A 66,983-nucleotide genomic window follows, 5' to 3' on the forward strand; every position below is an offset into this window, starting at 1 on the left:
AATGTTTGTGTGGAGAAAAGGGAGCAGTAAAGCAGGGCAGTTCTTACACCTTTTGGAGACCCTTATGACGGTACCCACCTCTGAGTATATTGCAAGCAATAGCCATTTCCCTCACCCCCAAATTGCACCAAATTTCGCGGACTCTAGAACTCCAAGCACCGTGGCGATCGGACCCTCCTCGTTACACCCCTTTGGAGGGCAGGAGGGTGTCTGCAGGGTGGGCTGAGCTCTGGCAGGGCCAGGGGGCTGCGGGCGGAGCGGGGCGGTGAGGGGGCGGTGCCCGGAGGTCCGCGGCGGTGGGGCGCGGCCTGCAGGGGGCGCTGGCGCGGCTCCGGGCGGAGACAATCGCGCTGAGCGGCCGCCGCAGCCAGAGCGGGAGCCGGAGCGGCGCGGCGCGGAGCTGGGGCTGAGCGGGGTCGGCGGAGCGGGGCCGGGCGGAAGCCATGGGCCGCTAGGGCTGGGCCGAGCCCCGCGATGCCGCCGCCGAGCGGCCCCAGCGTCCTCGCGCGGCTACTACCGCTGCTGGGGCTGCTGCTCGGCGGCGCCTCCCGGGCTCCCGGCAAGTCGCCCCCGGAGCCCCCCAGCCCGCAGGGTGAGTCTCGGACGGGAGGGCAGCGATCGCCGGCCTGCGCCCCCCACCCCCACCGGGCCTCCGCCCGCCAGCCTCCTCTTGGCGGCGCTCGTGAATTGGGGGCTATTCTATCCCCTGGATTTGGGTGGGGGAGATAAGCGACCTGGGCTCGGCGCTTAGAGGGGAGAGGAGGACCGCCGGGGAGGGGGTCTCGGGGAGACACAAATGGGGAGGGTAGGGGGGTCCCCAGGCTCTGCGCCGCCGCCCCCTCCTGCCTTGTTTTCCTCCCTTCTGATCCGCGAGGCGCTGCTGCCCGAGCCATTGTCTGCCGTAGACACCCGCCCAGGGGCGGGCTGGGGCGGGCGCCCGCTCCGCAGCCCCCTGCGGGTTCCTCGCTCCAGACCGCGGTTGGGTGGGGGCGCAGCATCGGCTGCCACCCTGGGCCCGGACGGGGGCTGGGCGCCGAGAGCTGGGTCTGGCGGAGGGAGGGGAGAAGGGGGAGTGGGTGAGGCTGTGGGCGGACTGACTGTTCGAACGGGGTTTCTCCGCCTCGGAGCCTGACAGCCCCCAGCCGGCCCTTCAGGTTCAGGTTTTGGGGTGCACCTAAGAAACGCTGCTCAGCCAAATAAGGAGAAGGGACTGCGGTTGGGGGGCTCTGAAAAGGGGTACATTGTGATTCCCAGCTTGGCGCATGGCAGGGCTGTGGTGGCGGAGCCATGCCTAACTGGTTAGCTGGTTGTTGTGGGCAGTGCTGGCTGGGAGGGCAGGTGCCTGGGTCCTGTCCAGCAGGCCTCCGGCCACTCCTGTCCCCAGTCTGCTCCCAGATCGCCCCCTCCTCACTTCGCCTCTCCATCGCAGTGGAGACGACCCTCCCGGCGCCTCACCGGGCCCAGGTGGGTGTGTGAGGTGGGGGTGGGGTCGGCTTCTGCTGCGGGAGAGGGTGGAAGAGCTAGACCGGGGCTCCCTCCCTAGCCTGGGTTCTCAACCCGCTCCAGCCCCGCAGCCGCTTCCAGCCTCCGGCCCCAGCACCCAGCTACTGCTCTCCCCGCTCCAGCCCCCCGGCCCCAGCCCTGTCTGAACCTGAACTGGCGCTCTCCACTGCTCACCTCCCCACCGAGAAGCTGGCAGGAAAAGCAGGGTGGGGGCACTCGATGAGGGAAGTGGGGTCCGGATGAAGGAAGGGGGTCGGATTTCCGCCTGGAATGAGGCAGGGCTGAGGCCAGCAGAAGCGGATACTGTGTGGAATGTCAGGCTTTGAGGAATGGGAAAGGATCTCCTCTGGTCTGGGTCTTCCCTGCGCTCTAGGGGACAAGAGGAGCTTTGATAGCTAGGAAAGGGCCCTAGTTTCTCAAGTCCTGCACCCCAAAGAAGGGGGCCCAGGGAATTGGCTGGAATAGAGCTGGGATCCAGGTTCTCCCAGCCTGCTGGCTGGAAGCCCCGATGAGGGGAAGAGGGAAAGAAATCTGCTAGGCACTTGCACCTTCCCCCTCTCCACTGGGCACTTATGTCTCCTTCAGGCCTTACCTGCCCACCTGGTTTGATCCCTGGGCTCTCTGCCCTTTTCTAAGGAGCCGGCCCTTGAATCCAAGGCACTCCCTCAAATGACCATAGTCCATGAGCCTGGGTTTCTTCTTCCCAGCTGCTCCATCCAGCTGCTCTGAGCCTGGGGTGGGGGTGGGGAGTAGCCAGCCCCCTCTAGCTTCTCAGAATTCCTACTGGGGGCTGGGGGGCGGGCGTGGAGGGGAGGCTGCCAGTTCCCGAGAGAACAAGAGCGCAGGAGAGGGTCAAGTTTGTGCACCCGCCCCACAGTGCTGGGCTTTGGCCTGGGAGGGGATGGGGTGGTGGGTTCAGGAACAGCTGGATGGGATGCCAGGGGCAGGCGTGGCGCTGGCCCCGGCCCTGGGGTTGGAAGCCTGAGATAAGACACCTGCCACTGTTGAGTGTTAGACTCCAGCCATGAGGCCCCCTGACCGCCCAGTGCCCTGTGGCCCTGAGCCCCTCAGTTCCCAGCTCTTTCCTCTGTGCCCGGACTCCCCGGGTTCATGTCTAGCACCCAGCCCACTCCTCACCTGCCTCCTGGGGCCCCCAGTTAGGTTTCTGTACCTTTCCAAATACGACACCTCCTCTGTGATGGGCAGGAGGTGGGGATGAGGCATGCTCTTGAGGGAGGGGGCTGCACTGAGTGGAAAGGGGTAGATGATGTACTGAACTGGAGAGGCTGTCTAGGGAACCCGTGAGAGCAACTCTGGGCCTGGCTCTTCCTCCCATCACCCCACCTGAGATCGGGACACCTGCAGGCTCAGGCCCACTAGACCGTCTAAGTGCTGGGGCAGATCTGGCTGGAAAGCAAAGGACTTGGACTTCCCTTTCCAGCGCCCTCCACACCAGTTTCCTTGGGCCTGGGCCGCTTGCCTCCCCGTCTCCTTCCCCTTGCCAGGGCCCCAGCTCCCTGCCCATCTCTTGGGAGGAAAGAGGGTGTTGCCATGGTGACTGACTGTAGCTGACCATCTGGGAGGGGCTGGCAGTACCCCTAAGGAGAAGGGGTCAGGGGGTACTTGTTTGGGCTTCAGGGTTGGGTTGAGTCCCTAAATCTGAAGGGACACAGGCTTGTGGAAAGGGTTCTGGGGAGAGACTGGGTGATGGGGATGACTGTTCCCTTCTTAGTTTTTTCCTGAGAACCCAAACTCCGGCCAAGCGCCCTGTCCTCTCTTCCAAATGACTGAATCCTCCTGACCTCTCCTACTTGCAGCCCCTGGTTCTCCACTCATTTTTAAAGATTTATTTATGTATATATTTGTGTATATATTTGTTTATTTTTAGTCAGAGGGGAAAGGACGTGAATGTGTGGTTGCCTTTCGTGCACCCCTCCTGGGGACCTGGCCCACAACCCAGGCATGTGCCCTGACTGGGAATCGAACCAGTGACCTTGTGGACCACAGCCCAGGGCCCAATCCATGAGCCACACCAGCCAGGGCTTACTCATTCTTCCTCAAGCCTCCCTTCCCTCCCCACTCCCAGACACAAGCCCCGTAGGGTCCAGTGAGTAAGAATTTGGGTCTAGAGGTCGATTCCCAGATTTGGATCCCAGATCTCCCACTTAACTATACTACAAGTGTATCAATTCTTTGAGCCTCAGTTTCTTTATCTGTGAAATGGGCTGTGAGCATGTTTTATCAAGTCTAATACATCATTGACTGGAAGATGGACTGTTATTTCATGTACCAGTAAGAAATGCTGCCAATTACAATTATGACATCATCAACCATAGACATAGCCTGAGCTCAGAAATGTGAAAATGTGGAAAAGCGAGCGTGTTAGGCTTGATGGTAGCAGTGTCCCTGCCTCAGAGGCTGAGGTAAAGTTTGAGGGCTCTCTAAGTGCTGGCTTCCATAATGTCTCATCTAGCCTTGGACACAAAGCCGCTCCCAGCCCACAGTCCTCTCTTCTGATCTTGGGGCTCCCCTTGGTTCTCTCTTCCCCCTCCCGCCTCCTCACTCCCCTCACCCCACCCTGTCCGCAGAGATCCTGGTCAAGGTGCAGGTGTACGTGAGCGGGGAGCTGGTGCCCTTGGACCGGGCCTCGGTGGATGTGTTTGGGAACCGCATGCTGCTGGCTGCAGGCACCACAGACTCGGAGGGCGTGGCCACACTGCCCCTCAGTTACCGCTTGGGCACCTGGGTGCTGGTCACTGCTGCCCGCCCTGGCTTCCTCACCAACTCCGTGCCCTGGCGTGTTGACAAGCTGCCCTGTGAGTGTAGGGGCAGGTGGAGGGGGGGACGGCAGCTGACCCCATCAGCCCCTTCCCAAGATAGCCCTTGGGGGCAGAGGGGCAGGCTTTCCAGCAGCTGCTGCCTGGGCTGGGGTATGCGGAGGGGGCCGAGGGAGGGTGAAGTCACTCAGACTCGGATGGTGGGAGGGCCCCGCCTGGGGCTGGGCAGGGGTTTTCTCTGGCACTGACAGGCTGCCCTTCCCACAGTGTACGCCTCGGTCAGCCTCTACCTGCTCCCCGAGCGGCCGGCCACCCTCATTCTCTATGAGGACCTGGTGCACATCCTCTTGGGTTCTCCTGGTAAGGCTCCCCCTGCTACCCCCAGCTCCTCTTCCTCACCCCCAAACTGGGTATAGAGAGCTGTGCCCTTCCAGACTAGCTGGGTGCCCCGGGGCAACTCACTCAACCTCTGAGCCTCAGTTTGTTCATCTGTCAATATAATATGTGGATATTGATAGCACCTACATCGTCAAATTAAGGGAAGGAATCAAATATTACCAAGTGCACAAAAAATAGCACAGAAGGTGGTCAGTAAATGTTCATTGTTATTGGGGCTTCTCGTGGTTTCTATTCTCCCTCTACTCCTACCATCAGAACTCCCGCCCCCTGCCACCTTTGTCTTCAGTGGGTCTCCCCATTCTTGTCGTGCCGCTCCTGGGTGCCTGGCCATGTTAGGAGACAGGAGAGGGTCATTCCAAGGTGCTGAACACCGATGGGGTGCAAGGCCCAGAGCAACCCTGCAGTGGCCCTGGTGACCCCACGAGCTCTCAGTCCCCTTCAGCTGAGACTTACTGCCGTGCCTAGGCCATGACCGGCCCTGGGTCTGGCGCTGGGGAGCAATGGTAAGGAAGAAAGGGCCCACTCCCTGCCTGCGGAGTTCATAGTCAAGCAGCAAGACACAGAGACAGACCATCACAGGCCCTGAAATAACTATTGAATACGAAGCAGGTGGAACAGCAGGGTAGAGGGCAGCTGCACTCAATACTGAGAAAACCCTAACCAGTGAGTGGTGCGGGACGGGAGAACTCGGTGACGGGAGCTGAAGGGGGAGCAAAGGCACGGCCCTGGAGAGGAAGGCCTGGGGGAGTCTTCCGGGTGCAGGCGCAGAAGGGGTGCCCTGCTCTGGCACTGCAGGAGGGGCACCTGGCATAGCCCGGCTCATGAAGCCTGGCAGAGGGGACACCCCTAGGGGGCTGCCCTGGGTTTGGAATGGGAGAAGCCCCTCCTCAGTTAATACTCTTAGCTTGAACCCTCACCCTCAAATTACTCATTTGCTCATCACCATCTCTCTGGTCCTAAACCAGAGGCTTCTAAAATTTCTTTGGAGGTTTCTAAATTGCCAAAGGGACCCTCCTTTGCGCCCCCTAGTGTAAAGCCCCCCAAAGCTCCCACTGCTTCAGTGTAAAGCCTAGACTTCTGGGGCCTGGCTTGCCACAGCCTCACTGCCCACCCCCGTCATCTGCAGGCCCCTGGCCAGCATGCTGCCCGGTGCCCCCAGGCCTCTCTCCCCAGTCCTCCTGGAAGTCCCTTCCTACTTTTTTTCCTGGCTGTCTTGCTCATCTTGCAAGGTGCCACAGGGCCAGACTCCCCTGGCACCCTGCACCCCTCTGTTGTAGTAATGAGGCAGGATGGAACAGTGAGTGCCAGAATGGGCCCTGGCACCAGGCTAGGAGCCTGGGCCTCAGTCAGGCTCCAGCACCGTGACCTTGGGCAAGCCACTGAACAATCCCGCCTCCGCTTCTGGACATATACAACAGGGTTGATGGTAAGGGGCCCTGAGTCAGGGGCTGTTGTGCTAATTACAGCAGTTTTAATTGTGCTGCTTAGAACAGTACCCAGCCTATCAAAGCTTGATGAGCATTAGCTGTTACCGAATTGTGATGGAGTTCAGTTTTACGCCCTCCCCACCCTGAGATAGGCAGATGCACAAAGTGCACCCACCACCTAGGCTGTCTAAGGCCGTAGCTACTAGCCACATGCAGCTATCTAGATGTAAATGAATTTAAACGTCATTAAATTTTTAAAAATTAAAAATAAACCCAGTTCCTCAGTCACACTACACTAGTCACATTTTAAGTGCTTAATGGCCATGCGCGCCTGTTAGGTACCATAATGGGTAACCAAGATAGAGAACACTTCCATCACCCCAGAAAAGTGCTCGTGGGTACCCTAGTAGACTGCACCACACTAGACTGTGAACTTGAAGGCAGGGGATTGTGAACCGCATCTTACTGATTTTCCTGTCCCCAGCACCTAACATGGTGCCTGCCACGTGTGGTAGCGCATCTTACTGATTTTCCTGTCCCCAGCACCTAACATGGTGCCTGCCACGTGTGGTAGGGCAATAGTCGTCTGAGGAACCTCATCGCTTTATAGGTTAATAAGGAAACTGTCTCGGAGAGCCAAGTAACTTGCTCAGGGTCACACAGTTAGGACTGGATTTCTGAGCCACGTCCCTTCCAAATTAACATTCTGTGACTCCCATATCTGTCCCCAAGTCACCCACCACCTCCCCTGGCCTCCCAAGTGGCCTGACCCAGCGGCTCCCTCTCTCCTCAGATACTTGCTTTCTGCTCTGGTCCCCGAGCAACTGCAGCTACCCCTCTCTCCATCCAGGTGCCCGGTCCCAGCCCTGGGTGCAGTTCCAGCGGCGGGCTGCCCGCCTGCCTGTCAGCTCCACCTACAGCCAGCTGTGGGCCTCGCTCACTCCTGCCAGCACCCAGCAGGAAATGCGGGCTTTCCCTGCCTTCCTGGGCACCGAGGCCTCCAGCTCAGGTATGCTGGGTGCCACGCACGGAAGGGATGTTCCCCCACAAAGAATTCAGCCCTCAGCCCTGTGTCCCCTTCCCCCAGGCAATGGCTCCTGGTTGGAGCTGATGCCCCTGGCTGCTGTGAGTGTGCACCTGCTGACAGGCAATGGGACAGAGGTGCCACTCTCAGGCCCCATTCACCTCTCGCTGCCTGTGCCCTCGGAGCCCCGTGCCCTTGCTGTGGGCACCAGCATTCCAGCCTGGAGGTTTGATCCCAAGAGTGGTGAGTGCCTCTGGGGGTTGCCGGGCCTGGAGTGTGGGGACAGAGACTTTAGATGGTGGGACACTGAGTCCGATGTGACCCCTGCTTCTCACAGGGCTGTGGGTACGCAACGGCACTGGTGTGATTCGGAAGGAAGGCCGGCAGCTCTACTGGACCTTCGTCTCCCCCCAGCTGGGGTACTGGGCGGCTGCCATGGCTTCCCCCACAGCTGGTGAGAATGTGGGGCAGGGAGGAATGATAGGGGGCTGTAGGAGAAGGGGAGGCTGGGAAAGTGGACTCCTTCTGAAAGGCAGAAAGGGCATCCACATCTGGAACGCTAAGCCCTCGCCTGGCACAGGGCTGGTCACCATCACGTCGGGCATCCAGGACATCGGCACCTACCATACCATCTTCCTGCTCACCATCCTGGCAGCCCTGGCCCTGCTGGTGCTCATTCTGCTATGTCTGCTCATCTACTATTGCCGGTGAGTGCCACCCAGACCCCCACCTTCTCTCATTCTGTGCACAGGGAGGTCTGCTCTGTGCTTGGCCTTGTGCTGGGGCCCCCAAAATGCATAAAGGCATAGTCTGGTCCTCAAGGTGCCGACAGGAAAGCAGAACACATGCACACGCAGACTGAAACACTGGTGGCTTGAGAGAAGTAGGAGAGGGCAGGCCGGAGCTGCAGGCCAGGCCCCTCCCCTGACGACCTGCAGCTGCTCCCGCCATCCCAGCTCTGGCGTCCACAGGACCTCAGGCTTAGGGGCTCCTCCCAGGTTCTCACTGCGCCTCCTACAGGTGAAAGCAATTTACTGGAGAGGGACCCAAATGGGCGCAGCTGCTGGCCGGACCTCCCCTAGACGTGCAAGCTCTTTCCACAAACCTCTCCCAGGGGTTTTCTTTTGTTCCTTTCCCCTTCCTTCCTTCCCTGCCTTCTGAGTCCCAGGCATTGTCCCGACCCTTCCAACTATGTCAATCCCTCATGTTGAGGGTGACTGGGAGCTGCGGGAGTTAGGGAGCTGCTCTTGGCATTACACCTGTAAGGGTCTTGGTCTGCCCCCGCCTCTCCAGGAGGCGTTGCCTGAAGCCCAGACAACAGCACCGCAAGCTGCAGCTCTCCGGGCCCTCTGACGGCAACAAACGAGACCAGGCCACCTCGATGTCCCAGCTCCACCTCATCTGTGGGGGACCCCTGGAGCCCGCCCCGTCGGGGGATCCTGAGGCTCCACCTCCAGGCCCCCTCCACTCCGCCTTCTCCAGCTCCCGCGACTTAGCATCCTCCCGGGATGACTTCTTCCGCGCCAAGCCGCGCTCTGCCTGCCGTCCGGCCGCCGAGCCTGCAGGTGCCCGCGGGGGTGAGGGCGCCGGGCTTAAGGGCGCCCGCTCCATGGAGGGTCCTGGTGGGCTGGAGCCAGGCCTAGAGGAGTACCGGCGGGGACCCTCTGGCGCCACGGCGTTCCTGCCAGAGCCGCCCTCGCCGCCGCCGCCTTTCGAGCACTACCTGAGCCACAAGGGGGCAGCCGAGAGCAAGACCCCCGACTTCCTGCTGTCTCAGTCGGTGGACCAGCTGGCGCGGCCGCCGTCGCTCAGCCAGGCCGGGCAGCTCATCTTCTGCGGCTCCATCGACCATCTCAAGGACAGTGTCTACCGCAACGTCATGCCAACCCTGGTGATACCCGCGCACTACGTGCGCCTGGGTGGCGACGCGGGAGCCGCTGGGGCGGGCGACGACCCCGTCCCGCCCGAGGGCATGGCCCCCGGCCCAGCCCGCCCTTTTCCCCAGCCCGACCCCCAGCGCCCACTGATGCAGGGCCACTCGGGCGCGGGAGGCGAGGGCAGCGGCGGTGGCGGCGGCGAGGGCTGGGGGGGCGGGCGCTCGGCGCCGGTCAGCGGCTCTGTCACCATCCCGGTGCTGTTCAACGAGTCCACCATGGCACAGCTCAACGGGGAGCTGCAGGCGCTGACGGAGAAGAAGCTGCTCGAACTGGGCGTGAAGCCGCACCCACGCGCCTGGTTTGTGTCCCTCGATGGCCGCTCCAACTCGCAGGTACGCCACTCCTACATCGACCTGCAGGCGGGCGGCGGGCGGAGCACGGATGCCAGCCTGGACTCGGGCGTCGACGTGCACGAGGCGCGGCCTGCGCGCCGACGGCCCCTGCGCGAGGAGCGGGAGCGCGCCCCGACGGCCGCCCCCCCGCCGCCGCCGCCGCCGCCGCCGCCACCACCCCCCGCACCCCCGCGCCTGGCGCTCAGCGAGGACACGGAGCCCAGCAGCAGCGAGAGCCGCACGGGCCTCTGCTCCCCGGAGGACAACTCGCTGACACCGCTGCTGGACGAGGTGGCGGCGCCCGAGGGCCGGGCGGCCACGGTACCCCGAGGTCGGGGCCGCAGCCGCGGGGACAGTTCCCGCAGCAGCGCCAGCGAGCTGCGTCGCGACTCGCTCACCAGCCCAGAGGACGAGCTGGGGGCAGAGGTGGGAGACGAGGGGGGCGACAAGAAGAGCCCTTGGCAGCGGCGGGAGGAGCGGCCGCTGATGGTGTTCAACGTCAAATAGCGCCCCCTCCCGGCCTGGCGCCGCCTCCCGGGCGGGCTCCGCCCCGTCCCCCTGGGCCAGTGCCCAGGGTGCGTGCCCCAGGGGGTTGTGGGGGTACTCGCTCTTAGCCCAGGTCTTTGAAAGGTGCCCTGGGGCCTGCTGAGCTGTCCGGTGGTATGTGCTGGGTAATGAACGTCTTCGGGGGGACCCCCGTGTCTGTCTCCAAGAGGGCGGTGGGAGGAGTCAGACCCCCATTGGGAGGTTCTGGGGAGGAGGGCTGGGTGGGGGGAAGCAGTGCCTGTATAAACGTGGCTGTACATAGAAAGTTCTATTGTGGGAAAGCAAGAGGGGCAACCAGGCCTCAGCTGCTAGTGTGAGGGCTGGGAAGGGAGAGGGCATTCTGTGGACCCCTGGGAGGGGAGGGGTGCTGCTTGGTAGCCCACCCCTGAGCTACCAAGTCACAGTGGCTGGGGCGGCTCTGGGGAATAGGCGGTAATGTGATGGGATCAGTGTGGGCGGCAGCAAATATAACTGGTGAGATTAACTCTGTGTGTCTCTCTGTGGGGTAGAGGGAACATGGGTGCTGGGTAGGGGCCCTTGTTCAGGGCTCCTGGGGAGGGCAGGGAGGGTGGCCAAATCAGACACTGTTAAGAAAGTGTACAAACTTTATTGGAGCACATACACACACACACACATACACACCTGTGGATAGGAGAGAGCACCTGGCCACAGGGTCACAGAGATTAGGGGAGGGGATGGCAGCTTGTAATGCGGCTTTGCCATGGTCCCCCATCTATAGGGAAGGCCTTAGAGGCCTCCAGGCCTCCAGGCCCTGCCTCTCAGGACGATGGGAGGACTCAGAATGGTGGGGGCAGTCCAGGAGAATTTGGTGGGGGAGAGGTGCGAGGGAGGCCTGAGCAGTGGGTGGTACCCTGTGAGCAGGGTCCTGAGGGCTATAGAGTGTCTTTAGTCCTCAGTCTCCTCACAGCAGTGGTCTGGGGGCTGGGTCTCTCAAAGGAGTGTCCCAGCGCAGGGTCTCCCTGCGTAAACACTTGGTGCCCCTGCCCCCACAGTGGAAGCCAGTAGGACAGCAGTGGCGCTGGTCTGCACAGCAGACACCCTGGACAGTCAGAGGGTGTGAGAGTTAGACACAGCAGGACCTGGCCCAGCCCCGTACCCAGCCCCAGGGCAGAGGGTGGCACTAACCTGGCGAAAGGGACAGCAGGCCCAGCCTCCTCGGCTGTCTCGGCAGCAGGTCTGGTTGTCGTGGCAGAAGCGCCCCTCCCCACACTGCACATTCCCCACACCCACGAGAGGGCCGAGAGTCAGGTGGGCAGCACGGTGGGCAGAATCCACCTCCTTCTCACAGGTTCGGGCCTTTACATTGCAGGTGTACCCAGCTGGGCAGCAGTGCTGGCGGTCCTCACAGCACACGGCCTGTGAGGACAGAGTGGCATTATGTTCTTGTCCTCCCACTCCCCTGAGACTCAGCTCCCCTCTCCAGGGACAGGCAGGTGGGGACTCACGTGGGGCAGTTGGCAGCAGGCCCAGCCCCCGCCCAGGCTCAGGCAGCAGGTCTGCCCCACTGGGCAGCTGGTGTGCTGGTCACAGCCCATGGCTCTGGGCTGGGACAAGGAAGTGCGGTGGGCAGGCATCTTCTCCAGTCCAGCCACCACTTTGTTCCCCCTCTGACACTGCCCCCCAGCCACGCAGGTGTAGCCCTGGGGGCAGCAGTGCTGGTGGTCCGGGCAGCAGACAGCCTGGGGCGGGGTGGGGGCAGAAAGAGCAGTCTAGGAAGCTATACTTCGTGGGATGGAACACCTAACCCCACTCGGCCTCTCCTGCTCAGTTCCTCCAGCTAGGATCGAATCCGAGAGCTGGGGTGCCACTGTGGGCGAGGCAGAGAGCAGAAGAGCAGGTAACCGGAGCCTGGCCCCTTGCCCAGGCCGAGGCACTGTCCCCCCAATGCGATCCTTCTAACCATGCACCTCTGGGACAGGGCAGCAGCCCCACTCTCCAGACAAGAGCCGACAGCAGGTATAGGAGGAAGGGCAGCTGGTGATGTTGTCACAGGGCACATCACTCTCTGTGGCTCGGGGGTGCGACGGCCTGAGGTGGGCTGGGGCCTGCTCCATCCAGGGCAGCTGGCGGGCTTCCTCCTCACAGGTGCCCTTTTCTGTGTTACACTTAAACCTGGCTGGGCAGCAGTGTACATGGTCCTCACAGCAAACAGCCTAGAGTGGGCAGAGAGGGGACAGTAGGCACAGGGGCCTAGCTGGCTGCCACCCTCTGCTCGGCCCAGCCCACCCACCACTCCTGGGCACCTGGACAAAAGGGCAGCAGCCCCAGGCCCCTGACTGGAGGCGGCAGCAGGTGTAGTCATCCGGACAGCTCACCTCCATGTCACACTTCACCTCCTGCACTGTGAGTCGGGCAAGGTGGGCAGGTCAGCAGTGGCACGTGGAACCCTCTCCATGCCTACCCTCTGCCGACTCCACAGCTGGAACCCGATGTCACAGTCGGAGGGCCACCCCCGGCAGGGATCACAAGGCGAGGTCCAGTGTGGAGAAAAGGGGGCTGTATGTGCCCTGGCCCCTCCATGCAGCCGTCAGCCGCCCACTCCCACTTCTGATCCTGGACGAGCCTGGTGGGGAGCCTCTGCAGGTACCTGTGTGTGCTGGCAGCTTGGTGAGCAGGTCCGTAGCGTTGTCCTTGGAGAGGCACTTACTCTGGACCAGGTCGCACACGGTGTCCTCGGGGCAGCAGTGAAGGTGGTCGGAGCAGCAGATGGCCTGGGTGGAGGCAGGGGCAGGTCTTTGGGACTTCCCAGCTCAATTGAGCCCTAGGAGCACTAGGCTGACAGCTGGCACTACCCCAATCCCCCACTAGGGGGTGGCATAAGTCCTGAGCAGCCAGGCTCCCAGCAACCGTTCAGCCAACCTCACTCCCCTGAAGTCCCTGCAAGGTAGATGTCCAGGCTAGGTGGCTGTGGGCACATGGCCCAAATGGCTGTAGCCCCTCACTCACATTAGGCATCGGGCAGCAGCCATACTGCCCACTAGGCAGCTCACAGCAGGTGGAACCATCAGGGCACTGGGACCGTCCATCTGGGCACATGATCCCTAGAAGGGGAGAGAGGAGGGAGAGGCAGCCGCGGTATAGGAGAACTCCCCCCAGCTAGGAACCAGCCTCTCCTCACTCCCCACCTCCAACCCGATTCTCTCCCACCTCCTCACCTGCTCCATTGCTCCTTCGTGCGGGGATCTTCTTTGCCAGGGGGTGAGTGCCCATGGCTGTGAGGCAGCGGGCATGGGCCAGGTCACAGGAGGTACCGTGGGGGCAGCAGTGCACCTTGTCCTCGCAGCAAGAAGCCTGAGAAGAGATGGTCCTAACTCTGTCTTTGTCCCTTCCAGCCCCTTAATTTGCCCCTGCTGCCCCTCTGCTCCCCGTCTTTCCAAACCTGTACCTGCGGCATGGGACAGCACCCCCAGGAGCCATCAGGCATAGTGCAGCACGTGGCAGAGTTGGGGCACTCGAAATGGCTATCGGGGCACTGGATGGCACCCACGGGGTTGGCATCTGTGGATGGGATGACCCAGAATTCCATCAGCCCAGTCAGTGAAGGTCATTATTCCCGTCACTCAAGGAGCCGCCAGCACCAGGGCCTGCAGACCCAGCTCCAGGGGACAGGGGGCTGCTACTGGGCTCAGTGCTCTCCCAGGCCGTCTTACACCTCTCTCCCACAAGCCACAAGCCTCAGCAATGTGGCACAGGGCAGGGGCATGCACTGCCTGGGCTGACATTAAACCAGCTCGGCTGGGCCTCTCCCCACCCCTGCAATGCCTGGCCCAAGCCTGGGGTCTTTCGTTCTCTCCTTCCCCTCCTAGCCTCAGTGCTGGCTCTCTGTCCAGTTGCCCAGTACAATTGCCCACAGGAGTGAGGGCACAAGAGCAGGAGTCAGGGTCACCCAGCCAGCTGGGCCCCTGGGTGCTGCAGCTCTACATGCTGCCCATCTGCCTGCCCCCCATCTACACCCCTACTTCACCTGATCTTCGGAAGCAGGACTGCCCATCGGCACTGCAGTGGAAGCCCCGAGGGCAGCAGTGGCGGCCATCCCCACATGACACGGCCTGTGGGACACAGAGACCCCTGTGTTGACCAGGCTCTTTGGCCTGGGGGTAGAAGAGTACAGGAAATGTGCAAACACAGACCCGAGCCCTTCCATCCAGCTAATGTTACCCTCACCTCTGGGAATGGACAGCAGCTGGAGGTCCCCAAGACAGTGAGGAGGCAGGAGTGGCCAGGAGAGCAATGGGCATCGACCTGGCAGGGTCCGCCCAGATGTCTGCTATGTGCTGGGGGCCATTTGTCCTGGGAAGAGAGGAGAGGATAAACCAAAGGACCAGAGTCTGGCCCCTTCCTCTGTCCCATCCAAATGACCTTTCAGGAAACCCCAGCCGCCAGCTCTCTCTGGGGCCGAGGGCACTCACTGGAACAGGACTGCAGCAGCTGTAGCTGGCCCCTCCTGGGTCCACGCAGCAGGCCACAGGGCAGAGCTGACCATCTGGGCACTGCATTCCAGCCACCAGCCCTGTCAGTGCGGCCGCCAAGCTCACTAGGGCCCACATGGTCCACCTGCAAAATACCAAGAGGCATTTGGCAACTCGTGTAAGTCCATGCCACTCTTGATTCGGGGGCCAGTCTCCCTCCAGGCTACCTGGGCCTTCCCCACAATCCCTTGTCTAGGCGGGGAGCAAGATCCAGGGCCTACGATTCAGCTTCCTACATGTCCTGCGTCTGTCATACATGCACTGGCGTGTGTGCACCCATGAGCATGAACGCTGACCTGAGTATGTGTGAATCTGTGTCCCCAACACATGGCCTGGCACCAGAGTCTCTGTGGGTGAGTGTAGAGATGTGATCGTGTGAGAGTCAGGAAGATTTGTGGGTTTTGTGGGTCTGATCTGTGGGAGCAGGGGCCACCTCTAGGAGGTGGGGGAGGGAGGCATCAGTAGCTGTGAGAGGAGACGGCTAGGGTGCGAGGACGGAGTCGCTTCTGAACAAAAGCTGGGGTTTCACTTCCCCAGCTAGCCCCTCCGCATGCCTCCTCGCCTGGTACCATGCTCACACCTGCACCCTGCTAAGGCCTGTCGGAGGGAGAGGGGGCGTCGCGTGACAACATGGGAAACCACGAGGTTGAGAAAGTTGAGAAAAGGGAAGTAAAGTGGTCAGCGGAGTCGGGGCTGCTCTCCCCAGAGGTTTGCCACCATCTGCTCGCTGACTGTCCTCTCCCCACCAAGGGAGAGGGACCCACAGGCAGGGTCAGCCTTTGAGACACCGTGTTCTAAGGGCCCCCAATACCACCAGGGCCCTTCAGACTCTCCAAACACACCACCCTGCTCCCCTGCCTCTCCCGCTGTCGGGGAGCCGAAACTCAGCGCACATGAAGAGAAACTACAAGAGCCGGCTCAGCTGCTGCTCTGGAGTCAGCAGAAGGAACCCGTCTTGGTCTGGGGTGAGGTGAGGGTGCTGTTTCACATCCCAAACAACTTTCCTCCAAGCTTGGCCAGCCCCACTAGTTCAACAGGGCTGGCCCAGGAGATGTTGCCCTGCCTGGGGGGACAAAAACAGTAACATTCGCTGAGCCTACTGACAGCCACTTTAAACACTCTAGGTCATTTTCCTTCTTTGCAACCACCATCCAAAATAGTAATTATCACCTTTACTTTCAAAGGAGCACACTGAAGCTCAGAGAGGTTAGGTAACACACTCATCCATCAAGTCATCAAGATGACAGGCTTTGATGACTCCAGAGCATAGCAGACTGGTTCATTTCGCATGCAGCAAAATGGACAGTACTGGGAACGGACCGCACACCCCAAGCGCCTAGAGGCCTAGGGTCCAAGCGGAGAAGGGGGACGGAAGCATTTCCTGGGCAGGGGACCAGGCAGGGCGACCCACGGACAGCAGAACTGCACTCGGGCACTGCACCTGGTTCCTAGTCCTAGAATTGCCGCCACAGACTGTGGGGGCCTCAGAAGCTGCCCCCTGTCTCGGAGCTCCCTCCACAGAGCAAAGACCACTCCCAAGAGGCCGGGTAAGGGTGAGAAGACTGGTCCTGGACCTCCACCCCTCTAATTTCTCCACACTCACAGCTCCCAGGCAAGCTGGCCCCACCTACTTCTTGGCTTAGGCCAGAAGGGATGCCTTACTGTATGTAGCTCAGAGCATTCAGCACCCTAGTGATTCATTTATGTTTGTTTTCCTTCCTGGATACCCTGAGATTAGGAAGTATAGTGTATGCGTATACTGAATGTACACGCAAGCACACGCAGTCAGGACCAGGGGTGGAAGAGGTTGGGACCCAATTTCTCTTAGGAGGGTTTTGAGTGGCAGCCTCTCTCACTCTACCCCACAGCCATTCGTACTGCCATAACAGAGAGGGAAAGGCAGGAGCCTCTTCAAGCCCCCAGCTCTGTCATCTGCCACTAGGTGGCACCTTCAAACTCTGAGTGTCAGAAGCAAGAAATTCCCAAAAGGTGAACCAACCCAACAACTAGACGAGGGAGCAAGAAAAAAAGTGGCTGGAAGAGGCGGAAGTTGGCTTGTCCCACCCCGCAAGAGGGGAAGTAAAGGAGAGCCAGGCGCAACCACTTCCAATTCCTTTGAGAAGGCCAAGGTCTCAAGTCCCACTTGCCACCCTCTGAGTTCCGGGACCGGGAGGGCGTCTCTCCTGCTCCCAGCCGCCGCAGACACTACCTACCTACCCTACTACAGTCAGCACCCCCACAACCACCACTACCACCACCAGAAGGGGCTGCGGAGCCGGCTCAAAAACAGATGGTCCCTGCTTTGGGGGAAGGGGCTGCAGCTTCCGGGGAATACCAGAAGGTAAAGGGAGAGGGGGTCACTGCCATTCAGTTTATTCCCACCCTTCATAAAAGTCCCTCCAGTGCATCGCAAACGCCCAAGAAGGTTCTCTAAGCGAGCCTTCTCTAGCCTTCTGAATGCAGCTCCGTGGAAACCTCAAACTCCCACACGCCCGTGGTCGGAGCCTTGGGAAGGAGCAAACGAAAGGTCCCTACGACCGAACCCCTCACCCGCCTTACCTGCGTCCTGCTCCGCGCTCGCTGGGTAGCCGCTGCTCTGCCCCTCACCGACCTGGGGCCTCGCAGCGCAAAGACCCACCCATCTCAGCTTCCATTGGCCAGGCGTTCAGGCTGTCACGCTCCCGTTGGCTACTCGTCGACGTAGAGGTGGGGCCAGCCTGGAATTTTGTGAGGCTTTTCTACTCAATTCACTTTCCTCCCTCCCACCCCCTCTCCCTCCCACCCCCATTTCTAGGGATCATGTGATTGGAGAATCATGTGACCGATGCCCTGGCTTACTCTTTGCCTTGTGAGAGCGCATGATAGTTTGCTGGAGGTGGGGCCGCTCCTGCCCCGAGACGGACGGCCAAAGGAGCGGCTCCTCGGAGGGTGCGTTCCGAGAGCGTTTGCAGGATGTCCGCTCTTGGGTCTGGGACACTTGTGCGTCCTGTTTCTATTCTATTCAACAAACTCAGGTTAAACTCTGGCGTTGAAGGAGAGTTGTGAAGCCAAGGATAAGTAGCCCTCAGAGATCCTAGTTTAAGGTACAAGGTCGTGTGCCAAGGTCATGTGCCAAGGGCGTGGATGTGTGCAGGAAAAAGGTAGTAACTTAGCTCTAGGAGGGAAGGAGAGATTGAATTCCATTTTGGGGGCACCTTTTGAATTGAGTCTGGGAGGATTTGAATGCCGGCCGGTAGAAGTGGCGGGACAGGCGGTGTTGGAAAGAGCATAGGGAATCAGATGGAAAGGGCAGCCTTGGGCAAGGATTGGATGCCAAGTTCAGTGTAGCGGGGTTTGAGGAACTGCTGGGTACCTGGTACAAGGCCGGGAAGGGGATAGGTGCAAAGTGGAAGTGACTTTGTAGTTTCAGATGGCGCTGCCTTCCAGAATTTACAGGGCTGGCGAGTAGAGAAAAATGTACTGCACAGAACAGATCCGCCAACAGGAGGAGCCAGACTGCTCAGAGCCAAAGGGCCTGGCTCGGGCAGAGAGGGTGATGGGAGGTGCACCAGGAGAGGAGAGAGGCCCGCAGAAAGCCTGATGCCGGGCCTCTGAGGAAGGGACGGAGAGCTAAGCAAAGAGCCTGGGCTGAGGGTGAGGCTGGGGTCGGGGAAATCCAAGCCCCGGTAGGGAAGGAGTGGCAGGGTGGAGGAATTAATCGTGTGGCACGGTGCTCAGCCTGGGGCTAGTGAGGGTGCAGACGGTAGATGTGGCTCCTGCTGAGAACTGGGACCTTTACGCACGCCGGCGACATTCGTGCAGTCAGTTTACCTTCCTGTGTATCCTGACGCAAGGGGGTATATAATATAAGCTAGGCTTCCACTGATGAGTCGCACGCGTGCTGACACATACGAAGCTTTAGGAAAGCGTCAGGCAAATCAGTAAGTGAACTTACTAGTCCCAACCACACTGAATCAGAAGAAAAAGGAAGTCTGTAGTACTTGAAACAAGTTGGCCCTCTTTATCTGTGGGTTCCATAGTTCCAGGTTCAACCAACCACAGAGCAAAAATATTTTTCGAAATGTTACTTTTTTGCCAACATGTCCTATATAGTCAGGCCTATAACGGTAGTATCCATGCTGAACACATACAGACTTTTTTTTCTTAGCATTCCCTAAACAATACAGTGTGGCAAGTATTTACATAAGTAATCTGAGATACTTAACGTATACAGGAGAATGTGCATAGGTTATATGCAAATACTACCTCGTTCTATATAAGGGATTTGAGCATCCATGGATTTTGGTGTCAGCGAGGGGTTCTGGGGCCAATTCTCCCGTGGATATCAAGGGATGACTGTATCACAGAATTCTTAACGAAGTCATTTGCCCACCAGGGGCATTTGGCCGTGTGTGGAGACATTCTGGGCTGTCACAACGCAGGGGAAGTATATTGGCATTTAGTGGGCGGAGACCAGCAATGCTTCTAAACACCCTACAAAGCACAGGACAGAGCTCCCTAACAGATTGTTTTGCTCCCAACGTCAGTAGCACTGAGGCCGAGAAACCCTCTCTAAAGGAGCATAGACTTCCTCTGCAAAAGAGCTCGTAGGTTTCCTCACACAGAGCCTGTCTTCTCCTGTTTCATATACTTTAGGTCAATTTTGTCATCCAATTTCCCAACATCAGTAGATTATAGAGGATCAGGGGATGTGTGTGTGTGTGTGTGTGTGTGTGTGTGTGTGTTGAAATTTCTAGAAGCAATCACTTTGAGTTTAGCAAGGATTAAAAGTCCATAGTGAAAATTGCAAAGAGCAGGTTGAAGAACTTGGAAGTCCAGCGCCCAGGGGGTACTGACCTTAGGGACAAACAGTCCCGGATGACATGATGGCCCATGTGGGCAGAACTCACAGGACAGTAATTAGTAGTCAAGGTATGAACCTGAGTATTCAGAAAAATTGGGATCAGCCCTGGCTGGTGTAGCTCAGTGGATTGAGCGCGGGCCTGTGAACCAGAGGATCGCAGTTCTATTCCCAGTCAGGGCACATGCCTGGGTTGCAGGTCAGTTCCCAGCAGGGGACACACAAGAGGCAACCATACATTGATATTTCTCTCCCTCTCTCCTTCCCTTCCTCTCTAAAGATAAATAAATAAAATCTTTAAAAAAAGAAAAATTGGAATCACAGGTAACCACTATGATTACTCTAGCGGAGAAATGTGCAATATGTTTACTAAACAGCTTGTCAAAACACCTGCAGTGACCCTCCATTCTGTGGAGGAGGTACAGACCCCCTCACCCCAAGGGCTGCAGAAACTCCCCCTGTTCCTCAAAAAAACCCTCAGTGTCCTTACACCCTCCAACTCAGGAATCTCTTCCCCTCTGGTTTTTGCTTTTAAAGAGGGAGATTCCTTCTCTGATCAGGGAAGCAAAATAGAAGCAAACTTTCAGAGTCAGATTTGACATCAAAAGGTCCATCCCCATTTGCCCTGTTCTCTGAGCTCCCCTAGCTCCCTTCGGCCAAGCTTTGTGATGTTTAGTTTGGACAAAATCGGTTGACTGTGTTTGTGAAGGTTTATTTCTGGACTCTCAATTCTATCCCACTAACCTGGGTGTCTGTCCTGAAAGTCAGTACCACACTGTCTCGATTACCATACATTGTAGCAAGTTTGAAGTTGGGAGACGTGGGAGACCTCCAACTTCTTTTCCAATATTTTTTTGGTTATTCTGAGTCCCTCGAATTTTCATGTGAACTTTAGGATCAATTCCTGCCAAGACAGCTGAGATTTTGATAAGGAGTGCACTGAACCCATGGGTGAATTTGGGGTGTGTTGCCATCTTAACATTAACATGGGGTGTTTTTCCAGTTATTTATTAGTTTCTTTTTGATAGTTGCCAAATATTTCATGCTATAAATGTTACATCATTTACTTAACCAGTCTCCTGTAATGAGCTTTTATGTGCTTCCAACCTTTTAAAGTTACAAATAATTAGCCCTGGCTGGTGTGGCTCAGTGGATTGAGTGCCTGCCTGTGGACCGAAAGGTCATCATTTTGGTTCCTGGTCAGGGCACGAGCCTGGGTTGTGGGGCAGGTCCCCAAGTGGGGACGTGGGAGAGACAACCAAATCGATGTTTCTGTCACACATCGATGTTTCTCTCCCTCTCTTTCTCTCTCACTTCCCCTCTTCCTAAAAATAAATAAAGTATCTTTTAAGGTGCCAGATAATTATGCAATGAATATTTGTGAACATGTGCCTGAATGCACACCTGGGGGTTAAATCCCTGAATGTCACATTGGTGCACCCTTGAAATGTCAATGCCAAAATACCTTCACATTTTTCTACTTCACACTCCCAGTCATGGTATTTGGGGGAATGTATTTCCCATATACTCACCGACATTGGATATGCCAGTTTAATTTTTCTTTTGCCAGTCTTATGACAGAAGACGGTTCATGGTTATTTTATCTGCATCTCCTTGATCTCTAGGGAAGCCGAATATTTGTGCACAGCTTACTCGGCACGTATATTTCTCCTACGAACTGCCTGTTCGTGTCTGTATTAGGCAGGGTTCTCCAGGGAAACGGAACCAATCACTGTGTACATAGAAAGAGACTTAGGAAAATGAATTGGCTCACATGATACGGAAGCCAGCAAGTCCCAAACCTGCAGTGTGAACTGGCGGGCTGGGGCCTCGGGAGAGCAGACAGTGCAGATGAAGCTCAAAGGCCTGAAGAATTTCCCCTGGCTTGGAGGCGCTGGCCTTTTTCTGCTACCCAGGCCTTCTGCTAACGGGAAGGGGCCCAGGGGCCCACCCACATTATGGTGGGCAATATGCTTTAGCCAAAATTCATTGATTTAAATGTTAACCTCATCCAAAAACACCTGCCGGGTTGACAGATAAAACTGTCTTATTATTCTTTGTTCATCTTTCTACTGAGTCTGTCTTTTTCTTGTTGGAGGGTGGGAACTCTTTATCCATTCTGAGTATCACATTTGTTACAGGTGTTGTTCGCCTTTTATCTTTGTTTGTGGTAACTTTTGTCATCAGAAGTTGTGTTACTGTTGTGTCGTCTGAAATCTAGCAGTCAGTCCTTTACCTTTTCTAACCATCTTTTTCCTTTGTGACTTCTGCATTTCACATACCTGCCGCCCGGCCCCCAACCCCGCTTGCCTAAGAACTTGCAGTATGTTCTTCTGGGCCATTTCAATTCCTGCTGCAACCCCAGCTGGACTGGGCCTCAGCTGCCAGCCCTGAGCTGGATTGAGGCGCTGCAAGTGACAGGAGGTCCCACTCAGGAGCCTGTGGTGATGTCCCTGGATGTGTCCTGGCTAAGAGATTCCTCCCGGGGGGCCCCAGGTTTGCTGTCAGAGGTGGTGGTCTCTCTTTCTCCTCCTGCTTCTCTCAGCCTCTCCCTGTTTCTTCCAATCGCCCCTTTAAGGTTTTTCTTCATTCAGAACTATTGTTCTGCCCCCACAGAAGGGTCAGCTGCCTGGGTGGGGCGGGGGGGCGCCCTTTCCCCCTGAGATCTTGAGTTGTCAGGTAAAGCATAAGATGATCAGTTAAATTTGAATTTCAGATTAGAAGCTATTTTCTTTAGTATAAGAATATCTCATGTAATATTCGAGACATACTTACACTTAAAAATTATTCACTATGCTCTGGTTGGTGTGGCTCAGTGGATTGAGTGCTGGCCTGTGAACCAGAGGGTCGCCGGTTCGATTCCCAGTCAGAACACATGTCTGGGGTTTGGGCCTGCTCCCCAGTTCAGGGCATGTGAGAGGCAACTACACATTGATGTGTCTCTCCCTCTCTTTCTCCCTCCCTTCCCCTCTCTCTAAAAATAAATAAAATCTTTAAAAATATATTCCTTGTGTATCTCAAATTCAAATTTAACTGGACATCTTGTATTTTTATTTGTTCAATCTGGCAGCTCTGAAGACTAAGGTTGGAGCATAGAAACAGCCTCTCCCTCCCATGTACTTACTCTGTCCCCTTCCTGCCTGAGTCACCCCGCAGTGAGACATTGTTGCCCCAGTTCCTGAGGTGCCTACTCTCATCACAGGCACATGACTGGTGCCTGGGGAGACTCGCCCAGCCCTCAGTCTGTCTGGTGGGGGTGGGGGTGGGGGAGGGGAATCAGAAACAGGCCAGTGCCCTGGCCAGAGGCTGTGGAGGGCTGTTTGGCAACAGGGGTACTGGGTAGAGTCAAGTCCTGTCCCAGCATCAGCCTGAGCTTTTCCAGTGCCATCGGGCAGGCCACTTTCCTCGTTGTCGATTTGTAATTAGATACTATTTTACCCAAGTGTAACATGCAAATAAATTTCAGTCAAACTGGAACACAAAGTAGAACTCTTGTCCTCTCTCACTTCCGACTCTAGGCATCCACTTTCCAACCCTGCGACAGCTTCTTCTGTGAATTTCCCTTGCATCTCTAAATTGGTGTGCAGATGAGAATTCTTTTTTACGTTTTTTTATTCATTGATTTTAGAGGGGAAGAGAGGGAGAAAGAAACATCGATTTGTTGTTCCACTTATTTACTCATTCATTGATTGATTCTTACAAGTGCCCTGACGGGAGATTGAACCCACAACCTTAGCATTTTGGGATGATGCTCTAACCAACCGAGCTACCTGGCCAGGGCCTGGATGAGAATTCTAGATTTGCCTTTGGCTTCAGTGCATTCATCTGCACAGCGGGTGAGCCCCGTCTTGCTCCCTGGCAGCTGGGAGGTTCAGGGGCTCCAGTGAGCAGCTGCCCCTCCACTTGGTCCTGGCGGCAGGACCACATCTCTCTGCGGGGAGACTGATGCTGGGTGGTATCTGTAAAGGCAGCTGTGGGCTGCGGAATGAAGGGTGGAGAAGGGGGTGGGGAAGGGTAGTGGGGTCAGAGAAGCCCAGGAGGGGACTGGTTTACTTGGCTCTGAGGAGGCCCTGGCTGGAGGGGCCTTGACGGATCCTCTGGCCCAGGGTTCTCAGCCCCAGATTTCCCCCTGGAGTCACCTGGGGAGCATTTGTAGCCCCAGAGATCTGAGGTGCAGGTCTGAGGGCCCGTCTAGCTGAACCACTTCCTATGCAACCAGTAACCTGGGGCTAGTGAGAAAACTCCTCTGGGCCCCTCACTCTTACGAGCTGTGTGGTTTGACTTGTTCTCCCTGCCTCATTATCCTGATCTGTACATTGAGGACATTGGCAGTGAGGCCCTCCTCCACGGAGTGAGCTCATGCCCAGGAGCCCCTAGCACAGGACCCAAGACAAGCACACACTCAGATAATGAGGACCCCGCCCTGGTGGTGGTTCCTCCCCTGGGGGTCTCCCAGCAACCCACCGCACACACCCCCCTTAACCAGGGAGATTGCCCTCCCTGCCCCTCAGCCCACCTTGCTTTCTTCTCCCTAGCCCTGGCCTATATGTCCCCCAGGCCCGCCTGGATCCCCCGTGTGACTTCCCATTCTGCTGGCCTGGTGTCCAGAATTCTGTCCACCTGGGGCGATTTGCACCTGGCCCATTGCAGACTCCTGTGCAGGACACCCCTCGCCCTAGAACCACCACGGTCCCTTAACCAGGCAAGGGCACAGGCGGAAGAAGGAGAATCCTTCCCTCAGCGATAGGGTCAGGGCGGTGGGGGGGGGTGGGGCACAGGGAAGGATGTACTGGGCTCACTTCTCCCATCCAGATATGGGAGCATCTGCAGGAGAGAGAGAGCGTATTACTGGGTTCAAGCTTCAGGGATATTCTTTTTTTTTTTTAAATATTTTATTTATTTATCTTTTTAGAGGGGAAGGGAAGGAGAGAGGACAGAAACATCAATGTATGGTTGCTTCTCATGCATCCCCTGCAGGGAATTGGCCCCTGCCGGAAACTGGCCTGCAACCCAAGCATGTGCCCTGACTGGGAATCGAACCGCGATCCTCTGGTTCTCAGGCCCGCACTCAATCCACTGAGCTACACCAGCCAGGCTTCAGGGATATTCTTGTTTGTTTATTTGTTTTTCATCTTCACCAGAGGACATTTTTTTTCGCTGCCCTTTTAGAGAGAGAAAAAGGAAGGGAGAGAAACTGATGTGAGAAAGCAGCATCAACTGGTTGCCTCCCGAACGTGCTTCTGGGGATCACACGCGCCTGGCCCAGCCCAGGAAATGCATGTGCCTGGGCCTGGGATCAAACCCACAACCTGGGTGTGTGCCCTGACCAGGAAGCAAACCCACGACCTTTCCCACAATGGGAGGACCCTCCAACCAACTGAGCCACAGGGGCCATGACTGAGATGAAGTATTGTACCCTTTTCTGAACTTGAGAACCTCCTGAGGGCAGCTGTGACCCCGAGGGGTGGCTGCCTTGCTGGCGGACTCCAGAAGTGGGAGCCGGTTTTTGTCAAGGGCGGCAGCAGACAGGTTGGGCCGAGGACAGAACGGGAAGGGCGGCAGAGGCTGTGGGAACTACTAGTTAATCGTTTGAGCCAGGACATCAGTGAGCTGAATCAGAACGTTGTGTTGCAGGCCCACTCTGCACACATAGTGTTGTCCTCCTAACAACACTGCAGGGTACTATCTCCCTTTCCCAGTTGCAGGGGGCGCAGAGGGTCTTGTCTCCCAGCTACTAAGCACTGGTGTTGGTAACAGAGCCCAAGCCGATCAGCCCCTGGAGCTTTTGCTCACAACACCAGGCTCCACCGAATGCTGGTAACAGCTCGGCTGCGTCCTCCATCCCAGCCCGTCCAACCCACCTTGAACTTTCCTGGCCTTCTTCATGCAAGCCCCCTACCGCTCAAGAGATGTTCGCCCCATGTCACGTGGACAGGTCCGCTTCCCCGTCTATGAGACGGGTGCGCAGTGACTCCCGCACGCCCTCCACGCAGTGGTGTGAGGCTCCAATGGGTGACGGATGCGAAGAGACCTCGTAAACAGGCACATAGGAAACTAGAGGAGTTCTAATGAGGTCATCGAAGGGGTTCCTCTGGTTCATCTGAGGGTCTGCTTCTGAAGCACAGGGCCGGGGCCTAGGTGAGGAGACTGCCCTCCCCACGCAGCTCAAAGAGGTCAGGGCAGCGTCACCTCCAGGAGCCCGAGGAGGAACAGAGGCAGCTGCCAGGAGACGGGGAGGAGAAGAAGCTGCCCTGCAGGCACCCTTTCCCGGTCACGAAACTCCTTCAAACTTCGCATCTGTCTAAACCTAGAGCTCTCAGCAGCCTGGAGAGGGAAGTAGGACCAGAAATACTCTCGTTTCCACTTTAAAGATGAAGAAACCAAGGCCCAGAAAGGTGACTATTTCCCCCAACAAGTTAGCGGAGAAATAGATGCTTAAATGCACTTCAGGAGACTTTATTTCATTCTCTTATATTAGGATTGTCACTGGTTATGATTTCTGTATTTAAAAAAGGGGGTCCTGCTAAAGTTTAAGATTCACAGCGTGCCAGGTTCTGTACTAAATTTTCCTGTAATCTCGAACACGACTGGGCCGGCGAGTACCATGATCATGCCTGTCTTACAATGAAAGGAGCAAGACTCAGAGAGGTTAAGCAACTACGCTGAGGTCATGCAGTTAAAAAGGTGTGAAGCCAGCAATTGAATCCAGGTCTGGCCGAGAGCCCGTGTTTGTAACCATCACAATATTCTTTCAGTGTAATACTGTGACAGCCAGCACCTCTGAGTACTTCCTTTTATCCCAACCTGCTCCACCCTCCGTTGGCCCTCACCTTGGGCTAATCTCCAGCAGTTAATCCCTTCTCCACTCCTTCTCCCTTTCACTAGGCTGTCCTAGGCCTTCCCTGTCACGTCACCTGTTCTGTTGCCCTCACAGATGTGGTGGCTGCATGGAAGTGTCTTATTTATTCATTTGTTGGTGTCTCTTGCACCACAAAGTATGAGCAGGGACCTTATATGGCTTGTTTGCTGCTGTCTCCAAGTCTCGATAACAGTATTTGGCACACACAAAACACTCGAAAACAAAAAAGAAAAAAAGAGAAATGCTCAGTAAATCAAAAGAGAGAGAAAAAGGCAGAGTCGGACAGAGAGAGAGGCCAAGCCTTTGGTGTGGGCCCTGCTGGGACAGCTTCTCCTCAGTGCAGGTCACCGTGACCTGGTCACTCCAGGCGGCCTTGGTTAAACGAAGAAGCGAAACCCACACCCCCAAGAGGCAAGGACCCTGCACGGCACTAGCTAGTGCTTGCTAGGCTCACGGCCCTTACAAAGGAACACATGTATTTTGTGACTTTCCTCTAAGAAATTTTCAGAAATGAAATTCATACACAATATAATTTTCCTATGCACAACATTTTTAGAAACCTATATAGACTTCATTTAGTAAGTATGTAATATCCATGCATATAATATATCGTATGAAGTATTTTACATGCAATATAATGTATAAAGTAATATAGGAGAAAATAAAAAGAAAGTGACTTAGAATAAAGTAAGATGTACTTCTGTATGTGAAAGTCCAGGCTCAACCCCATGTGGAGACAGAAGCTTGCAAATGCATGTGAGTCACTGGTGTGGGGACCAGAACCACACGCGTGGATGTGTGTCAGAGTGTTGTGTTAGCAGCTCAGTCACATGAGCTAGGTTTTTTAAACTTACTGTTATTCATGTATTTGTTTATATATTTTAAAAGATTTTATTTATTTATTTTTAGAGAGAGGGGAGGGAGAAAGAGAGGGAGAGAAACACTGACTGGTTGCCTCCTGCATGCCCCCAAATAGGAACCCAGCCTGCAACCCAGGCATGTGCCCTGACTGGGAATCGAACCTGCAACCCTTATGGCTCCCAGGCCAATGCTCAATCCACTGAGCCACAGCAGCCAGGGCTCATTTATTTATTTTTATTCCTGTTTATTCTATTACAGTTGTCACGCATTTCCCCTCTTTGCCCTCCTCCGTCTAGCCCACCGCTGGATAATAAAGTTTTAATGGAGACAAAGGTAAATCTTCCCTACGATTTCATGGCAGTTTCCTTCCTGGAAAATTCAATGTATTTTAAAACCATTCGAAACAGAGGGATGTGGGTGGAATAGAGCTAGCTTCTAGGTCAGGTCATGAACAGGTTTCTCTCACTTATGCAATTGCCCAGAAATACAGGGGGAAATTGAGCGGTGTACAGGGCAATTCCTTGATGTGTCCAACTGTCCTACACGTTATAGGATATTTAGCATCGCTGTCCTGCCTTCTGGCAGGTGCCAGAGGTCCGGATCTTTTAACCACTACAAACACCATCATTAATTTCCGAATTGGCCCCTAGGGGGCGCTGGTGCTCCAGTCGCGAACAGCTGTCTGGCTCTTTCTCCAGCGCTCTGGTTTTTGAATTAACTTTACCTTCGAGATTGTTTTACATAGCGATGTGAAGATCTGCATCCCTTTCACGTCGTATTCCGTCATATGAAGGACTGTCATGCAGTTCCCTCTCCATAACATTCTGCTGTTACAAACGGCTACAGTAAAGGTCATTTCGCACGAGTGTAAGCCTACCGCTGGAGGAATTCTGAGAAAGGCCGGGCTGGGTCACAGCATTTGGGCAGTTGGAATTTCGGTAGTTACGGCCAAGCACTGCCTTCCACGCGGGTAGATTAGTCCACACTCCCCAGGCAGAGCAGGAGAGAGCCGTCCCAGAGCTCTGGGAGTCAGCCTGCCGTGGGGCCGGGTGCCACTTCTGAGAGCCATCTTCTCAGACCCAGGGTGCCCCAGGAAAGCTTTGGGTGTCCAGAAAGTCCCCAGCCCACCTTCTCAGGCCATGGACAAAGGTAAGGTAAGGAAGGCCTTTCCCTAGATAGGTTGATCCTGGCCATTACATTTAGTCATTTTTTTAACCTCCAAAAAAGACAGTTTTGATGCTCTTCTGATTCTATAAGTGATAGAGCATGGGGCAAAAGTAGGTTTATAGTTGTGAGTACCAGAAACAGTTTATTCTTGCATTATCATTTCTTAATTATTACAGTATTTGCCATATGAACAACCGTCCATCTACTTTTGCCACACCCTGTACATACGTATTTCAAAGGGGGAAATCCCTTTCCCCACCAACTGGTTGCTCTGAAAACTTTAAAGACTTCAGAAAAAGTGTAAGAATGGCTCAATGAGCACCCATATACACTTCACCTTGACTCACCAGTTCACATTTTGCTACATTGGCATTATCTTTTTTTTTCTGAACCACTTGAGACTAAGTTGCAGACGTTCACTCCTAAACACTTCAGTGTGCATTTCCTAAGCACAAGGACGTTTTCCTACAAAACCACAGTGTGGCAATAAGTTTAACATCGCCAAATTAATGGTAAATTAATGTCTATTGTACCAGCCTCATTCAATTTTGTCCAGTTGCCCCAGTAAAGTCTTCTATAACTCTCGCCCCTGACTCCCTGCCCTCAGGATCCAAATAAAGACCTGACTTGGCATTTAGCTATAAGTCTGGAGTTTGGATTTCTCCTCTTGGGCTCAGTGGTTCCCAAGCCCCTGGCCCTGCCCCCAGGTAGGCAGCTATAAGTGGGGACAGTGCCGGCCGTGAACTCAAAGGTGTTGATGGGGTCCACAGGAGGGATCTGAGCCTCACTTCAGCCCCCAAAATATCTTGTTAAGCCCTAGGTTGCAAGCTGGAGGGGACATTGCCCCTGCCCCAGGGCTCCCCCTGAAAGAATTCTGCCTCCATAAATCACCTTCTGTTTGTGACGCTCTCCCAGTGCTAGGCAAGGACTGGTCCATCAGTTCCCACTACCACCTCTGGGGCTGGTACCATTTTCTCCCCTTTTACAGTTGAAAGGAGTTTCTGTTTTTCCATCTGATGAGGAAGGCAGTGGTGGCCACGTGGGGCCACGTGATGAGTCTGGAAGGGCCCCTGGGTGTTCGGTCAGTGGGAACTGTGGCCAGGTCAGCCATGACAATGGCTGTCTCCTCCTCAGGGCTCCAGGCTTGCTCCTCTGGGCAGGCAAGTCTAGCCAGGTCTCTAGAGCTTCGTGGGCATCTCAACGCTGCTGATGCACCCTGCAGCCGCTGTCACCATTTTTTTGGAGATGCCTCCACTGGCTCATGGTGTCTCGTTGCCCACAGATAACCTCTCCTGCCTGCCCAGACTGCTACCACTGCGCTGGACTTTGGTCACACCAATGATGCCCTAGGGTTTTGAAGCATCTACCTGTGGGGGAAGGCAAGAATGGTGATCTGCTTAGCTCCGGGTCCCTGCTAGGGGCCACAGAATTGTTTGTTGACTCTTATCATAGTTTTTACAAACATGACCCTAGTCAAGAGTTTGTAAGTTATGCAAGATGGGTGACATCATCTTTACTTTCAGATGAGGAAACTGAGGTGTAGTGACAACTCTCAAAGGCATCCTATTGCAAAAGGAAAACCGGAAATGAAATTCAAGTCCCACATTCTACTATGGGGGAAGCTGAGACTCAGAGGTCACCAGGTTTGATTCCTGGCTCTGCTCCTTTGCAGCTGTGTGAACTTGGCTGGAAGGGCTGGAAGGAGTTATAACTCTCCGTGCTTGCATTTGGAGATACAGATAGGACCAGAAACAGAACCTAGAGGCTCTAAAGGCCCTTTCCAGAACTTTCTGTTCCACAGGTTTTGGAAGGCAATCAATAATAATAATAATAGTCATGAGTGCTTTGCCAATGGCCTAAGCACTTCACAGTTATTAACTCATTGAGCCCTCACACAATTCCTGCGCGGTGGGTACATTATTATCCTCATCAGCTCGTTTTGTAAGTGGGGAAACGAAGGTTTATTAGAGGCACTAAGAGACTGGCTAGCGGTGGCACAGCTTCTGCAACAGGAAAATAGAGCGAGGTCCCTGCCCCCCACTGCTCTGGTCTTGAGGCAGGTAAGCGGTGCTGCCCCGCACAGCCCTATATTTCTTGGAGCTCTTGGGGCCTGAGGCCTGACTAGATGGAACAGGTGAGCAGGTCGCTCTGCGGGGATAGGAGCCCTGGGTTGAGAGTGGGGTGGGGTGGGAGCCCCTCGGGACTCAGACAGGCGGGGCATCAATTCTGACTTTCTTTTGGTTGACTTTAGTGCTATTTGATCTCTGGGGTCTCCGTTTTTCTTGTTTGTATACGGGAAATTGCATGGGAGAAACCTGGGTTCTGCCTCCCATTTGAATCATTACAGGAAAGGACCTCCGCTTCCTCTTCCGTAAAATGGGGAGAGCAATCTCTTGGCCGGTGCTGTGAAACTGTTCAGGTAAACCATAACTTTGAGGTTGTAAAGGTCCTTAGTAGAAGCTGGGTTTTCGCCTGAACCAAGAGTTTGTAACATGATTTCGTGTTATTTCAGACCTCAGCTTGGTTTGAGAAGGAAATGAAAAGGGCGACCGGCTGCCACTTCACCGGCCACAGATCGCACTCTCCACGCCCCCTGATTCGGGATTCCCGGCGGTGGGAAGTCGCAACGCCTTTTCTCAGGGAAAGCTCAAGGTAGGCCCCGTGGCGGGCACGTGCTGGACGAGCATGCGCCGAAAGGCTGAGCTGCTCTAGATCCGGGATGGGTCGCATCTGGGCGTGAGGGGCGGGGAGGCTAGTTACGTCAAAATCGCGACCTTCCCTTCTTAAAGGCGCAGGCTCGCACCATGTCTCTCCCCTGCCCCCCGCCCCGTTCGAACAAGTATCACGGCAGCACAAAAGTTTTAAAGATAAGGCCCAGTAAAGTCCCCCTCACTGGGTGACCCCAGTGAGGTCTTGGTGGCGGGGCTGCCCGGGAGAGAAATGTGTCTCCCTGAAGGGACGGATCAGAGACGTCGGCGTAAGCTTTAAGCTCAACTGTCACCCGGGGAGGCAGGGGAAAACTACCTGGCTGGTTCCAATTCCGAACTCATAACTTCCAGCCTCAGTTTCACCTTCCGTTGAATGGGTTGAATAATGACCTACTTCTAAAAGTTTGGAAGCTTAGAAGGAAGACCTGTGTGAGACTAGCCAACACACAAATGTTGGTCCCCTTCTCCCCTATTAATCCTCCCTTGTGCGGAGGACTCTGAGGCCCAGAGCGGTGTGGAAATGCCCAAGGTCACGCGGAGGTGGGACCGAGCCCAGGTGAAGCCAGGGTGAACCCAGGGCTCCCGGTTTCCGGGCCAGTCTTTCCTCTCTGTCCAGCCAGCCTAGCTCCGACTAAAACTCGTGTAACCACACTGCCTACCAGCGCGCGCGCGCGCACACACACGCAATTTGTCAAACAATTTGTCAAACGTTTTTAGAGCCGAGTCCCATCCGATTATCCGTAAAATGAGGATAATTCTTGTTCGATGCGGTACCCGTGAAAGTGTAAAAACACAGCCCGGCGGGTAAATGTTAGGCATCACTCTGACCTTCCGTGGCTTTGGATTAATTCAACCCGCCGACACCACGCAGACTAGGCCACTGAGGAAGGGAGAGAGAGTGCATTTATTTACCCACGCTAGGCTGCCAAGTAAAGCGCTGGGGTTCCCGGTGCAGCGCTCCGCCGCAGGGGGGACTAGTGGGGTGGGAGTTCTGAAAATACGCTGTCAATGCTGTGCTGCTGACAAGTCACGTGCGACGTGGAGATCTGTGACCTTGGCGCGCGGGCCGGCGAGATACCAGCTACTTGGGGAAAAGGGATCAGCAGATCCCCCGAGACGGCCTCGAGTGGGCGGGGCCGGCGTCACTCCGGGCGTGCGTCCGGTCGGTCCTTGGGGGGCGGGGCCTCACCCCGTTTTCCGGGGGCCGAGAACGGGCTCTGCGGCCTTCCTAGACAGCCTTGCAGCTAAGCGAGAGCGCGCGGACCCCGCACCGGCCGCGGAGCCCTAATGGGCCCGCCCGGCCCCGGGCCCCGCGCCGCAGGAGTGCCGACCTAGAGCCAGGTGGGTAGGGCGGGATCGGGGCTGAGGGCCGGGTCAGGGACTAAAGCCCGAGCTGGGGGTCTGGGGGTCTCAGGGATCCTGAGCTAGGGCTGGGCTGGGGGTGGGGAGTTGCGGGCCGTTGAGTCGATCAAGGAGGCTCCACCAGGTGCTCCTTTCGCGTGCGGCAGAGGCGGGGAGTGTAGCCGAGCGGCAAGGAGAGACCCTGCCTCCCTATCCCTTCTTCTTGCTCTCTCGGTCGAGTCCCCCGGCATGTAACTTTGGGGGGAGAGAGCAAAGAGATTGTTCTAATCTCGCCCGGGAGGGGACGCGGGGAAGGGCTGGGAGCCCAGTCTGCGGTTCAAAGAGGTGGACGGACCCTTAGGCGCCAGCAGATCTGTTTATACATATCCCACATTGTCCAATCTCACCTCTCTCTACGTCCTGCGACTCTGGGCTTGCAGGTGCCCGTCTCAGGGCAGGCTGTTGGAATGGCGGGGCAGGGTGCAGAGGGATGGCTAAAGCATTTTGATCTTTGGGCTCCTGGGGCCAAACCGGGTACCGTCGCCGAGGAGGTGAAATGTAAGCCTGTATGGTGCGGGTGAGGAAATGGCGGCGAGCCGTTATTGCCGGTTAACCAACCGGTGACTGTCTCAGCTTCCTGCCTTACTACTCCCAAAGTGACCTTGGGAAGGTCACCTCATCTCTCTGAGTCACGCACAGAGAGACCTACCTTTGGTAAAGTGGAGATAACAGTGCCTGCTGTGAAAGGCTATAACAGTACCTTGTAAAAGGCTCAACTTAAACTCATCATACTCACTGAGTGAGTGGGGCGAGGGGTCAGGATAGTCAGAAAGAGCCCTGCCTCAGTTTTCCCCAGCTGCTGGTTCTGGTTTGTGACTGAGCTTTGTTTTTTGTTTTTTGTGTTTTTCAGAATTGGAGCTACAAAATGGCTGATCAGGATCCTGGGGGCATTAGCCCCCTCCAACAAATGGTGGCCTCGGGTGCTGGGGCTGTGGTCACCTCTCTCTTCAGTAAGACCTTGGGAGGTGGGGTGGGCATCTGGGGACCGGGGCAGATCAGAGATCAGAGGGGTCAGGAGTGGAATCTTAAAAGGAGCCTGCAGACCTGCCCTCTCCCGCAGTGACCCCGCTGGATGTGGTGAAGGTTCGCCTGCAGTCTCAACGCCCCTCAGGGGCCAGCGGTGAGTGTCCGACCCTGGAACTAGTAGAGGGTGGTACCCTCAGCGATGAGAGCCTCACAGCGATGAGATTTCTTGGAGCAGGTGCCGGGCTCTCCTGACTTGAGGGCCTGCCTTGTATTTTAGAGCTGATGCCTCCCACCAGATTCCGGAGCCTCTCTTATGCCAAATGTAAGTGCCCCAGGCCATAGGGAGCCTGTGAGTATCTTGGGAGGGAGAGTCCCGGTCTCCCCCTGGCACCTGTGAGCCCCACAGCCTTGGATAGGACGGACAGATGGGCTTCCAGGTTTCAATCAGCCAGCCCTCTGTCCTGCACAAGAAGGTTCGCCTGGGGACCCTGGCCTCTGCCAGCCTTTCGGAGCCACGGCATCCTCATGCTTCCCCCCCTTCTGCAGTGCTCTCCTCTCTCCGACCTACAGGGAAGTGTCTCCTGTACTGCAATGGAGTGCTAGAGCCTCTGTATTTGTGCCCAAATGGCGCCCGCTGTGCCACCTGGTTTCAGGACCCCACCCGCTTCACTGGCACCATGGTGAGGAGCAGCTGTGCCCTGGGCTGGGTCTGGCAGCATCCCTGAGGGTTCGGATTGCTTGGGCAGCAGACCCAGGAAAGAACAGCTGCTGCCCGGCATGTGGGGGCAGCCGGTGCTGTTTGGGAAAGGGTTCCCTGTGGAGGTCCTGCCTCCGTGAGCTCGTGGAGGTGAACGGGACACTCTCCCTGGGGCCAGATGGGGAATCGCATGTGTGAAGACCCATGGGGCACCGCCTCCCCACAGGCCCCAGGGCTGTGGGAAGAGGCGCGGGCCCCAGGCTAGGTCCCAGCCTGGGCCAGCCCTTCACTGGCCTTTCTCGTGTTCATCCTTCCTGCCCTGGGCTAATACCTACCCTCTTGGCCAGGATGCCTTTGTGAAGATTGTGAGACACGAGGGCACCCGGACCCTGTGGAGCGGCCTCCCCGCCACCCTGTGAGCGCCCCGGGCCTGCACGCGGTCTCCCCTCTGCCCTGCTGATGTCTTGCTCCCCCGTTGGCTGGCTGGTCGGGGCGGCGGAGGCCTGGGAGGTTTGGGAGTCCCCGCTGACATCTGTTCACCTCCCAGGGTGATGACTGTGCCAGCCACCGCCATCTACTTCACCGCCTACGACCAGCTCAAGGCCTTCCTGTGCAGTCGAGCCCTGACCTCTGACTTCTATGCGCCCATGGTGGCTGGGGCTCTGGCCCGCTGTGAGTGCAGCTCTGGGCCCTTGATCTCCCTTTGCCTGCCACACCCCACACCCCGTCCCAGCTGAGCTGTCCTCACTCCCAGCTTCCCTCTTCACTTGCTTGGGGGGAGGGAGACGTCTTGGGCTCCTAGACCCTGGGGCAGGAGCTTCGAGCTGATTCCTCCCCACTGTTCCCCACAGTGGGCACCGTGACTGTGATCAGCCCCCTAGAGCTGGTCCGGACGAAACTGCAGGCTCAGCATGTGTCCTACCGGGAGTTGGGTGCCTGTGTCCGAGCCGCCATGGCTCAGGGCGGCTGGCGCTCACTGTGGCTGGGCTGGGGCCCCACCGTTCTTCGGGATGTACCCTTCTCAGGTGGGCACCAGGGATGCGGGGGGTGGGTTAAGGGAGCCCTTAGATGATGCACAAGAGGTCTACAGCCAAGTCTCAACTTTGGTATCACTGATTATGAAGTCACTTAACTTCTCTGAGCTCTGACTGTCTCATCTGTGAAATGGGCTCAGCAAACAGGGTACTTCCCCAGGTTTTCATGAGGTAATTCCTACAGAGAGCCTGTTACAGAAATAGCATGTAGCAGGAAAGACTTTTACCTGGGAGGGAGGGGTTGTCGTGGTATCGGTCTGTGGAAGATGGGCAGTGTGGGCCCACCCCTCTGCCTTCCCCATGTCTAAAAAGTACCCTGTGCCCACAAGCCTTGTATTGGTTCAACTATGAGCTGATGAAGAGCTGGCTGAGTGGGCCCAGGCCAAAGGACCAGACGTCTGTGGGCATCAGCTTTGTGGCTGGCGGCATCTCGGGGACGGTGAGTTGCCTGGGCTGGGGGTGAGGCTGGCAGAGGTTTCCTCACGTGGTAGTGCATCCCTGGTGATAAGGCTGGCCGACCCTGGCTGAATGCAAGGGATGGGGGCCTGGGGATGGAGATGAACCCTCTCCCCACCCCACCAGGTGGCGGCCATCCTGACTCTACCCTTTGATGTGGTAAAGACTCAACGCCAGGTTGCACTGGGAGCGGTGGAGGCAGTGAGAGGTGAGGGGTTTGGCTGGTGTGGGGTGGGCACACGCCAGGGTCCAAGCGGGGGTCTTACTGGGCGGGGCCTTATGCCTGCAGTGTCACCCCCGCATGCTGACTCCACCTGGCTGCTGCTGCGGAGGATCCGGGCTGAGTCTGGCACTAGGGGGCTCTTTGCAGGTAAGAGAGAGCGAGAGAGAGAGCGAGCAAGAGAGAGCGCGAGCGCGCGCAGGCCCTGGTGGAGTCTGGCCCTCTGGGACCTGCCTCTGACCCAGCCTTGCCCGCCCACTGCAGGCTTCCTTCCGAGGATCATCAAGGCCGCCCCATCCTGTGCCATCATGATCAGCACCTACGAGCTGGGCAAAAGCTTCTTTCAGAGGCTCAACCTGGAGCAGCCTCTGGGCCCATGAGAGGAGCCAGGGAGTGGGGCCCATCTCTCCCGTGGATGGGGTGGAGCGTGAGGAGACTGAGCCAAGTGCCTTGTCCTCTGGAGAGGGGCCTCATACTTAACTCCTTCTCAACTCTGAGCTCCGGGGGTAGCTCCTTGCCCCTTTGGTCAACGCCCACTCCTGCCTCAGACAGCCTTCTTTCTGCTGGTCCTCATCCCAAGCCCCAGGGATCGCCCTCCCCTTTCAAGTTCAAGACCAAATTTGTTCCCTGCCCCGCTTTTGCCCATTTTTCTGTGTGTGTGTGTTGTAGCCAGCCTGTCCCTGGTGTTCCTTGAGTGTAAAGATGATGAACTCCTCTCCAGTGTCTGTGATTTGGGGGCTGTAGGGTTGGGGGGAGCGGGCTCGTGAGCACTCTGCCCAGAGGAGGCCTGGAAGGGACCTTGGTGAGGGCTTTGGCTGCCCAGGTGACACCCATGTAGAGGATCCCCCCACCACTTTAGTGAGGACCCATCTTTGGGGAGGGGTGCTCAGCAGGCAATATCCCTACAATGTTAGGCCCAGGGCGAGAGATGGTGAGACCTCTCTCCCCAAGGGCACAGGAAGCGATGACTGCCAGGCTTTGGCCTCATGGGAGGGTCAGCAACTGGGCCAAATCGGGGTTGCTCAGGATGGTGGGATGGAAGGAAAAGGCCCTGGCAGGGCTTGTCTCCTCCATCTGACCCCACCNGAGAGAGAGAGAGAGAGAGAGAGAGAGAGAGAGAGAGAGAGAGAGAGCGCGAGCAAGAGAGAGCGCGAGCGCGTGCAGGCCCTGGTGGAGTCTGGCCCTCTGGGACCTGCCTCTGACCCAGCCTTGCCCGCCCACTGCAGGCTTCCTTCCGAGGATCATCAAGGCCGCCCCGTCCTGTGCCATCATGATCAGCACCTACGAGCTGGGCAAAAGCTTCTTTCAGAGGCTCAACCTAGAGCAGCCTCTGGGCCCATGAGAGGAGCCAGGGAGTGGGGGCCCATCTCTCCCGTGGATGGGGTGGAGCGTGAGGAGACTGAGCCAAGTGCCTTGTCCTCTGGAGAGGGGCCTCATACTTAACTCCTTCTCATCTCTGAGCTCCGGGGGTAGCTCCTTGCCCCTTTGGTCAACGCCCACTCCTGCCTCAGACAGCCTTCTTTCTGCTGGTCCTCATCCCAAGCCCCAGGGATCACCCTCCCCTTTCAAGTTCAAGACCAAATTTGTTCCCTGCCCCGCTTTTGCCCATTTTTCTGTGTGTGTGTGTGTTGTAGCCAGCCTGTCCCTGGTGTTCCTTGAGTGTAAAGATGATGAACTCCTCTCCAGTGTCTGTGATTTGGGGGCTGTAGGGTTGGGGGGAGCGGGCTCGTGAGCACTCTGCCCAGAGGAGGCCTGGAAGGGACCTTGGTGAGGGCTTTGGCTGCCCAGGTGACACCCATGTAGAGGATCCCCCCACCACTTTAGTGAGGACCCATCTTTGGGGAGGGGTGCTCAGCAGGCAATATCCCTACAATGTTAGGCCCAGGGCGAGAGATGGTGAGACCTCTCTCCCCAAGGGCACAGGAAGCGATGACTGCCAGGCTTTGGCCTCATGGGAGGGTCAGCAACTGGGCCAAATCGGGGTTGCTCAGGATGGTGGGATGGAAGGGAAAAGGCCCTGGCAGGGCTTGTCTCCTCCATCTGACCCCACCCCCACCCCAGGTGTTCGGTTTCTTCTCTTCCTGGAGTTCAGCAAGTTCTCAAAGAATGTCAGGGTGAAGGGGTACTTCTGCGTCTTGGTCCTCTTCTTGGTGGACCTAATACTCAGGACAGTTCATATAAAAGTTACTCACTCCTGAACTGTTCTGACGCACCTGTTCCCACAGGGCACAAACCAGTTCTTGATGGCCCAGCATCAGGTTGGTTATGGGCCCCAGCACGGGCTCTGCCATGTTCTGCTAACCTGCGGACAGGGCCCTGTCCCGGCCCCCACAGACGAGCTTCCCTCTCCCTCGGTCCTCTGGTTTTTATTTGCCTGATTCCCTTGGAGCCCCCACACGGGGGTGCTGAGGAAGAAGTGACTCCAGGGCATGAGTACAGGGAGAGACAGAGGCGGGGGAGATGGAGGTGCTGAGGCTGGGCCCCAAGTCCCCAGGCAGGTGAGGGGGACGGAAGAGAGGAGTCCCATGAGGGAGCCAGCCAGGCAGGCATTGGTCACCAGAAGAATGGAACAAGCTTCCCCAAGGGTTCCCTGTGGCTTTGACGACCCCACCTGCCTGCCAGACCAGCATCCCTTGGCAGCCCTGGCTTCCTCAGACAGGAAGCTAAAACCGGAAGAAAAAGTCCCCTGGCTGGGCAGGCAGCGTTCTCTGGAAGGGTGGCCTGGACTGGGGCACTCAGAGGAAAGGCTGCAGGCATCGGTGCCCCTAGCAGGTGGGGCCGGTATGACCCGCACTTCAGCTGGGGCTCAGTGCGGGGCTGCCCTCGGGGCTGTCGCTCACCAGGCACTCGTTGGATTTGAAGCTCGCCAGGGACTTGCAGCTGGGGATGGAGGCCAGGGAGCCGCAGAGGCCCAGCATGGAGGGCGTGGGGTCCTTCCCTGGGGAGAGAGGGGGGTGAGGCCAGACCAACCAGTCTGCATGTGTGGTGGGGGGTGGGCTTGGGCTGGGGAGGGATAGCCCCTCAGGCCCCCCCACCCACCGGAAACTTTCCTCATTTCTGCAGCATTTGCATTTCAGTAACCTTGACAAGCGCCTGCCCCAGCCTGCAGAGCTGGGAACACTATTGTAATCGTCAGTTTCTGTCTCTGTCTCCCCCTGAGGTTCATCCTCTCTCTTTGTCCGTTTATTAAACACATCAGTGAGCACTCGCTCTGTTCCAAGCACTGGGGATACAGAGAACGGACGAGACACAGTCCTTGCCCCCAAGGAGCTCACAGTCTGGTGAGGAGACAGACACACGGACAATCACAAACAGTGTGGCAGGGTCACTTGTCCAAGGCCCGCCTTTGTCTTAAGATCTAGGGTCATCCGGTACAGTAGGGTTTTTGGAAAGAAAAGACAGGACGTCCAGGCACCAGGAAAACTAGGGTGGGAAACCCAGGTGAAGCCACAGGGCGGGCAACACAAAGTGCATGCGTTGAAGTCCTGGACATTCGCGTGACGGGAGCCACTAATTTGGCTCTGAGCTTCCTGGCAGCCAAAGAAAAAGGGGGAAACAAGGGTCAGGCAAGTGGTTCACAGAGTGCATGAGATACGAGCAAATGAGGCCGAGACTCCCAGGGAATGTGAAGCCCTCGAGGACGGCATAATAACAAAAATTCATTAAGCCCTCACTGCATGGCAACACTGGTGACGACTTTAATCAGCAACCCCGTTTCACAGGTGAGAAGTGACCAGCAGGGTGAATAATGGACCACAGTCCACAGCCAGAGGAGGCACAGCTGGGTTTGCACCAGGGTCTGCCTGACACCCAAACCAAGCTCTTAGCTGCTGTACCGACCTCTCTAGAAGGGCTGAGGGCAATGTCCAGGGCCTGGCCTGAGCCCTCCCCGCAGGGAGGCTGGGTGCTGGATTGGGGGCTCACCGATGGGGCCCCAGGGCTCCTCGTCCTGCTTGCCTTCTCCCAGGCGCTGGGAGTCTGAGCTCAGACTGGCTTCGGCTGACAGCGGATCCGTGCTCATGAAACTGTGTCTGCGGCAGAGCAGAGACCAGGTGTAAGGGCAGAGGCTCACCGCCCCCCAGGCCCCCTCCCCTAGGAGGAGCCTTCTTCCCTAGAAGGCCTCCCTCCTAGGCCTAGGCCGGACCTGGCTGTGCTTACCTCCGGTAGCGCTTTGGGTCGCCGACACCCTCAGCCCTGTGGAGCGTTCCCAGGGACGGCCATTGGTTGACAAGGGGGGTGGTGAGCTCCTTGGAACCCTGGGCCAGGGGAGCGTGGTCACCAGGGATCAGACCTGTCCTGGGATGGGGAGGGTGGGGTCAGGCTGGCTAGAGGATGGAGCGGAAGTAGGGAAGGGGATCTCAGCAAGGGGTGAGGGGAGGGGTTAGGATTGACACCTGGGTGGCAGAAAGGGGGACAGTATTGAGGATCAGTGGGGCAGGTTCTGGTTGTCAGTGGAGGGTCCTGGGAGGGGTCTGAGAGGTGACAGGGATTAGTGTCTCACGTTGGGGCTAGAGGGAGTAAGAGGATGTGGGAGTCAGTAGAGAACAGTGTAGAACCCCGGAAGCGGAAGCGTAATGGGGGCCAGTGCTTGGGGCATCATGCTGAGAGGTCATTGGCTGATGGAAGGTTTGGTGGGGAAAGGTCAGGGACAGTCGACGTGAGGTCAGGGGTCACCGTGGGTGATGCCAGCCAGTAGGCGTAAGTAGCAGATCGGAGGGAAATAATTTAGTCACGTTGATGTGATCACCTCGGAGTAACAGAGGTCCTTGTGAGTAGTGTTGGATGGCCGTCCCAGCTGACGGTGGATGGTTGAGGAGGAAGTGGGGAATGGGTCTTGGAGGGACCCCGGAATGTTAGTGGAGGATAATGTTACAGATTGAAGGGCACTGGTGGGATGTCAGGGTAGAGGCGATGGGGTCAGTGGTTTGATACTGGCGGCTGGAGTTGCGTGCGGGTATCAGGAAAGGCGAGGTTAGGGTCGGCGGGGGCGATGCGGTTGGGGCGGCGGGGTCAGGGCGCGCTCACAGCTGCTCCTGCAGCTCCAGAATCACGCCTTCCAGCTCCCGCTTCTCGCGCTGGTTCTGCGCGGCCGCCTCCTCCAGTTGCAGCTGCAGCCTCCGGTTCTCCGCCTCCAAGTCCTTCAGCTGCGACTCGCGCAGACGCACGAGCTCCTCCAGGTAGCCCTGCGGAGCGGGGGCTCAGCCCGGGCGGCGGCGGAGGGTCCCAGCAGCCGGCTGGCCCGCCCCGCCGTGCCCTCCCAGCGGCCTGTCGCCCGCGCCGCGCGGTGCACACCTTCTGCGCGTAGACAATGCGGAACTTCTGTTCCATCTTGTGCCACTTGCTGTACCAACTGTCCTCGTCGGTGACGAGCGGCAAGTACGGGTGCTCCGGCGAGTTGTCCTCGCTCGTGCTGCTCTCGGCGCTGTGCCGCTCCTCCTCGTCGGTCAGGTAGTCGTAGCTTGCGGGAGGGAGCAGTGGGCACCGATCGACTTGCGCGGCGTCCCACGCGGCCCCCCTGGCCTGGGGGCCCTCGGCGCCCGCCGGGCCACTCCCCTGCCGCCATCCCCGCCCCTCCGGGCGGGGGCCTGCCCGCACCCACCGCAAAAGTCGGGCTTCTCACCTCTGGGTGAACTTTAGGTAGGGCGTGTAATCGATGACCACGGGGGTCTTCCCGTCCAGCACCTCACCCTTTAGGCAGAAGCTGGGGAGAGAGAACCCATAAGGTTAGGGTGGACGTTCGAGGCGGGGGTGGGGGGGGCACCGCACCACCGCCACCGACGCCCAGACCCCACCTGAAGTCTATGGCGCTCAGGCCTATCAGCATCCCGGTGAGGACTGTGGCTTCCTCCCTCAGCATGATGGCTCCTGAGTCATAGAAGCGTCTGTAGGGAGTCGGAGCGGGGGTGGGACTGATGGTGCAGCGTCCTCCCAGGGAGCCCCCATCCCTCAGGGTCTGTCTTGTTGGCTTATTACAGTTCCTTCCCAGAGGAAAGAGGTCTCTGCTTCTTGCTCATCCCTCAGGTGTGGGTCTTGTGTCTCCCTCAGCCTGGGGCCCGCTGAGAACAGCACCTGTGTCTCCATCTATTAGAATGTTTCCCCTGAGACTAGACTCTCCTCAATCCTCCGAACTGCCCCTTCCCTCCAGTACCGGGTCATCCCGAGCCTTAAAATCCAGAAACGCACCGTTCCACCACCACCCCCTGCCCATCCTGCCTGCAGCCCTGCCTCCGGACACATTTCAGGGGATGAGCTGCACGCGGGGACCCTGCGCATGGGCAGCAGGCACACACTGCTGCCGCTGTCTGGGGGCGCGTAGGGCTGCGGGCTGTGGTCCTGGAACAAGGCCAACACGTAAAATGGTGCACAGTCTCGTCCAAGCGTGTGTCTAGATGTAGAGCTGGACATGAGACTGGTACTGGGAAGTGGTGGAAGACAGTGAGTGTGGCTTGGACGAGGTGATGGTGGTACCAACGGTGTGTTTCAGGACCCTGGCCTGGACTGGACTGTCTGGAGGAGAGGAAAGCTAGTGATGCCTGCTGGGAACTGCGGCCCAGCTAGGGCAGGTTGCTGCAGGAACTTCAGGATGGAGTATGCTTAGGCAGTGAACATGTACCCTGGGGCCTGCGGCCTGCGCTAACTGAGGGGGCCTGACCTGGTGGTCCGGGTGTCCCGCAGAGCCGTGGTGATGTACTCTGACATGCGCTTCTCCATCAGTGCCACCCGGATCCATGCCCGGCCCTGGAAAGCACACTCACCTTTACTTGCAGCCCTGAAAGGGACCCAGGTGCACACCATTGGGTCTGGACCTCCTGTGGCTCTTCTCCCCAGTCCCCATGGCATGGGTAAGGACCAAAAAGTAGGTAGTTCCCCTGTGTCCAGAGTAGGGAATGGCTGCCCGGGCCCACTGCAGACCACCCACCTTGGCTCGGGCTGTGCTGATGTTCTCCATGTTTTCGATGCTGCCCACACAGTTGTTGGGCACTTTGCTGCAGGCCAGCCGGATATAGTCCCAGAAGCCCCGCTGCCCGTCTGAGCTGAACCAGCTCACTGGACCTGCTGGGGCACAGGCTGAGCCAGGGCAGGGAGGGGGCTCAGCAAACAAGGGAGTTCGGAGAGGGTCCACGTAATAGGGCACATACATGCATCTGTATAAGCAGCCACACACATACATACGTAGTGCCTACCCCAAACGTGCGCACACACACACACACCAGCACAAAGAGCACGCCAGCATATAACTGCGTGTCCAGAAGACCCCTTCCCCTCTTCCCAGCCCTGTGCGTGAGCTTCTGTGAGTGGCCCAGAATTGGGTCCAGGGTCAGTAGTGGGGTTCAGAAAGCCACAGAGCAGATCCGAGCGGGGTGGCGGGGGAGCGGGCTGTTGGGAGGGCTGTGCTGCAAGGGGCGGGAGCCTGGCCTTACCCTTGAAACGGTGGCTGAGAATCTGCTCCAAGATGGCTGCGAAGTTCACGAACTCCTCGGACGAGTCGTCAATGGGCTCTGCTGTGTATTTCTCCAGCAGGGTTTTCACAGAGAACCTGGGGGGCAGGGGGCCGTGGGGTGTCAGGTGAGAAGACAGGGAGATGGTGGCAGGGGAAGGGCAACAGGCAAAGAAAGGGACAGAGGGCAGAGAAGTCATGAAGAGCATGGTTGGGGCGGGGCGGGGCAGGGGGGTGGGCAGGGGGAAAGGCGGGGGGGCGGGGGGGAGAGGTGAGAATATAGTGACCACAGAGGTGCCGTGACAGGGAAGCACTAGGGTGGCAGGTGGGACACTGACTGAGTGGGTGGCAGGAAATGTAACAGCCAGAGAAAGGAAGCTTCGGGAACCAAGTCTGAGAGGGCATGAAACAACAGGCAGGAAGTCCGGGCGCCCAGAGCCACCCGTCCTTGCCCACCCTCTGAGCTGCATCCTCTGTGTGTGGGTTGGGGTTTGGCAGAGTTAGAAGCTGGTCTGTGCCCATTCCCTGAGCCATCTTCTGCTCTTGCTGGAACAGCCTACAGTCCCTTCTGGGGTGGAGGGTCCCCTGTGCCAGGGCCTGTGAGTTGGCACCAAGCACATGGGGTGTGGGCATGCATGGTGGCCAGGTGGGCTCTCAGCACACCGGGGCCCTGTTCCCCCTTTTCCTTTCCAGCTTGGCCGCCTACACACCAGCTGCCCAGAGCCAGGCGGTGCGGAGCTGGGCTGGGGGAGTGCAGAGTGTGGGTCTGACAGACACACTGGGTGGGGGGGAGCATTGGCGGCAGATCTGTGGAAGGGGCCTTGGGGGTCCTGACACCGAGCTTCTCAGAGACGAGGGGAGAAGGCCCCCAGTATCCCATGATTGCCCTATGGTGGGTGGCAGAACAGATGCGGGGGTTGCTTGGAGCTGCCTTTTTTTCCCCCTAAGCTTATCAAGCCCCGTAATGTGCCCAGCACTATACTTTGCATGCGTTATCTCACCCATCCTTACAACAGCCCTGGGAGGTAGTTCCTCTTATTATCACCATCATCCTCATTTCACAGATAAGGGATTGACAGATTTGTTCACAGTCATGTCACTGCAGCTTGTCAGGATGCAAGTAGATATGTCTGATTCCAAAGCCCTTGTTCTTTCTGCTGCATCTTGTGGCCTCCAGGTGGCTGTCAAATTCGCAAGGACTTGAGCAGCCCCTGCCCACTCTGCCCTCCACTCTGCAGGCTCCAGCCCTGGAGCACTGGCCTCCCTGGCTCTCAGGCCAATGGCATAGCTGAGTCCAAGGGCCTCCCTCCCTTCCCTTTGGGCTTAGAGTTGGCCTGGCCTGGGATCCGAGCCAGGCCAGTGTTGGGACTGCACTGCGTGGGAGTGTCGGGGGGCGGGGGGCAGCCTGCTGGACTCAGTCTTCTTTCCTTGCGACACCTGTGTGACTTTGGACAAGTCATTTAATCTCTCGGAGGACTGTTGTCTGAGGCACAAACAGGAAGAATAGTACTTGCCTCATCACATTTTGGTTCGGATCCCAGACAGGACTGGGAGAAGGTTGAGTGCGTACAGGCTAGGGGTGGTGAGGAGCTGGGCCATGAATGGGAAGGCGGGGACATTATCTGGGCTTCATTATGCAGCCCCCTCGCTCCCACCCCGATGATTTGTTCTGGTCATCTGGGTCAGACCACAGTGGGAGCCTGGGGCTGGTTTCGGAGTGGCAGCCATCTGCCATTTGTCCTCAGGGGTGCTGCAGAGCTGGTCATTGCCCCGGGGAGACCCATGGTGTGCTCCCATGGTGTGCTTCCCATTAGGAGGTGCAGTGACTGCTGCAAGTTACCATGGAGACAGGGAGGCCATGGCCCAGGGGAGCCTTCAACCTGCTAAAGGGAACTGTTCTGGGAGCTGGAGGCGAACCATGTGACTGTGATGAGGCAGCTGAAACCCGAGGGGTTTCTGAGCCTTTGTGATGCCCCCGACCCCCCCCAAACCTATCTCTCACACTGCAGCTCTGAGTTCACTTTCTGTCCATCAGAACCTCTGCTTCTGCAGCCTAGGCCAAAGGGAGTTCCCTCCTTCCCCACATACTCAAGCTGCCTAGCTGCCCTGGCTGGCAAGAGAAAGAAGAGGAACCTAGGAGGTCAAGGGGGAGGAGAGGGATGGGGGGCATCATCAGGGCAGGGCTATGTTGTGTGCCGGGCCCTGGGCCAGGCTCCCACGTGGATTAGGTCATTACCATTCCTTGGCACGACTGGTACATCTGTAATTGGGATGATGAGGCACCCAAGGCCTGGAATGAGGAGGAAACTTCACCAAGGTTGCACAGCTAATAACTGGAGAAGTAAGAGCTTGAACCTAGGACCATCTGGGCCCAAGGCAGAAATCTTTGTTTTACACCACACTGGCAGGGTTGGGGTGTAAGGGTGGAGGTGGTGGTTGGCACAGGCACTCATCCCTTCTGTAACACTTCGGGCATTTTTACAGAAGTCTGGTGCGTACTGCATTGTGCTAGGCACTCGGGACACAGTGATGGGAGACAGGTACCACTATAGTGTGGCTGGGTGTGTGCCCGGGAACCTGGAAGGAGCTACAAGACACAGTAGCCAGGGCATCAGGTGGGCATTGATTGTGGTGTGCAGGCAGGTGGGGCTGGCAAGGGAAGACAACTGAGATGTGTACTGGGAGCTCCTTGCCCTCAGAGGTGGCATGGCGGGGAGACTGCAGCTGGAGAAGGCAGCTGGCATGGGGGCCCTAGAGGGAGAGGTGAGTGTAGGGGGTGCCGAAGTAGAGAGCTGAGTAAATGACCATTCCTGGCTTCAGAGCAGGGAAGGGGGGTGAGTCTCTGCAGGGCTGAGGTGGGAACGTTAACTTGGGGGGCCCCAAGAAAGGGGAATCTTCCCAACACTGCAATGCCCCCACCCACAGGGGCCAATGGGCCTGCGCTCCCAATCTCCTCCCCTGGAACCAAGGACACTCAGGTTTCTTTGGCCAGGCCCTCATTCCTTCCCCGAGCAGGGGCAGCTCCCCTCACCCTTCACTGGATGAGTTCAGGGTCTTTGCCCACGGTCTTTGCCCACGTGCCCCGTTGACTCTATCACAGAGGAGGGCACCATTCCTGCTTCAGGGTTCGAGCATTGGAAAATCTTCCAGAAAAGCCCCACTCCAGACAGGCTAGCTGCTGAGGAGGAGCGAGGGCGTGCTTGGGGGTGATCGTGCCCCTGCCCCATCAGTTCTCCTAGGCCCACTGCCTGCCTGCCCCCAGCAGGGAGCCAGCCATCACCACCCCTCCCCCTCACGCACAATGTCACTTCCTGGTTCTCACAGGAAGCTGCAGTGCCAATTAAACACCCCTCACCTTCCAGGCCCCAGGCTGGCCAGAGGCCTGGCTTGGCCTAGAGGGGTAGAGAACAGACCTTCAAACCCCTTCCCCGGTCTGGGCCTTTGGACGAGCTCCTCTTGACCCTGTGCCGCCTCCCTTTTCTCCAAGGCCTCTGTGCATCCTCCCGCCGGCACGCACATCCAGGCTTCCAAAGCCCGACCCCACGCCTCTCCCCGACCACCCCACCCCCACCCGCCCACGGAGCCTACCTGCACACGGTAATCAGGTTCCTACGCTCCACGGCCACATTGCGGGAAGACGCTTTCTTTGAGGACAGCCCCAGAGCCATGATGGTCTGGACAAAGCTCGCTTCCATCCAGATGTGCAGCCACTGCTGCCGCTGCCAGCTGCCCCTTGCCCCTCCGGGTACCCGGGCCCCCAGCCCCCGCCGGGTCACAGCTGGGCCCTTTGCCCATCGGGGCCCCTCATCCCCTCTACGGCCATCCCCTCTGCCACTGCGCCGGGTGCCCGGCGCCTTGGCTCCCTCCCCAGGCGGTGATTCCGGAGCAAAACAAGGCCGGGGAGGGAGCTCTCCGAGGTGCTGAGCCGGGGCCGTCACCCCCTCCCCTAGTTGCCCGCCCCACCTCGGCCAGTGACGTCAGGGCCCTGGGGCCCCGCCCCCGGAAAGCCGGGGACCAATCTGCAGAGGGTTCGGGATTTGGAGGGGAGGGGAGAGGACCAGGGCCCCAGGGAGGGCGGAGGGGGTCCCTACAAGAGTCAGGGATTGGAAGGAGAGGGAGGGAGCATCTGGGCTGTGCTCTACCCCCATACCCAGAGCCCGGGACCCCTCGCCTTGCATCTCTGAGCTCCGACACCTCTACTCTCCTGTTTCTGACCTGCGATGAGCGGTGTCTGGCTCAGATTGCTCCCCCAGCTGCCTGAGGAATGGAGGTCCTCACCTCCTGTACTCTCACCCCAGCACAACCCCCACCTTCTTAGCAAGACCAGGGCCAGGTCTGTGTTCAGAGAGGGCAGGTGGCCCTGCACTGCTGACTCAGGAGGCCAAGGAGCAGTCAGAGAAACCGCATATCTGTCTGGGCCCAGGATCGACTTGGCTGCGGCAGCCTTGGTGCTGAGCCGTAATCAAGGCTCAGGGGTGGGGGATGGGAATCCAGAATCAGCCGTGGGAGCCGAGCGCCTGGAACCTCTCAGGACAGTGAGTGGAGAGTAGACAGACAGCTAAGGGCCTGGGCTCTGCGGGGGTTCCCAGGAACAGAACTGTGGCCTACAGCAGCGTGGAGGCTGCTTCTCCTTGGAGTCTCACACACTCACCCCACCCCAGGGGCTCTGGCTTTTGGTTAAGCTCCCTGCTGACAGTGTGGCTGCCATCAACCCCCTCTCTGCGAAGCTGAGGAGGTCCCCGCAGAAGTGGTCGCATCTTTCACAGGAGGGGGGCAGGGAATGGAGGCCCAGTCTGGCTTCCCTGCTGCCCTCTGCCCCCCAGGTGCTCTCTCGCATTCCCGCTCCGTCCTGCCCCATTCCCCAATTCAGCCTGTTCTCTTTCACCTGCTGACATCCCGGCCTTCCACAGAAAGCGTTTCTGTGTTGATTAAAGGGGCCCCAGTCCTCTCCAGCTGGCCTCAGGAATGCCCGTCCCAGGGCTCAGCTCTCATCCATTCACCAACTCTGCCTGACCACGGGATTCACTCTCCTCTTCTAAGGGATGGGCAACATCTCCACGTTGATTCAGATGTGCACGCACATCTGATACGCCCAGCGGGTGGTGGCCCTCTGCTAGCACAAACAGAGGAGGCGGAGATGGAAAGACCTACAGAGAACCTAACTGTTGTCTGACTTCCCGGGTGCTGGGGAGAAGGTCCCGATGCCTGGCTCTTCTCTCATGTTCACTGAGGTTCATCCTCAATTCTTGGCTTCCGGGACCTCAGACTTGGTTTTTCCTTGTCCCTCTTTTGACTTTCCCTCTTGCCTCATCTCTAGAAGCCCTTCCTGGCATCCTCCTGCCTCCAGACTCAGGGTCAGTGGCAATCGTGATGTTCTTTTGCTTTTCAATTGCAAGATTTATCTTATGCACAAAAGAACACACAGACCACTAATGTGCAGTTTAAAGAATATTGACAAAGCAAACACTTGTGTCATCACCTCAAAGATCGAGAAAAGAACACTGTCAACACCCAGGACCTCCCATATGTTTCTTCCAGGTCTCATCTTAATTCATCCCCCAACAGATAACCACGGTCCTGGATTTTGTGACAATCATTTCCTTGACTTCCTTTATATTTTTATCATCTGTATGACCAGCAATAAAAATATAGTTTAGCCCTGGCTGATGTGGCTCAGTTGGTTGGAATATCGTCCCATAAGCAAAGGGCTGCAGATTCAATTCCTGGATAGGATTATGCCTAGGTCTCAGGTTCAGTCCCATTCCCCGGGCACGGACGATCTGAGATCTGAGATCTGAGCACATGCAGGAGGCAGCCAATTGATGTTTCTCTCCCTTCCTCTTGCTCTAGAGGCAATGAAAACATAATCAGGTGGGGCATATATGTGTATTGTCCAGAAAAATCCAGGCATTATTAATATAAGGAGAATGGTTTGCCCAACATCATGTAACCTGGCAGCCAAGGAGAGTGGACTGAAATGTGCATGTGTGAACACTGATGATTTCACTGTACTAGTCGATGGGAGTGGTAGATGCTGTCGAGTGAGCATACATACTGTGTGGCTGTTGCATTAAAAAATGACTGGGCAAGTGGAGCAACAAATCTGCATCAAATTTTGCATTAAGCTTGAACACTCCTCCATGGAAACTGTTCAGGTGAGTCAGAAGGCCTCAGCCACGGGCAACTGATGGGCAGCTTCATCACAACAACGTGCCCGCTCATGCATCATGTCTTGTGCAGTTTTTTGGCAAAATATCAAATCACCCAGGTGACTCAGGCACCCTACAGCCCAGGGTCGGTGCCTTGTGACTTCTGGCTTTTCCGAAAACTAAAATCACCTTTGAAAGGGAAGAGATTTCACACCGTCTATGAGATTCAGGGAAATAAGACGGGGTAGCTGATGGCAACTGGGAGAACTGTGTGAGGTCCCAAGGTGCCTGCTTTGAAGGGGACTGAGGTGTCATTGTCCTGTGTACCGTGTTTCTTGTATCTCCCTCAGTAAATGTCTATGTGTCATAGTACATGGCTGGATACTTTCTGGACAGACCTCGTGTACAGCATGTGACATTTCAACACAAATAGATCTTCAAAGTTTAGGAAAAACTATGCATTAGAGCAAATGAGGTAGAGATACCGGAACTTCCTTGGCAGAGCCCTGGGAAAGGGGTCAGGAGGCTCCGAGGGGTGGGCGCACCAGGGTGAAATTATTATTACAGATGAGTGGAGGACCCTCCAGAGACTGTGTTTCTCATGGGGGCCCAGGGGTAATTCCTCGAATGAAGCAACAATAAACTAGTTTGTCGGAGCCCCCCCCCCCCCNGTGGCAGCTCTCCTCTACAGCTCCAGATCCGTGGTGGCAGAAGCTGCTGTGGAACCAGGCTTCCTGGAGTCAGTGGGTGTGACAGGAGCTCAGAGCAGAGGCCAGGTCCAGCACTTAGTCACCACTTAGTCACCACAGCCAGTCTGGAGCTAATTCCTGTAATGGGAGGAAGCTGAGATGCCCAAACAGCGAGCTGGGATGTAGTGTGATGGCCAACAGACCATGGGCTTTCTAGGCAGGTGGACTGACAATGTGGGTATTTCTCGACTTACATAGCAGAAAAAAAATGAGCAAGAATGAGTGAGCATCAGGCTGACGTCACCACTGCAAAGGAGAATCATGATCCCTCACCCAGTGTCCAGACCAAACTTTTTTTCTTTTTGGCTGCAGAGCCCAGTGATTGAAGGGGAGGCCAGTTTCCTTCAGGAAAAAGTTGCAAAGCTTCTATCTCCTCCTTCAGAGGTACTCACAGCCATTATCAGTGCAGCTGTGCACGGAGAAAGCGGGGTGCTCAGATATTTCAAGACTTTGGATGCAGAGTCTGAGCTGATGCTGATCCCAGGGGACCATTAAGAACCATACATTCCATACATTAAGGACCATACATTAAGGACCATTAAGGACCATACATTCCATTAAGAACATGTATTAGGATGAGGCCAGATGATGAAAAGAGACCTGCCCAAGTCCATCCCACAGTGGGTGTGAGAGGCCACATACCCACCTGGTGGGTATCTCTCTGGTCCCTGAGTTCATAATTGAAATAGACGGATAGTACTCAACTGCCAGCAGAACTCTCACCTTGGTTTCCTAAAATAAGAGCTGTTAGCCCTGGCTGGGCTGCTGCTCAGCTGGTTGGAGTGTCGTCCTGGTCAGAGCTCATGCCTAGGTTGTGGGTTCAATCCCCAGTCAGGGTGTGTATGGGAGGCAATTGATTGCAGTCTCTGTCTCTCTCTCTCTCTCTCTTCACTGAACATATCCTTAGGTGAGGATAAATTTTTTTTAAAGATTTTATTTATTTGTCTTTAGAGAGGAAGGAAAGGAGAGAAGGAGAGAAATATCAATGTATGATTGCTTCTTGTGAGTCCCCTGCTGCAAACTGGCCTGCAACCCAGGCATGTAGCCTGACTGGGAATCGAACCACGATCCTGTGGTTCGCAGGCCTGCACTCAATCCACTGAGCTACACCAGCCAGGCAAAATTTTTTTTTATAAAAGAGCTATTAGAGTAGGAATGGAGAAGCAGAAACTGTCCCTACCCTTGCCAAGATAGTGACTCAGAAGACATGCCCCTTCCCGGGTAGAATATAGTGATTGTAGACACCCACGAAGGGCACAGCAGTCAGGGTCTCGGTTACGTCTCCGTTTCCGGCCCTTGGCAAAAACCAGATGGTGGTGGACATGAGCAAGTGAAAGCCCCGCTTTAGCTGCTGTGCCAGGTGGTGCGGCAGTTTTCCTAGAACAGATAGATACAGCCCCTCACACTTAGTCTGTGGTTAGTCATTTGGTGAAGACAAAAGGATTAGAATCTGCCCTGGCTGGTGTAGCTCAGTGGATTGAGCGAGGGCCTGCGAACCAGAGTATTGCGGTTCGATTCCCAGTCAGGGCACATGCCTGGGTTGCAGGCCAGGGGACACACAATATATTGTGTATCCTTGGCAGAGGCAACCATACATTGATATTTCTCTCTCTCCTTCCTTTCCCCTCTAAAGATAAATAAAATAAAATAAAAAAAGGATTAGAATCTTACAAAGGTACACTTCCACCTCCTCCCTCCCTGACCTTGAGCATTGCTGTTCTGCACTGTATTCTAGTTGGCACTTCTGTGCTTGAAGCTGAGCATTTTCACGTGCTTGTTGGTCACTGGGGTGGTCTCTACTATGAAGCTCCTGGTCAAAGCACTTGGCTTATTTCCTCTTGGACTTTTTTAAAAACTCACCTGAGGATGTTTACTGATTGGGCAGAGAGAGGCCGAAAGAGACAGGGGGAAATCGATTAGTTGCCTCCCATGTCCATCCCAGTTGGGGATCCAAACGAAACCTCAGTTCAAACCGGGGGATCAGACCCTCAGCCTTCTGGGATACGGGATGTTGCTTCAACAGAGCTACCCAGCCAGGGTTCTTGCATTGTTTTTTCATTGCTTTGTATGTACTACAAATTATCTTCTCACATTCTGTGGCTTGCCATTTGGTCCTCTTTTTTTAATTTATTTTATTTTTTATTTATTTTTAGAGGGAAGGGAAGGAGAGAGGGAGAGAAATATCAGTGTATGGTTGCCTCTGCCGGAAACACACAATGTACCGTGTGTCCCCTGCCAGGAACTGGCCTGCAACCCGGGTATGTGCCCTGACTGGGAATCGAACTGCGATCCTCTGGTTCGCAGGCCCGCGCTCAATCCACTGAGCTACACCAGCCAGGGCTTGGTCCTCTTTATGGTATCTTTTTGTGAATGAAAATTTTTAATTTTAAATATTTATTTATTTATCTTTAGAGGGGAAGGGAAGGAGAGAGGAAGAGAAACATCAATGTATGTTTGCTTCTCGTGCATCCCCTGCTGGGAAATGGCCCCTGCCAGGAACTGGCCTGCAACCCAGGCATGTGCCCTGACTAAGAATCGAATCGGGATCGTCTGGTTCGCAGGCCCATGCTCAATCGAAAATTCTTAATTTTAATATAATGAAATAATCACTGTTTTGTCTCTTGTTTGAGAAATCTTTTCTGCCAGCGCTGGGTAACTTAGGTGGTTGGAGTGTCATCCAAATTTTCCAAGGTCGTGGGTTCAATCTTTGGTCAGGGCACATGCAAGAATCAACCAATGAATGCATCAATAAATGGAGCAACAAAGTGATCTCTTTCTCTCAAAATCAATAAATTAAAAAATTTTTTAAAGAGAAATTTTTCCTAGCTTGAGTTTATGGTATATTTTCTTATATTACCTCACAAGAGTTTTATAGTGTTGTTTTACTTTAAATTTACCTGGAGTAAATTTCGTGTATGGTGTAAGATGGACGTCCAAGTTCATTTGGATCCAACACCGTTTGTTATTTTTTAAAACTATTTCCACCCTGGTTGGTATAGCTCAGTGGATTGAGCGCGGGCCTGCAAACCACACGATCGTGGTTCGATTCCCAGTCAAGGGCACATGTCTGGATTGCAGGCCAGTTCCCGGTTCCCGGTAGGGGACACACGAGAGGCAACCATACATCTCTCCCTCTCTCCTTCCCTTCCCCTCTAAAGATAAATAAATAAAATCTTTAAAAAAAATATTTCCCCTGTGGCTTTGAGGTGTCATCTCTCTCAAATCAAGTATCCATTCATGTGTGGGTCTGTTTCTTGGCTCTGCACTCTGCTCCAGTGATCTCTTGGTCTGTCCTTGCACCAAATAATATTGTGTAATTATTAAAATTTTGTAATGCCTTAATGACTGGTAGGGCAAGTCCTCCCATCTTATCTTCTTTACGAGTGTCTTTTTTTTCTTGGCCCTTTGTATTTCCACAATAATTTTAGAATTAGCTTCACAAGTGCAACAAAAACAAACTAACCTTAATAGGATTTATATTGAATCATGATTGCATTAAATCCAGAGTTTAATTCGGGTAGAATGGATAGCTTTATAATTCTGAGTCTTCCAGTCTTTCAATACAGTACATCTCTCTCTCTCTTTATTTACCTTGTCTTTAAAATTTGCCATAATTTTATTACTTTCTCCAAAGAAGTCTTATACATGTTTTGTTGGATTTAGCCTTGGTCATTTATGTGTTGTGCAATTTTGAAAGGTGTCTTGTTAAAAAGAATTTTCTCATAAAAAATTTCTAATTGTTGCTGATAGAGTTTAAGCAGTTGATTTTTATTGTGTTTAAATTTATCCAACCTAAAATTTACCATGTAAACCATTTTTAAGTGTAAAATTCAGTGACATTAATTACAGTCACAGTGTTCTGCAACCATCACCGCGCCCTGTTTCCAAAACATTCTCATCACCCTTCATTATGCTGCAGTGAGCAAGGATCTGTTTAAATCCGTGCTCTCAACTCTTTGGAATTGCTGTGTCATGTGGTCACTCTGTGTTTAACATGTTAAGGAACACACTGTTTCTACAGTGGCTGAACCATTTCACATTCCCACCAGTAATTTACATGTGTTCTACTTTCTCCACAACCTCACCAACACTTGGAATTTTCTACTTTGTATAATAGCCAGCCTAGAACATGCCAAGTGGCATTTCCTTGTGGCTTTGATTTGCATTTCTCCGATGACTAATTATACTGAGCATTTTTTCATGTGTTCATTGACCATTTGTACATCTTTGCAGACATGTCTATTCAAGTCCTTTAACCATTTTTGAACTGGGTTGTCTGTGCAATTAATTTTAAGCTCATTTTGCCAATGTATTAAACATTTCTATAAATTGAAATAATTTATCTGTATCTTCTTTTGGATTTTCTTGCTATACAATTAGTCCATTTGCAAATAACAGGTTTGGTTCTTCCCCACCAAATCAAGCATCCTTGTTCTGGGTCTGTCCTCAGAAGAAAAGATTTCAATATTAAGTGTGATGTTTGCTAGAGGTTTTTGATAGATGTCCCTTATCAGGTTATGGAAGTTCTCTTCTATTCTTCATTTGCTCTATGAGTTCATTTTATCAAATGCTTTTTCTGTTTTGGAGATGAATATGTGATTTTTATTCTTTATTCGTGTTCACGTGGAGGGTCACATGAATTGATTTTTCTGTTGCAATCAAGCTCCATTTCTCAGATAACCCAGTTGGATCATGAGGTACTATCTGGTTCAAACATTACTGGTTTCAGTTTGCTGGTGTTTCACTTATTCAGGATTTTAAAATGTATGTTTGTGAATGAGATTGACCTGTTATTTTTCTTTCCTGTGCCATCCATGCCACGTTTGGTGTTAAATGAGTCAAACAGTATCCCCTCTTTTTCTGTACCCTGGAATAATTTGTGAATATTTGCAAGTATTTGTTCCTTGAATGTGTGATTGAATTTAATGATGAAGCTATCTGGTCATTAAACTTGCTTTGTGGGAATATCTTTGATTACCGATTCCATTTCTTTTGTAGTTGTACACAATTCAGGTATTCTATTTATTTATTTATTTTTTAAAGATTTTATTTATTTGCCTTTAGAGGAGAAGGGAAGGAGAGAGGGAGAGAAATATCAATATATGGTCGCCTCTTGTGCATCCCCCACTGGCAACTGGCCTGCAACCCAGGCATGTGCCCTGATCAGGAATTGAACTGGTGACCCTTTGGTTCGCAGGCCTGTGCTCAGTCCACTGAGCTACACCAGCCAAGGCTATTCTATTTATTTTTTATTCCCATGTTTTTATTTTGATTCTGTTACTTGGCTCCTCCACTTTGAAAAATCAACATTATTGAAGTACAGTGTACATACGACAAATACACTCATGCTAATTGTGCAAGGCAATGAGTTTTGACGAGTTCATCCACCCACAGTCAAGGCAGGGCATGTTCCCCTCACCAGTAAAGGTCCTTTGTGCCTCTTCCCTGTCTATCCCAGCCCCACCTCTGACCCCAGGTCACCATGTGTCTATTTTCTGTCCCTGTAGACTCGTCTTTTAAAGAATTTCATCGAGCCCTGGCTGGTGTAGCTCAGTGGGTTGAGCATGGGCCTGTGAACCAGAGGATTGCAGTTCGATTCCCAGTCAGGGCACATGCCTGGGTTGCGGGCCAGTTCCCGGCAGGGGACACATGAGAGGCAACCATACACTGATACTTCTCTCTCTCTCTCCTTCCCTTGCCCTCTGAAGATAAATAAATAAAATATTTTTTAAAAAGAATTTCATTGAAATGGAATCATGCAATTTGGTGTTTGGCTTCTTTGGGTCAGCGCAACATCTTGGAAATTCACTCCTGTTGTCTCATGTATTGTTCATTCATCACTTACTGCTGCTGTGTCAGAGTCTGTCATGTGGATGTGCCACGTTTTGTTTGTCCTTTCTGATAGGCAGTATGTTTGTTTTTCACATCTGTTTACTGTTGTGGCTACAGCCATTATGAATGTTATTGTGTGAATTTTTGTGTAATGAAATATTTTCACTTGTGGGCAGATACCTAGAACTAAAATTGCTGTTAATACCTAGATGTGGAATATGAGACATACGTGTTTTGTAAGAAACTTCCAAACTTCCAAAGTTGCTGTGCTGCTTTCCACCCCCATCATCACTGCATGGGAGGTCCAGCTGCTTCCCATACTGGCCGACATTCGGTATTTCTGTTCTTTTCCATTTTAGCCATTCCAGTGGGTATGTGGTGCTATCTCAGTGTAGTTCTTCCTCCTTGAGATATGATTTACATACAGCAACTTTTTAAAAAATATTTATTTATTTATTTTTAGAGAGAGGGGAAGGGGAGGAGAAAGAAAGAGAGGGAGAGAAACATCAATGTGTGGTTGCCTCTCATATGTCCCCTACTGGGGACCTGGCCTGCAACCCAGTCATGTGCCCCGACTGGGAATCGAACTGGCGACCCTTTGCTTCACAGGCCCGTGCTCAATCCACTGAGCTACACCAGCCAGGGCTCCATACAGCAACTTTTTTATTTTAAGCATGCCATTCAATAATTTAGTACATATACGCCCTGGAATATCCCACATGTGAAGTGAGACATTTCCACCCCACCCCCAGGAAGCCCTCCTATGCCTCTTCCCAACCAGTTCCCACTCCCCCAGAGGCCACCAGCGACCTGATTTTTACAACTAGAGATTACTTTTTCTATTCAAAAACTACATATCAGTGGCATTATACAATAAATGCTCTTTGGCTTTTTTGCATTCAGTATAGCATTTTTGAGATTCATTGATGTTGTAGCATGTGTAAGTAATTTATTTTTATTGATGAGAAGTAGGCCATCATTTGTCTATCCATTCTCCTGTTTATAGACATTTGAGCTGTTGCCAGTTTGGGGCTATTATGAAAAAATGTCCATGAACATTCTCATTCAATGTTTTTGTGGACATATATTTTATTTCCCTTAGACAAATACCTAGCAGTGAATTAATAAATCGTAGGACAAGTATATGATTAATTTTATTTTTTTAAGATTTTATTTATTCAGCGCTGGCTGGTGTGGCTCAGTAGATTGAGTACTGACCTGTGAACCAAAGGGTTGCTGGTTCGATTCCCAGTCAGGGCACATGCCTGGGTTGTGGGCCAGGTCCCCTGTAGGGGGCCCAGAAAAGGCAACCACTCATTGACATTTCTCTCCCTCTCTTTTTCCCTTTCCTTCTCTCTAAAAATAAATACATTTTTAAAAATTAAAAAAAAAAATTTAGCCCTGGCTGGTGTGGCTCAGTGGATTGAGCATGGGCCTGTGAACCAGAGGATCGCAGTTTGATTCCCAGTCGGGGCGCGTGCCTGGGTTGCAGGCCAGTTCCCGGCGGGGGACCCATGAGAGGCAACCATACATTGATACTTCTCTCCTTCTCTCCTTCCCTTCCCCTCTAAAGATAAATAAATAAATAATTTTTTAAAAGATTTTATGTATTTATTTTTAGAGAGGGGAAGGAAGGGAGAAAGAGAGGAAGAGACACGTTGATCAGTTGCCTCTCGAATGTGCCCCAGCCAGGGACCAGCTGCAGCCTAGGCATGTGCTCTGCCAGAAGATCAAATCCGCGACTTTCCACTGTGTGGAATGGCCTTCAACCAACTGAGCCACGCCAGTTGGGGCGAGTATAGATTAACTTTCAAGAAACCGTCAAGTCATTTTCCAAAGTGCTTATACCGTTTGCCCAGTGTACAAATGTGTCAGATTTCCAATGCCCCACCTCCTTGCCAACACTTGGCATTGTCAATCTTTTTGCATTTTAGCCATTTCACAGGTGTGTGATGATATGTCCCTGAAGACTTAGTACACACTTCTCTGATGACTAGCAATGTAGCATTTTTCATGAGCTTATTAGCCATTTGTATATTTTCTTTGGTGAAGTGTGTGTTCAAGTCTTTTGCCAACTTTTTTTATTGTGCTCTTTGTCTTTTTCATTATTGAGTTGCAGGAGTTCTTTATATATTCTAAATACAAGTCTTTTATAAAATATAACAAAATAAAACATTTTGGGGTGGTGGAGGTTGCAAACTTTTCTCCCAGGCTGCGACTTGCCATAAGACTCAAGGCCCTGGATTTTGCTATTTTCCAAAATGCTGGACTTTATTCTAATAGACGATTACTCAACTTATTCATAATAAACTTAATTCATTCGAGGCTTATTTCTTAGGTGTTAGGGAAGGTCTAAATTTGCCTTTAAGGCTATAATAGCCCTACTACTAATGTGTTACTTTCTGGGGCCGTTATTGAGGGCCCTGGGTATTTTTAATGAAGATTCTCCACTCTGGGTTGTCAAAACTTGACTGCGTACCAGCCTTCAGTGAGTTCTGGCAATTCTTTAGCTTACAGCGCCCCACTGACCCTCGGACGTGGGGACTCCCTCACTCGCCTGGCTCGGTATTCAACAACAGCCTCAAGCACATGCTGACTTTCTGGAGCCTTTTCTCTACATTACTCCCTTTTTAGTATTGCACTTGGCCATTGGAACTGCAATGGTCCCGTGTGTATTTCCTCATCTTCTTCTACCTTTCAGCATACACAGTCAACAACCATTTATTGAACACCTGCTATGTGCCATGTCCTGTGCAAATCATACATGTAGGTCAGTACATAGTGGAGGGAGTGAGGAGAAAGAATGAAACTAAAAATCAGAGCTACAGGGATTGGAACATGAGCAAGGAGCGATGGGCTCTGATTTGGCTTTAGAAAGGTCCTCAGTTCCCCGGGAAGTGAATGGACCGCCCCTTGGCGGTTGGCCAGACAACGTGGAAGTTTTTCGGTCACTGCCCGTTTCTGGCTCGAGCAATGGGTGGACCGGGGCGTCATGGGCTCAGATAGGGCACCTTGGAAGAGGGCCAAGTTACAAGAGTTTGCAGACTGGAGAGAGAAGATAGCTCGGAAAAGACACACTTGGGGGAGCAGCGACCTGGGGGGAGGCGATAGCAGGAAGATGAGCCAGCCAAGAAGATAGAGAAGAAACCTTCAGAGAGATAGATAGCAGTGGGACTGAGAGCAGACGTTTCCAAGAAGGGAGAGGCTGCCTGTGTCAAACGCAACAGAGAAATCCAGCTGAGGAGCTGGGGAGTGTCCAAAAATTTTGGCAACTGCTGGGTTATTGGTGGAAAGGGGAGACAGGGGCAGAGCAGGGTTGTCTTGAGAAGAGGAGAAGGGTGAGAAAGAGGAGAACGCACTATCCACCGAGGAGCAGAGCCTTGAGGAGGAGACCGGGGCCATCGCTCTCAGGTTTAGTGAAGATTGATTATTTTAACGGGATAGGCTTGAGCTCCTCAGGGCTGTGGGGGAGGAGCAAGTAGTGGGAGAGGGGGGGAACTTTGGGAAAACCAGAGGAAGACCGGAAGCGGTGTGTGTCGTCCTAGAGCGGGGCGGAGCGCTGCGGACAGGTAAGGATTTGCCTCCACTGGCCTGGGCCCCCTGGAGGTCGGGTGGCGTCACTACAGACAATGAGAGCTGGGGGAGGAGAGGCGATTTATTATTTTTTTCCGTGTGCAGAGGCCTTTGCTGATGGAGAGAAATCCTCCACTTCTACCTGTGCTTGGTTACCTGTTCAGTTTATCAACCTCCTAAATCTGTTCAATAACTGATGTTACTTTCAAAAATAAGCATCTAATATTCATCCAAATAAAAGTTAACATTTAGAGGACAATGAGAAATTAAATTCCGCCAAACATTTTGAACGTGCGTTACTAAAACAATGGCAGTGAAAATAGGTAAAACTCAATATTGCGTTTACTCTGCGCGGAGCACTGTTCCACGTGCCTTCCCTGCGTGTCTTCGCGGACCCTCTCAGCGCCTCGTGGAAGCTGCTGTTATTAGCACCTGGTTCCTATTTTGCGTCCGAGAAGACTGAAGCCCAGAGAGGCGAAGCAGCTGGCCCCAGGTCACATGTTAGGGTAAGTGTGGAACCCAGTCGCCTGGGCCAGGAAGGCGCGGCTACAGTCACACACCGCAATGAAAGCAGGGCTGATCTCTCTGAACACTTTAAGTCCCTTAACCCATAAGCAAAACATCCACAAATAAAATGGTTTCCAAACGTATTGCGTCTGGGTGTGAGGCAAACGGAGGCTTCTTTGCAATGAGGAGGGAGAACGTCGAGCCGCCGTGTGGAGGGGTCGCTCCTGTCCGGGCTCAGTTTTTTACCTTTATTTTCTGACCCCTTGGGCACGAGGACGCCACTTTTTCTGCAGAGGCCTGTGCCTGGTCAGAAGCACCTTTGACCGGCTCCCTGTTGCTTTCCACACCTGTCTTATGTCAGGTCTGCCTAATCATCCTTCTCTTCCCAATACTCGGACTGTCCTGCTGGACGGAGGGACAGGAGCACACCCCTGTCGCCTTTGCTGGTTTTCTTGCTACCCCAGGACACAGAAGCCACTGTCATCCTGGGGATCTTATTTCCTTTGACCTAAGCAATGTCTCCCAGCAGTAGAGTCCCAGGTGTGAGAAGACACGCTCGAGGTGAGGTCACGCAAGGTTTGGGGGTTTGCCGCACAGACGGGGCCGAAGGATGAGGGTGCCTGTGTGTTACAGGTGCTGGCGGTCCTTGGCGTTTGCCCTGCAGCCTTCTCGCCTCAGATGGAGAAGGGTTGGCAGGGTCCACCAAGCTCCCGGCTCCATCCTCTTCGTGGATTCACCTGCTACCGTGCTGCGAATGCACCTGGGTACTTACTTCTCTGCTCAATCACAGGAGGGAGTCCCTGCTCCCTCTGGGGTTTACTGGCCAGAATGATGTGTGCCTTGGTGCACGTGAAGCTTCCCTGGGTTGTGGGCTCCTGCCTTCCCCTGCACAGTCCCAGAACTCCTCTGTGCACTCGGCCCTGGACTTGGAGGCTCCCAGGCCCCTCAGCCTGGGGTTTGGGCTTCTGTATCCCCAAGCACCTAGCACAGTGCCTGCCTGACATGTTAGTGGTGTGAGTAAATGTTGTGGACCTGCTTGAATGAATGCACGAACTAACTTCCCCTTCGTCTCAAAGTTGAGCCTTAGGAAACCCCATTTCCTCCAGTTATCCAAAAGATAGCAGACCCAGTGGTTTTTTCCAAGGCAAGGTGGGTTAATGTTGTTCCTTTCCAAGTCTCCCAGCTGACAGCCCTGGATCCTGAGATAAGAGTCTGGGCCCTGCAGAAACTGCTCCCTACTCGCCACCCCACCCCACCCCACCCTACCCGGGGCCCCTTGGCACCACAGGCCAGGCACCAGTTAAAATTAACCAGTACTGGGGCAGAGCTGAGGCTCCAGCTCCTGATTGGCTGTGCCAGGGTCTATTCAAAAAGAAATAAGGAGTGGTCATAAGGGAACCTGGACTTGGGGACTCCCTGCCCTCCCCCAGGCTCTTAGGGGGGTGCTGAGTTTTTGAGCTGGTTGTCCTCCCCCTCAGGGAGCAGAGGCACACGGGAGGGACAGAGGTCTCCTCAGAGCTCAACTTTCCTGCTGGAATTGGGTGTGGGCAGCTCAAGGTGCCCTAATTGGGACGGTCCACAAAGGAGGGGAAGCTAGGGTTAGGGGTTTGGGGGCCCAGAGGTCTTTCCCTTCCCCATTAGTCAGGCGTTCGGGCTCCTTACCCCCACCTGTTGGGAGCATCAGACTGTGGGGTCCAGCACGTGAAGGTCTCCCTCAAGAGACCCCCATGCCAACTGGGGTTTCCTCCTAACTGTGGCAATGGCTGCTGGTTATTAAAGCTGAGCCTGGAGCTGAGCCTAAGGCCTCCTATCTAATATCTCCTTCTACCGGTGCAGCCTCTCTTGGAGACTGGATTTTATAGACGAGGCATCTGTGACTTTAAAGACATCAGGGAGCCCTGATTTGTGTGGCTCAGTTGGTTGGGCGTCTTTCCGCAAAGCAAAAGGTCACTGGTTTGAATCCCTGTCAGGGCACATGCCTGGGTTGTGGGTTCACAGTTTCGTGTCCCCCAGTAGTGCCGCTGCATGTTTCTCTCCCTCCCTTTCTCCCTCCCTTCCCCTCTCTGTAAAAATAAACTGAATCTTTAAAGACATCAGGGACTTACTCAAGGTCACACAGCTAGTAAGAGGTCAGATCCAGCTGCTTTGATCTGAAGCCACTGACTTAGCCACAGCTCTCCCTCACACACACACACACACACACACACACACACCCGCAGTGGGGGACACACCCATAGGCCCAGCCCTGAGACAGACCCTGCCATCAGCTGTCACCTCAAGGCCCCAAATATCTGGCCCAGCAGATAGGAGGGACCAAGGAGGGGCCGTCCTTCGGATCAGGCCTAGCCCTTTTCTAGGGGAATCATCCATCCCTCTTCCAGGAGGGGTGCGGGGAGTAGGGCCCTGCTGGGCTGGGAGGGGTGGCCCAAACTGACAGGGAGACTCACCTGCCCTGAGGAGGGGGGCAGAGAGAAATCCTAGGGGATGCCTGCGAGAGACAAGCCTGGGGCAAGACAGAGGGAAGGGGGAAGGGGGCAAGCCCATCCTTCCCCTCCCCCTGAAGCACCAACAGCTGTCTGACAGGCAGACACACCAGGCTCAAACTCCTAAGGGTCACTTCTTTACCCGCCTCCCCCTTCCCCCTACCCCCTGGAATCACCCACCAGACCCAGCCCGGGGAGTGGGGCGCTCCAGGCAATTACAGCGAGCCCTCAACAACCCAGGTTTGAACCATGTGGGCCTGTCTATACACAGATTTTTTTTCCAATAAACCCACACTCAAGCCACCCACATCCCTGGGTTTTGCATCGGCCGATCCAACCCACTGTGGGAAACCCTATTTTGGATCCCCAGTTCGGGCCCTGAGGATGCGGGAGACTGACCTCATTGCTCTGCGTTATTTCATAGAGGACTTGAGCTTCCACAAATTTGGGTTTTTTTAAATTGTTTTATTTATTTATCTTTAGAGGGGAAGGGAAGGAGAGAGGAAGAGAAACATCAATGTATAGTTGCTTCTCGTGAGTCCCCTGCTGGGAACTGGCCTGCAACCCAGGCATGTGGCCTGACTGGGAATTGAACTGCAATCGTCTGGTTCGCAGGCCCACGCTCAATCCACTGAGCTACACCAGCCAGGGCCACAAATTTCTTCAGGGGTCTTCAGGGGTTCTGGAACCAATCCCTGTGGACATGGAGTGACAGCATAGTTAAGTTTGGGGGAGTCAAAAGTTATACAAGGATTTCTGCCTGTGTGGGGGGTCGGCACCCTTAACCCCCACATTGTTCAAGGGTCAGTTGCATTACCGTTAAGGTTTGATGTGGGGTCACAGCTGCAGTGACATGTGTCCTATCAGCACTTGGTTGGTTTTAAATAAAGTGGGCAGGAGAGGGTGGCTGGGGGGATCCCTCCCTAATGCTGGGGTCCCTCTCACATGGTGCCTGTTGCTCCTCGGGCCAGAATACACCCTCCTATACCACCACCACAGCTCCTGGCACCAGAGGCCCTCTGAGCCCTGAGGGGTCCTGCCTGTGGCTGACCCCCTCACTCTGAGCATCCCCACTAAAGAGCCATGGCTCAAAGGGTCAGGCCTAGAAGGGAAGGGAAAGGGAAAGGGCCAGCTTCGCAGCAGGTGGATGACAACTTGGACAATCCAAGGTCAGCCCCTGCCACACCTAGTTCTGGGTGCAGGCCCACCCTGAAAGCAGGGGGGGACTGAGTCCCAGATGGGCCCTCGGGAAGGGAGGAACAGGGAAGGGAGAAGGACTGGGAGTAGGAGGAGCCCTGCAATCCGCAAGCCACGCTAGGATCAGGCCTAGCCCTTTTCTAGGGGAATCATCCATCCCTCTTCCAGGAGGGGTGCAGGGAGTAGGGCCCTGCTGGGCTGGGAGGGGTGGCAAGTCACCTGCAGGGAGGTGGCTAGACTGGAGGAGGGACTGGGCTCAATTTTAAACATTTAACCAGGTGAAGGACAAGCATGGACACTAGGGCCAGTAGGGCAGGGCCTGGGATCAAGGCCACAAACCCGGAGGCCAGGACTAGGGGTTGCCAGAAAGTAGATCAGAAAGAGGAATTTGGACTTTACCCTGAGGCTGCCTGGTAAAGAGTTTTCAGCAGGTGATGAGACTCTGGTTGAGATTCCTGGTGCAGCTGCGGGGGGCGGGGTGTCATCAGTGGGCTCCTGGCACAGGAGCGTGGTCCCCTGTGGCCCTAACAACAGTGGGACAGGGGACCTGCCTCCACAGGTCCTCACACAGACGCCCCAGGTGTGGGTCCTCTCCATGCCCACGTATCCGCCACTGCAGGTTCTCGGCCCTCCCCACACATGGCAGGTCCTGTCAAGGGGAGGGCTCTCCCTCTGCAGGCCCACACCCAGGGCCACCTGGGCACTAGGTGGGCAGGGCTGCCTCCGCAGCGAGTAGTGGAGAGTGTGGTGGCTGTCCCAGCCTGTCCAGCCCACGCCCCAGACCTCTGGCAGTCTAGTGCGCTGGGGTTTCCGGTCAGCTTGCAGCCCCGCCCAAGCCCCAGCTGGGAGTCCCACAGGGGCCTGGCTCCCTCTGGCCAGTGTGACCTCCAGCTGTCACTGACTGGGAAGAGCCATTTCCTTGAAGTTTTCCCTCCCTGCCCCTACCCAAGCTTTGTGCCCTGGCTGCTTGCTTGCCAGCACCCCTGCTCGTGCGCAGCATGACCTCTGTGCTGTGGTGTGTATCACTTTTGTGTCCCTTTTCTTTTCCTCGCCTGAGGGCATATGTACTGATTTTAGAGAGAGAGGGAAGGTGGGAGTGGGGAGAGGGGGAGAGAGAGAGACATCAATGTGAAAGAGAAACATTAATCACTTGCCTCCAGTATGCAATCCTGATGAACTCACCAGTGTGTGTGTGTGTGTGTGTGTGTGTGTTCAGGATGACACTCCAATCAACTGAGCCACCCGGCCAGGGCTCTGTGTCCCTTTTTCTTCAAGTATTCTGAGAATTAACCAAGACCAGTCTGTCAGTAAAGATGGTTTAGCTAATGAAGGGCCATGTGATTAAGTCTGTACAGAAGAGGAACAGAGGGTCAGAGGTTGCTAGTTAAGGGGGAAGAGATTCCAGCCCCCTGTCCCAGGCTCAGGACCCTCCCAAGACTACACTCTGCTCATTTCGAAACCCTGAGGTCTCTGGAGACTTGTGGGCCATCTGAGTCCCAGATGGGCCCTCGGGAAGGGAGGAACAGGGAAGGGAGAAGGACTGGGAGTAGGAGGAGCCCCGCAATCCGCAAGCCACGCTAGGATCAGGCCTAGCCCTTTTCTAGGGGAATCATCCATCCCTCTTCCAGGAGGGGTGCAGGGAGTAGGGCCCTGCTGGGCTGGGAGGGGTGGCAAGTCACCTGCAGGGAGGTGGCTAGACTGGAGGAGGGACTGGGCCCTCCCAGAGGGCTGTTGCCCCACCTGTTCCCCCAGCTGTTCCCCCACTTGTGGACAGTGCTTCTCTGCCTGGGGACAGCAGCTGACAGACTGTGGGACTAGTGAGGGATGATGAGATAGTACCCAAAAGGGTGGTAAGATGGGAACAGGGCTGGCTTTGTTGGAAGCTGGAAGTGACCTCAGGTATTAGCACTGCAGGGGACAGGGATAATACTGTCAAATGGTCTACACCAGAGGATTCCACTTGTCTTTTAAGATGCCTCCTCCTTGAAGCCTTCCTTGACTACTTCACGCTCATCAGAGAATTCCTGGAGAAGCTGCAGTTTAGCCTTGGCTAGCTGAGTGTCCCCTGTTAATGCTTGTGATAAGGGCTGACCATCTCTTCACCGTCTAATCCTTATTAGAGAGTTTTCCCATGTCTTAGCTCACTTAAGCCTTCTAACAGCCTTGGGGTTATGACCATGAGTTGAAAGTTCAGGGAAATTTAAACATCTTGCTCGCAGAGCACTGGCTGAAGCTCAAGTTCAGGTTCCCTGGTTCCCAATCACACACACTCTATCCACTCCATCACTTCTCCGGAGGTTGAGGCTGCCTCTGGGCACTTCAAATCCTGAGTTTCCTGGCAACAAAGGTAAAATGGGAAACCTGATGAGAAGCAGTCCTTCTCTGCCTGAAACAAAGAAGCCTGTCGGCTCATCTGAACTTCCAGACTCCACCCTATTGCTTAATTCCAGGAGGCATTTGTTTCATGGATTCCATGTAACATCCTCACCTAGTGATTTGCAGAAAGGTCCCAGAAACTTGTCCCAAACAACTATTTCTGATGTTGGTCCCATTAGAAGCTAAAGGCAGGACACAGTGAGAACCCGAGACGGCATCTCCCAGGGAGACGGCAGTAGGAGACCCCAGGTGATGGTTTTCTGGCTTCTGACTCAGTCCACGGAGGAGCTGAGGGTCAGAGGAACCAGCCTGAAGTGAGAACAGTTGGAAGAACATCAGTGCCTTAGAGAGCAAGGTTCAAATATTGGCCCTACGGCCTATGTGTGGCTTTAGGCCAGTTATTTAACCTCTCTGAGTCTCATTTTCCCCACCTGTAAAATGGGAATGACACTGCATTGCTCAAGTAACTATTGCGAGGAATCACTCAATTATTCATTCAGTAAAAATTCAAAGCCTTCCTTGTACCGGGCACTGCACTAGGCTTGGAGATACAGTGATGGAAGAGGCTAGCATGAAGTTTACTTTCTAGTGGAGCGAGAGAGTAATAAATAAATAGTTAAGTAGGAAGCTATTGCTGGTAGGAAAACGAAGAGTTTTCAGCAGGTGATGAGCCTCTGGCTGAGATTCCTGGGTGTCCTCTCATTTCCATGCTCCTCTTCTTCCTGTGTACTACAACTCTGAATAAGGACTACATTTCCCAGTCTCCCTGGAAGCTCAACGTAGCCACGTGACTCAGTCCTCACTGGTGGGATATGCACAGAAGAAACCTCTGAGAAGTGTTCTGGGAGAGAGGGCACGCCTTTCTTTAACCCTTTCTCCTTCCTGCTGGCTGGAATGCAGAGGCGATGGCTGAAGCTCAAGCAGCTATATTGAGCCATGAAGAGAGAGCCAACTGCTGAAGGTACCACAAGACAGAGGTAGCTGTGTAGCTGACACTGCACAGTGCCATCACCAGCCTGGGACCTCCTACCTCCA

The 66,983-nt window shown here is 54.8% G+C and overlaps 4 protein-coding genes and 1 long non-coding RNA gene across 13 annotated transcripts; 3 read left to right on the forward strand and 2 right to left on the reverse strand.

The window, feature by feature from the left end:
- The first annotated feature begins 358 nt into the window (after positions 1–358).
- FAM171A2 (family with sequence similarity 171 member A2) lies at positions 359–10,418 on the forward strand. Of its 2 annotated transcripts, XM_037067625.1 has the most exons (8): positions 359–592; positions 4,092–4,319; positions 4,548–4,640; positions 6,957–7,115; positions 7,194–7,373; positions 7,468–7,584; positions 7,711–7,837; positions 8,424–10,418. In XM_037067625.1, the coding sequence occupies exons 1-8, from the start codon at positions 475–477 to the stop codon at positions 9,904–9,906; spliced, it is 2,505 nt and encodes an 834-aa protein (XP_036923520.1). In that variant the 5' UTR covers positions 359–474; the 3' UTR covers positions 9,907–10,418. The 2 variants fall into 2 exon arrangements, with proteins under 2 accessions (XP_036923520.1, XP_036923529.1); XM_037067634.1 differs by lacking the exons at positions 4,092–4,319; positions 4,548–4,640.
- Positions 10,419–10,536: 118 nt separating this feature from the next.
- On the reverse strand, positions 10,537–17,095 carry GRN (granulin precursor). The gene is made up of 13 exons (XM_037067641.1): positions 16,995–17,095; positions 14,376–14,520; positions 14,131–14,256; positions 13,931–14,015; positions 13,352–13,464; positions 13,122–13,257; positions 12,913–13,007; positions 12,554–12,677; positions 12,210–12,307; positions 11,874–12,119; positions 11,412–11,645; positions 11,092–11,322; positions 10,537–11,005 (listed from the first exon to the last, which is right to left on the reverse strand). Exons 2-13 carry the CDS (start codon positions 14,511–14,513, stop codon positions 10,868–10,870), a joined length of 1,764 nt encoding a protein of 587 aa, XP_036923536.1. The 5' UTR covers positions 14,514–14,520; positions 16,995–17,095; the 3' UTR covers positions 10,537–10,867.
- LOC119001993 (uncharacterized) lies at positions 16,517–19,136 on the forward strand. The gene is made up of 3 exons (XR_005069662.1): positions 16,517–16,776; positions 17,230–17,518; positions 18,811–19,136. It is a non-coding gene; the product is annotated as an uncharacterized LOC119001993 (long non-coding RNA).
- Positions 19,137–32,072: 12,936 nt separating this feature from the next.
- Positions 32,073–37,325, forward strand: SLC25A39 (solute carrier family 25 member 39). Of its 3 annotated transcripts, none has more exons than XM_037067665.1 (12): positions 32,073–32,211; positions 33,122–33,221; positions 33,332–33,391; positions 33,515–33,559; positions 33,784–33,917; positions 34,282–34,349; positions 34,482–34,606; positions 34,786–34,959; positions 35,298–35,407; positions 35,551–35,632; positions 35,714–35,794; positions 36,871–37,325. In XM_037067665.1, exons 2-12 carry the CDS (start codon positions 33,137–33,139, stop codon positions 36,984–36,986), a joined length of 1,080 nt encoding a protein of 359 aa, XP_036923560.1. In that variant the 5' UTR covers positions 32,073–32,211; positions 33,122–33,136; the 3' UTR covers positions 36,987–37,325. The 3 variants fall into 3 exon arrangements, with proteins under 3 accessions (XP_036923560.1, XP_036923553.1, XP_036923567.1); XM_037067658.1 differs by lacking the exon at positions 36,871–37,325 and adding an exon at positions 35,909–36,360; XM_037067672.1 differs by lacking the exon at positions 36,871–37,325 and adding an exon at positions 35,909–36,360 and having other exon boundaries at positions 32,074–32,211; positions 33,808–33,917.
- A 669-nt stretch (positions 37,326–37,994) lies between these two features.
- RUNDC3A (RUN domain containing 3A) lies at positions 37,995–47,034 on the reverse strand. 6 transcript variants are annotated; one of them, XM_037067702.1, is made up of 11 exons: positions 46,671–47,034; positions 43,066–43,181; positions 42,564–42,697; positions 42,297–42,382; positions 41,437–41,526; positions 41,265–41,345; positions 40,937–41,102; positions 40,670–40,827; positions 39,803–39,940; positions 39,569–39,675; positions 37,995–38,582 (listed from the first exon to the last, which is right to left on the reverse strand). In XM_037067702.1, the coding sequence occupies exons 1-11, from the start codon at positions 46,775–46,777 to the stop codon at positions 38,440–38,442; spliced, it is 1,326 nt and encodes a 441-aa protein (XP_036923597.1). In that variant the 5' UTR covers positions 46,778–47,034; the 3' UTR covers positions 37,995–38,439. The 6 variants fall into 6 exon arrangements, with proteins under 6 accessions (XP_036923597.1, XP_036923590.1, XP_036923581.1 ...); XM_037067695.1 differs by having other exon boundaries at positions 42,564–42,700; XM_037067686.1 differs by having other exon boundaries at positions 42,564–42,712.
- Between the last annotated feature and the right edge of the window lie 19,949 nt (positions 47,035–66,983).

This window comes from Sturnira hondurensis, unplaced genomic scaffold, assembly GCF_014824575.4.
Source record: "Sturnira hondurensis isolate 20B ecotype Veracruz unplaced genomic scaffold, ASM1482457v3 Scaffold0001221, whole genome shotgun sequence".
Taxonomy (NCBI): Eukaryota; Metazoa; Chordata; class Mammalia; order Chiroptera; family Phyllostomidae; genus Sturnira; species Sturnira hondurensis.

Coding starts and splice junctions, on each gene's coding strand:
- FAM171A2 (XM_037067625.1), top strand. CDS start 475: ATGCCGCCGCCGAGCGGCCCCAGCGTCCTCGCGCGGCTACTACCGCTG. Junction 4,320..4,547: donor GCGTGTTGACAAGCTGCCCT/GTGAGTGTAGGG, acceptor CCCTTCCCACAG/TGTACGCCTCGGTCAGCCTC. Junction 7,585..7,710: donor CATGGCTTCCCCCACAGCTG/GTGAGAATGTGG, acceptor CGCCTGGCACAG/GGCTGGTCACCATCACGTCG.
- GRN (XM_037067641.1), bottom strand. CDS start 14,513: ATGTGGGCCCTAGTGAGCTTGGCGGCCGCACTGACAGGGCTGGTGGCT. Junction 13,008..13,121: donor ACGAAGGAGCAATGGAGCAG/GTGAGGAGGTGG, acceptor CTCCCCTTCTAG/GGATCATGTGCCCAGATGGA. Junction 11,646..11,873: donor GCTGCTGCCCTGTCCCAGAG/GTGCATGGTTAG, acceptor ACCCCGCCCCAG/GCTGTCTGCTGCCCGGACCA.
- SLC25A39 (XM_037067665.1), top strand. CDS start 33,137: ATGGCTGATCAGGATCCTGGGGGCATTAGCCCCCTCCAACAAATGGTG. Junction 34,607..34,785: donor GGCTGGGGCTCTGGCCCGCT/GTGAGTGCAGCT, acceptor TGTTCCCCACAG/TGGGCACCGTGACTGTGATC. Junction 34,960..35,297: donor TCGGGATGTACCCTTCTCAG/GTGGGCACCAGG, acceptor TGTGCCCACAAG/CCTTGTATTGGTTCAACTAT.
- RUNDC3A (XM_037067686.1), bottom strand. CDS start 46,777: ATGGAAGCGAGCTTTGTCCAGACCATCATGGCTCTGGGGCTGTCCTCA. Junction 42,383..42,563: donor TCAGCACAGCCCGAGCCAAG/GTGGGTGGTCTG, acceptor TGTGCTTTCCAG/GGCCGGGCATGGATCCGGGT. Junction 38,583..39,568: donor GGAGCCCTGGGGCCCCATCG/GTGAGCCCCCAA, acceptor CTCTCTCCCCAG/GGAAGGACCCCACGCCCTCC.